We start from the raw sequence: 72,089 nt of genomic DNA on the forward strand, positions 1-72,089 counted from the left end.
TCATCCAGGAAGAGTTTCAGCTGCGCATAAACTACCTTCTCCATGATCTTGGAGATAAAAGGCAACTTGGAGATCGGCCTAAAATTGGACAGATCAGTTTGATCCAGGCCTGGTTTTTTAAGTAGTGGTTGCACTACAGCATGTTTAAAATTTATGGGGACAACCCCAGAACACAAGCTACTGTTTATAATGGCGAGAACCGACTGCCCTATACTCGGGAAAACCTCTTTAAAAAGAAGAGGAGGGACAGCATCACAGGGGGAACCCGACGGCTTAATATGCCTAACCACATCCTCTAGACCCGACAATGTCAGAGGCACAAACTTTTCAAATGCCACCAGGCATGGGGCCGGAACAGAGGGGTCAGAGGCAGGAGCTGAGATGAGAGCCCTTATAGAAACGACCTTATTAATAAAGAAGTGCAGGAAGTCATTGCACAATTCGGACGATGCTTCCAAGCAAACAGGCTGTGGGGCATTTAAAACAGAATCAATAGTTTTGAATAATACGCGTGGGTCGTGACGCTTAGCCACTATTATATTAGACAGGTAATATCTTTTGGCCTCTTTAACAGTATTTTGATAATTTCGCCAGCTGTCCTTTAGGATTTGCGATGAAACCTGCAGCCTGTCCTTCTTCCACTTTCGCTCAGCTCTGCGACAATCCCGTCGAGCTGTACGAGTTGCGTCGCTAAACCAGGGCTCGGGTCTAGCTCTGGGCTGCAAAGTTTTTACACAGAGTCCAGTATAGTTGTGCAGGAGGAGTGGAACCAAGAACTAATCTCCTCCGCACCAAGGGGAGTGGACGCAGAGGGGGCACAGAGCTGATCGAATGCAGCAGAGAATTGGCCAGCAGCAGAAGGGTTAAAGGACCGACAGCGCCGAGCAGACGATACAGGTCTAGCTGCAGCACTGGAAAAACCAACATCAAACAGTACAGGCATGTGATCAGAAAACAAACTATCACAGACCTCCAAGTTTAATACAGGCAAGCCATAGGAGAGAACAAGGTCCAATGTATGTCCATGTTCGTGTGTGGGACCAGACACACACTGCATAATGAAGCCAAGAGCAGTAGCTGTCATTAAATGCCAGGCTCATCAGAAAGGAAACAACATGATCATAGAGGGAAATGATGCTGCAAATGAAGCAGCTAAAATAGCAACTGGATGCCAATCAACTGTTATAACCATATAACAATTACAGCACGGAAACAGGCCATCTCGGTCCTTCTAGTCCGTGCCGAACACTTATTCTCCCCTAGTCCCATCTACCTGCACTCAGACCATAACCCTCCATTCCTTTCCCATCCATATACCTATCCAATTTATTTTTAAATGATACTAGACCAAGTGCGGCATCACACTCACACTAACCACCCCCCAAACACACTGGTGGGGGGAGGGGTAGAGGGAAACGGGGTGGGAGAGGGGAGGGTGAGAAGAGGGGAGGGAGGGGAGAGGGGGAGGAGGAAACGGGAGAGATTGGGGAGGGAGAGGTGAGCGGGGTAGGGGGAGAGAGAGGGGGATGGGGAGGGGGAGGAGAGTGGGGAGTGAGAGGAGAGCAGGGAGTGTAAGAATGGGGAGGGAGAGAGGTGTAGGAGGGTGGTGGAAGTGGGAGAGAGGGAGGGGGAGGGGGTAAGGAGGAGTGGTGGAAGAGGGAGAGAGGGGTAGGGGGAAGTGGTGGGGGGAGAGAGGGGTGAGAGGGGGAGAGAGAGGGGTGGGGGAGGGAGAGGGAGATGGGTGGGGTAGGGGGGAGAGCGAGATGGGAAGGGGGAGTGGTGGAAGAGGGACAGAGGGGTAGGGGGAAGGGGGCGGGCGAGAGAGGGAAGGGGGTGGGGGAGAGAGGGATGGGGTGGGAGCAGGGGGAGGAGAGGGAGAGGGGTGAGGAGAGGGGGAGGAGAGATGGGATGGGGAGAGGTGTGGGGGTAGGGGAGACAGGGGGAGAGTGTGGAGGGAGGGGGAAGAGTGGGGAGGGGGAAGGAGGTGGGGAGAGAGGGAAGGGGGTGGGAGAGTGGGAAGGGGGTGGGGGTGAGGGAAGGGGTGGGGGAAGATAGAGATGGGGGTGGGAGGAGGAGGGGGAGGAGAGGAGAGGGGTGAGGAGAGGGAGATGGAGAGGGGGAGGAGAGATAGGTGGCGGGGAGGGAAGAGGGATGGGGAGGGGGAGAGAGGTGTGGGGGAGGGGGTGGAGAGAGGGATGTGGATAGAGGTGTGGGGGATGGGGGAGGGAGGGGAGGGAGATGGGGTAGGGTAGGGAGGGAGAAGAGCAGGGCTGCCAACTCTCACGCTTTGAGCGTGAGACTCACGCCCTCAAGCAAACTCTCACGCCCTCATGCTCATCAGAAATTTCTCACGCTCAGTGGTGAGAAATTTTGTGATCAACGAAAATATCAAAACTCGGATAAACTGCATGGTCCGCGGGTGTTGGAGAGCAGTGGCTGCGGGAGGGATGGGAGCAGAACCAGCGGCCGGAACAGATGCGGGGAGCCGGGACGGACGAGTGTTTGCCGGGGCCGGCGTGTCGCTCGCTGCAGCTCTGGCCATGGAGCACTCCGGACAGTGCATGTCCCGGGCGTCGGAGGCGTCGGAAGCGTTGCGCCGCTGCCGCTGCCGCGAGAGTCTCTGCTGCCGAAGGGACCGACTCTCAAAGGGAGGTGGAGAGAGAGAGAGAGGGGAAGGAGACAGGGAGACAGTGGGGGGAGAGAGAGGGGGGTGAGAAGAGAGGGGAGAGACAGGGGGGGAGTGAATGGAGAGAGAGAAGAGGGAGAGGGCGGGGGAGAGAGGGGGGAGAGTGAGGTGGGAGGGGGGGGAGTGAGAGAGAGGTGAGAGGGAAGAGAGAGAGGGGGTGGAGAGGGTGGGATAGAGAAGGGGGAGAGAGGGGTGGTAAAAGAGAGAGGAGGAAGAGGGGGAGAGGGAGGCAAAAAAAAAGATAGAGACAGAGGAGAAAGAGAGGGGAGAGAGGGCAAGGGGAAGAGTGAGGTAGGAGGGAGAAATGGGGAAGAGAGGAGGAGAGGGGGGGAAGAGAGAGAGGTGAGAGGAGAGACAGAAAGAGAGGGGATAGAGAGAGGGGAGAGTGTGTGGAGAGGGGGAGAGAGAGGGGGGGGGATAGAGAGGGAGGGAGAAAGGTTGGGGGAAGCGAGGGCGAGAGAGGGGGGAGAGAGAAGAAGGGGAGAGAGAGAAGAAAGAGAGGGCGAGAGAGAGGGGGAGAGAGAGTTAGGGGAGAGAGAGTTAGGGGGGAGAGAGAGGAGAGAGTTAGGGGACAAGAGAGAGGGGGAAGGGTAAGGTGGGAGGGAGAGAGGGGGGAAAGAGAGGGGAGAGAGGGGGGAAAGAGAGGGGGAAGAGAGGGGGGAGAGAGAGGGGGGAGAGAGAAGAGAGGGAAGGGGAGAGAGTGAGGGGGAGACAGGGAAGAGGGGGTGAGAGGAGAGACAGAGAGGGAGGGCAGAGAGAGAGAGAGGGGGGAAAGAGAGGGGGAGGGGAGAGATAGAGTGGGAGAAAGAGAGAGGGGGGTTGAGAGGACAGAGAGCGGAAGAGAGGGGGGAGAGAGAGTCTCTGTGTCGAATTTGCCCAGGTGACCGGCATGGATCAGGCTGCGGCTCGGTGCATCCTGGAGGACAACCAGTGGCTGCTGGAAGTAAGTACCAAGCACTGGGTAGAAACGGTGGAAGGTAGTGGACAAATGGGGGTGGTTGGAGAAAGCATCCTGCTTGCCTGCTAGATTTTCACTTACTGTGACTACAGGAAAAATGTTCCCGATGTTGGGGGCGATCAGAACCATGGGTCACAGATTAAGAATAAGGGAGGGGGGGGGGGGCAGTTAGGACTGAGATGAGGACAAACTTTCTTCATGTAGAGAGTTGTGAATCTGTGGAATTCTCTGCCACAGAAGGCAGTGCAGGCCAATTCACTGGATGTTTTCAAGAGAGAGTTACATTTAGTTCTTGGGGCTAACAACATCAAGGGATATGGGGAAAAAACAGGAAAGAGGTACTGATTTTAGATGAATAGCCATGATCATATTGAATGGCAGTGCTGGCTCGAAGGGCCGAATGGCCTATTCCTGCACCAATTTTCTATGTTTCTATGCTTGAGTATATGGCAATAAAACTCGATCACTTGATTTTGAAGCATTCATGCATGGTGGAGGTATAATGTAGTCATAGAGTGATACAGTGTGAAAACAGGCCCTTCGGCGCAATTTACCCACACCCGCCAACATGTCCCAGCTACGCTACCTGCTTTTGGTCCATACCTCCAAACCTGTCCTCTCCATGTATCAGTCTAACTTTTTCTTAAATGTTGGGATGGTCCCAGCCTCAACTACCTCCTCTGGCAGCTTGTTCCATACACCCATCACCCTTTGTGTGGATAAAGTTACCCCTTAAAAAGTTACCTCTTAAAAATACTTCATACCAAAAACATTGAAATCATACTTCTACAGTGCACTAAAACATGATTTTAATACATCAAATTTCAAAAAGTTCCTACCCTTCTTCCCACCCTCTCCCCACTCGGTTGCTCCACTCCCTCACCGGGTACCACCAAGGCCAGTGATCAGTGATCGCACAGCCTCCCCCCTTTCAAAAACGCTCCAATCCAATTTAAAGCATATATATTGCATTCAAGTGTAAGTTATAAGACTCGCTACAGTATGCACCATATTGCACCATTTCAAGCTGAAAAATGCAAATATTACGTACCAATGGGAGGGGCCAGCCAGCCAGCCAGCCAGCCAGCCAGCCAGCCAGCCATGCGCACACACACACACACACACACACACACACACACACACACACACACACACACACACACACACACACACACACACACACAGAAACATAGAAATTAGGTGCAGGAGTAGGCCATTCGGCCCTTCGAGCCTGCACCGCCATTCAATATGATCATGGCTATTCATCTAAAATCAGTACCTCATCCAACTCAGTATCCCGTACCTGCCTTCTCTCCATACCCTCTGATCCCCCTTAGCCACAAGGGCCACATCTAACTCCCTCTTAAATATAGCCAATGAACTGGCCTCGACTACCCTCTGTGGCAGGGAGTTCCAGAGATTCACCACTCTCTGTGTGAAAAAAGTTCTTCTCATCTCGGTTTTAAAGGATTTCCCCCTTATCCTTAAGCTGTGACGCCTTGTCCTGGACTTCCCCAACATCGGGAGCAATCTTCCTGCATCTAGCCTGTCCAACCCCTTAAGAATTTTGTAAGTTTCTATAAGATCCCCTCTCAATCTCCTAAATTCTAGAGAGTATAAACCAAGTCTATCCAGTCTTTCTTCATAAGACAGTCCTGACATCCCAGGAATCAGTCTGGTGAACCTTCTCTGCACTCCCGCTATGGCAATAATGTCCTTCCTCAGATTTGGAGACCAAAACTGTACGCAATACTCCAGGTGTGGTCTCACCAAGACCCCGTACAACTGCAGTAGAACCTCCCTGCTCCTATACTCAAATCCTTTTGCTATGAAAGCTAACATACCATTCGCTTTCTTCACTGCCTGCTGCACCTGCATGCCCACTTTCAATGACTGGTGTACCATGACACCCAGGTCTCGCTGCATCTCCCCTTTTCCTAGTCGGCCACCATTTAGATAATAGTCTGCTTTCCTGTTTTTACCACCAAAATGGATAACCTCACATTTATCCACATTATACTGCATCTGCCAAACATTTGCCCACTCACCCAGCCTATCCAAGTCACCTTGCAGTCTCCTAGCATCCTCCTCACAGCTAACACTGCCCCCCAGCTTAGTGTCATCCGCAAACTTGGAGATATTTTCCTTCAATTCCCTCATCCAGATCATTAATATATATTGTAAATAGCTGGGGTCCCAGCACTGAGCCTTGTGGTACCCCACTAGTCACTGCCTGCCATTGTGAAAAGGACCCGTTTACTCCTACTCTTTGCTTCCTGTTTGCCAGGCAGTTCTCTATCCACATCAATACTGAACCCCCAATGACGTGTGCTTTAAGTTTGTAAACTAATCTCTTATGTGGGACCTTGTCGAAAGCCTTCTGGAAGTCCAGATACACCACATCCACTGGTTCTCCCCTATCCACGCTACTAGTTACATCCTCGAAAAATTCTATAAGATTCGTCAGACATGATTTACCTTTTGTAAATCCATGCTGATTTTGTCCAATGATTTCACCACTTTCCAAATGTGCTGCTATCCCATCTTTAATAACTGACTCTAGCAATTTCCCCACTACCGATGTTAGACTAACTGGTCTGTAATTCCCCGTTTTCTCTCTCCCTCCCTTATTAAAAAGTGGGGTTACGTTTGCTACCCGCCAATCCTCAGGAACTACTCCAGAATCTAAAGAGTTTTGAAAGATTATTACTAATGCATCCACACGCACGCACACGCACGCACGCACGCACGCGCACACGCGCACACACACACACACACGCGGCCACAGAGTTTTAATATATAGATAGAAAATCGAACATGCCTCCACCCCGTCCACTGGAAGCTCATTCCACACATCTACCACTCTCTGAGTAAAGATGTTCCCCCCCATGTTACCCCTAAACTTCTGTCCCTTAATTCTCAAATCATGTCCTCTTGTTTGCACCTTCCCTACTCTCAATGGAAAAAGCTTAACCACGTCAACTCTGTCTATTCCTCTCATCATTTTAAAGACCTCTATCAAGTCCCCCCTTAACCTTCTGCGCTCCAAAGAATAAAGACCTAACTTGTTCAACCTTTCTCTGTAACTTAGTTGCTGAAACCCAGGCAACATTCTAGTAAATCTCCTCTGTACTCTCTCTATTTTGTTGACATCTTTCCTCTAATTAGGCAACCAAAATTGTACAAAATAATCCAGAATTGGCCTCACCAATGCCTTGTACAATTTTATCATTACATCCCAACTTCTATACTCAATGCTCTGATTTATAAAGGCCAGCACACCAAAAGCTTTCCTTACCACCCTATCTACATGAGATTCCACCTTCAGGGAACTATGTACAGTTATTCCTAGATCCCTCTGTTAAACTGCATTCCTCAATTCGCTACCATTTACCATGTACATCCTATTTTGATTTCTCCTGCCAAGATGTAGCACCTCACACTTATCAGCATTAAACTCCATCTGCCATCTTTCAGGCCACCTTTGCAAATGGCCTAAATCTCTCTGTAGACTTTGAAAATCTACTTCATTATCCACAACATCACCTACCTTAGTATCATCTGCATACTTACTAATGCAATTTACCACATCATCATCCAGATCATTGATGTATATGACAAACAACAGTGGACCCAACACAGATCCCTGAGGCACCCCACTAGTCACCGGCCTCCAATCTAACAAACAGCCATCCACCATTACTCTCTGTCATCTCCCATTCAGCCACTGTTGAATGCATCTTGCTACTCCACCATTAATACCCAACAATTGAACCTTCTTAACCAACCTTCCATGTGGAACCTTGTCAAAGGCCTTACTGAAGTCCATACAGACAACATCCACTGCTTTACCCTCATCAATTTCCCTAGTAACCTCTTCAAAAAATTCAAGAAGATTAGTCAAACATGACCTTCCAGGCACAAATCCATGTTGACTGTTCCTAATCAGACTTTGTTTATCCAGATGCTTAAATATATTATCTCTAAGTATCCTTTCCATTAATTTGCCCACCACTGACGTCAAACTAACAGGTCTATAATTGCTATGTTTACTCTTGGAACCGTTTTTAAACAATAATAATAATAATAATAATAATAAATTTTATTTATGGGCGCCTTTCAAGAGGCTCAAGGACACCTTACAAAAATTTAGCAAGTAGAGGAAAAACATGTAAGTGGAATAAAATAAATAGTAGAGACATGACTAGTACACAAATTAAAGACAGAATTCAATTCAAAACACAATATGAGGCCATTCAAGCACAGATGAAAAGGGAGGGGGACGTGGGGCTAAGGATAGGCAGAGGTGAAGAGATGGGTCTTGAGGCGGGACTGGAAGATGGTGAGGGACACGGAATTGCGGATCAGTTGGGGGAGGGAGTTCCAGAGCCTTGGAGCTGCCCTGGAGAAGGCTCTGTGCCCAAAACTGCGGAGGTTGAACTTGTGGATGGAGAGGAGACCGGCTGATGTGGATCTGAGGAACCGTGAGGGTTGGTAGGGGGAGAGGAGGTCAGTGAGATATGGGGGGGGGGGGGGGGGCAGATGGTGGAGGGCTTTGTAGGTGAGGACCAGGATTTTGTAGGTGATCCGGTGGGAGATGGGAAGCCAGTGAAGTTGTTTGAGGGCTGGAGTGATGTGATGCCAGGATTTGGTGTGGGTGTTGAGTCGGGCGGCTGCGTTCTGGACCAGTTGGAGTCGGTTGATGTAGGTGGAGCTGATGCCAAGGAGAAGTGAGTTGCAGTAGTAAAGTCGGGAGGAGATGAAGGCATGGATGAGTCTTTCAGCAGTGGGAGGTGTGAGAGAGGCACAACATACGCAGTACGCCAATCCTCCGGCACCATTCCCGTTTCTAATGACATTTGAAATATTTCTGTCATAGCCCCTGCTATTTCTACACTAACTTCCCTCAATGTCCTAGGGAATATCCTGTCAGGACCTGGAGACTTATCCACTTTTATATTTTTCAAGTCTCAGTACTTCCTCTTCTTTGAATCTCCTAGTTTCCATAGCTACTCTACTTGTTTCCCTTACCTCACATAATTGAATATCCTTCTGCTTGGTGAATACCAAAGAAAATAAATTGTTCAATATCTCCCCCATCTCTTTTGGCTCTGCAGATAGCTGTCCACTCTGACTCTCTAATGGACCAATTTTATCCCTCGTTATCCTTTTGCTATTAATATAGCTGTAGAAACCCTTTGGATTTACTTTCACCTTACTTGCCAAAGCAACCTCATATCTTCTTTTAGCTTTTCTAATTTATTTCTTAAGATTCTTTTTACATTATTTATACTCCTCAAGCACATCATTTACTACATTCTGCCTATAATTATTGTAGATCTCTGTTGTTACACCTCAGGTAAGTTTGGGTCTGGACCCCACAGAGGAGGACATAATTGAAATGCAGGGTAAGGCAACTTTAGCAGAGCATTCTATGTGGAAACAAAGGGGAGCTAAGCAGAACTCGGAGGGCTTGTGGACCACTGAAGAAGGATTGTTCCTTCTTCCACCCACACCATTGCTGACCATGCTTATTTCAGAAGCGCATGGGTTAGACCATTGCGCAAGGGGGAAGTTATAAGAAAGGTAAAAAAGGATGGGTTTTGGTCACCTTATTTACAGGCGCCGGTGGACCATGTTTTGTCAGTGTGAGGTATGTGCTCAAAACAATGTCAGAAAGGGAATAACAACGCCTATAGGCCACATTCCTCTGCTTGAAGTTCCATTTAGGCACCTGGCGATCGGCTATGTGGATACGATAAAGAAGGTAAGAGGAAAAAGGTATATGCTAGTAGTCTATATTACTAAAACTCTGATCTTGACCGGTTTTGGCCCACTGTGCTGCGATTTCCGTTAGAACGCCGCCACCTACGGCCGTCATTTTTGGCCACCTCACTCAGAGCACCCCTCCGCCTTCCGGGAGCAGAGGATTTTTCCCGTCGATGAAAAATGAGAGAGATAATAATGTTTTTACAAATTCCCCATTCTCTCTGCTTCCCCCTGCTGGCGGCAGGGGAGGGACTATAAAATCCGGTAGTGTCGTGCCTCACTCAGTCTCTGCCAGACCCAGGAAGCGAGAGGGTCACGGCTCTCTGAGCTGCGAATAACACTGAACGCACGTCTACTCCACGGTGAGTCCCCTACGTGGCGGCTGTAAAGTGGCTGCTGCCCAATTATTTACCTCGCCTTTTGTTAAAAAAAGTGTGTGTTCACAAAATGAATTTTGGTTGACAGGTGGCTGCTTGCTGCCCAATTGTTTGCCTCGCCTTTTGTTAAAAAAAAGTTTTTTTCACAAAATGAATTTTGGTTGTCAGGCGGCTGCTTGCGGCCCAATTGTTTGCCTCGCCTTTTTTTAAAAAAAGGTTTGTGTTCACAAAATGGATCTTGGTTGTCAGGTGGCTGATTGCTGCCCAATTGTTTGCCTCACCTTTTATTTTTTTAAGTTTATGTTCACAAAATGGATTTTGGTAGACAGGTGGCTGATTGCTGCCCAATTGTTTGCCTCATTATTTTTTTTAAAGTTTGTGTTCACAAAATGAATTTTAGTTGTCAGGTGGCTGCTTGCTGCCCAATGGTTTGCCTCGCCTTTTTTTCTTAAAGTTTGTTTCCACAAAATGAATTTTGGTTGTCAGGTGGCTGCTTGCTGCCCAATATTTTGCCTCACCTTTAGTTAAAAAAAGTTTGTGTTCACAAAAAGGATTTTGGTAGTCAGGTGGCTGCTTGCTGCCCAATTGTTTGCCTCGCCTTTTTTTTATTAAGTTTGAGTTCACAAAATGAATTTTGGTTGTCAGGTGGCTACTTGCTGCCCAATATTTTGCCGCGCCTTTTGTTAAAAAATTTGTGTTCACAAAAAGGATTTTAGTAGTCAAGTGGCTGCTTGCTGCCCAAATGTTTGCCTCGCCTTTTTTTTTAAAGTTTGTGTTCACAAAATGGATTTTGGTTGTCAGGTGGCTGCTTGCTGCCTAATTGTTTGCCTCGCCTTTTTTTCAATCACACTCAGCGGCAGACAGACAGATGTCCTGTTACTCTTTAGATCTTATTTTATTGTAATTGCCCCCATCTCAGAATGCCTGATGGTTCTCCATAAATATTCCCTTCTACTTTCTGATCTCATTCATACATTATTTCTTAATTTAATCAACAATTTGTTGAAACTTTATGCTGTGCTAATTGTTTTACGATATTTTAAAATTATTTTTAATTTTAATTTATTTTTTAATCAATGGAAAGTTTAATTTCCTCTACTATATCCTTATGCATATGTCTAACATCAGGAACAGACTTAAAGACAAAAGTAAAAATATACATTTATATCCATGCAGTCATCTTCAGATTACATTTACAATATTGTTGCTAGGTTGAAACAAGTAACATTAAAAAAAACTATTGCCGAATAATATTGACATGTTACTTTCAATTGCTCTCACCACTATCTCCAATTCTTTTTATTATAATAATATTTTTATTAGAAGCAGTGTACAGTAGTATAAACCGCGGCATATGACAAAATACATTTATTGTACATCTTCCATTTTAATTTTGACAAAATGAAATAGAAAAAGAGAAGAAGTGCAAGAAAGAGAGAGAGTGAAAGGGCTAGTGAGTGTGTAAACCCCAAAACTACCAAAGAGTGTAGTCGCAGAGTGAATAAGAAAAAACGTATTTAAAAAAAAGGCAAAAACAAAAAATAATAAAAAGAAACGGAAAAAAAAGACCAAAACGTGTTGAAATACCTACAGGTGCACAACCTTTTATCCGATGATCCAAATAACGAAAACCTCCGAATAGCGGACATTTTTTCGGTCCTTGAAGAAAGGTCCTTGAAAACGTTCACTGAGGGCGGCCCGCAGAGGTGACAGCGGAACCTCCGGTCGGTCCTCGAAGAAAGGGGAACTAAATCCCCATTCATAAAAGAGAAGGTGAGGGTATATTGCGCGGGAGGGTTAATAATTGACAATATGCTGCTGCCTGCCCGCTGAGTTAAAAAGTTCCCACGGTAGCACCATACACAGTGTATCGGGAGTCTTGCATGGGAACTTTTTAACTCAGCGGGCAGGCAGCAGCAGCAGATTGTCACTGCCTTCAGTTTCACCCCACCTACACCCCTCTGCTTCCCGGCCATGTGTGTGACCCCTTCCCTCCCCTCTCCAGCTCCCCGCCCATTGCACCGGCGCGGGGGCTTTGCACTGTCTTCATGTCGGCGATACTAGCAGGTCAGTGCCAGTCACCGGAGACGTCAGGACCAACGGGACACCGACCCCCAGGCCCACTGCAAGCACAGAGATCCCAGAGACCCACAGCCAGCAGCAGCCCAGCCCCGCTCCAACTCCAGAGGAAAACTGCAAACTGGCCGGAGACATCAGGACCACCAGAAACCGCTCCCCGATGGGCCGCTACGGCGACAAGTGGCTGTTCGCCCACAGCCCCCTCATCGGGACACCGACCCCCAGGCCCATTGCAAGCACGGAGATCCCAGATCAGCAACTCCAGCCCAGCCCCGCTCCAACTCCAGAGGAACACGCTCCCCGTATGGGCAGAAGCTGATGGTGTGCAAGGTACGTCTTGTTCTTGGGGGGGGGGGCGCAGCTCGGGCTGTGGGCGAACTGCCACTTGTCGCCGTAGCGGCCCATCGGGGAGCGGATTCCTCTGGAGTTGGAGGGGGAGGGGGGTATTGTGCTGTTTGATCGCTGCCTGCTATCCCAGGGACAGGGAGACAGGACGTTCACCGAGGGCGGCCCGCAGAGGTGACAGCGGAACCTCCGGTCGGTCCTCGAAGAAAGGGGAACTAAATCCCCATTCATAAAAGAGAAGGTGAGGGTACATTGCGCGGGAGAGTAGGAATCCAAAGACAAAGTTGAGTGAGCGTTCACCGAGGGTGGCCCGCAGAGGTGACAGCGGAACCTCCGGTCGGTCCTGGAAGAAAGGGGAACTAAATCCCCTTCGTAAAAGAGAAGTGGATGGTATATTGCCCGGGAGGGTATATCGCCTACCTGGAAGAAACCGGACATTTTTTCCAGGATGTCGTCTGCACACCAAAGCTCACGTTTGGCGCCAAACGCACGTCGCCTCTGCTGCACACGGATATAAGAGTGTGAAAATGTCGCCTTAGGCCGCCTAAGGGCATGTAGCCCCGCTAGGGTGACATGAGTGCGAGAGGTGATTCAATGCTGCGGTCACATTTACAAATTCAGGAATTCATTCAACACACTGCATTTCATACAGACATTTATTCTGCAAGAAAAAACTACATTGAAGACTCAAACTCGCGACCGAGGAACTGCCGGGATCAAGGCGCAAACTCGCGATCTTGCGGATATGAGCCGAGCACTCTACCACTGAGCCAGCCATTAAAATCTACGCTAAAAAATTTCCATTCCGAAGACCGACAAATTCCGAATTACGAAAAGTGTCTGGTCCCAAGGCTTTCGGATAAAAGGTTGTGCACCTGTACTTCGTTTCTCATCACACCCATCACCTTGTCCGTAAATCGGTTTAATTCCGAAGTTGTGTTGCACCATACTATGCTTGTAATGAATCAATGAAAGGAGACCATATCTTTAAAAATTGCTCTGATTTTCCTGCTAAGACGAGTCTCAGATCTTCAAGATATAGCGTCTCAGATGCTTGTGATCCACATTTTAAGAGCTGGAATGGGTACATTTTTCCAAAATTTAAGTATATGTTTTTTTGCCATTATCAGGCCATAATTGAGGAAACGTCTTTGAAATATTGATAGCTCAGAGCAGGCTCCTGTTGTTCCAAAAATAATCAATTCTGTTTGGGGGTCCAGTTTTGTTTTTAATAATTTTGAGAAAATTTCAGATTCCTTTCCAAAATGTATGGAGTTTGATGCAAGAGGCAAAGGAGTGTGTTATAGTTGCTTCTTGAGATAGACATTTGTCGCAGATAGGAGATACATTTGGAAACATTTTGTTCAGTTTAGTTTTTGAGTAATATAGTCTGTGTAGTATTTTAAATTGGATTTGAATATGTCTTACATTAATCGAACAATTATGTATATATAGGAGATATTTTTCCCATCTGTCTTTGGGGGTTTTTAGGATTAATTCCTGTTCTAATTACGTCTGACGATGGAATTTCTATATTTAGAAGGATATTGTACAAGTATTATTTGACTGCGTTTCTATTCATACCTTTATCTAATATATCTGGCAACAGAGTTTGGTATTCGTGGGTATATGTTTTCAAATAATCTCGAATTTGAAGATATCTAAAATACTGATGACCTTTCAGACTGTATTTTGATTGTAATTTCTGTAATGATAAAAGGTTTCCCATTTCGTACAAATCTCCAACCCTTTTAATTCCTAGTCTTTTCCAATGAATAAACATTTTATCTATAATAGATGGTTTGAACGACGGGTTATTAGCTATTGGAGTAAGAAGAGATAGATTTCGTAGTTTAAGAGTAAATTTTACTTGTCTCCAAATTCGTAAAGTGTTATGAATAATCGGGTTTTTCTTGTATATTATATTCTTCAGCTTTATTGGGGAGAGAAGGATCGCGCCTATGTTAAAAGGTGAGCAATCCTCTCTCTTTATTACTAACCAATCTACCTGTTGACATGATTTATCCAGCCAGTGAATTACATTTTTAATATTCGCTGCCCAATAATAGTACAAGAAATTGGGGAGCGCCAATCCACCGATTTCTTTGGGTTTACATAAATGTTGTCTATGAATTTTGTGTGATTTATAATCCCAAATAAAATTTGTAATCTGGGAATCAAGTTTAAAAAAAAAAAGTTTTTAGGTAAATATATCGGTATTGATTGAAATAAATAGAGAATTTGTGGTAGGAAAATCATTTTTATGGCATTTACTCTGCCTATCAGAGACATCGGAAGTGTTTTCCAGAATTGAATAAGAGCGTTTAATTTAGTAGCTAAGGGAAGGAGGTTTGCATTGAATAAATAATTATATTTTCTGGTTACTTGGATACCCAGATATTTAAATTTTTCTGTAGCAATTCTAAATGGAAATTTTAAAAGATGTGTCGACTCTTGGGGTTTTATCGCCATGATTTCACTTTTATTCCAGTTTATTCTGTATCCTGAGAAAGAACCAAATTCCTCTATTAGATTTAATATATTTGTATACTAACTTGAGATTTTGTAATGTATAATAATACATCATCTGCATATAATGATATTTTATTATTGGAATGTTTAGTATTATAGCCGTGAATATTCGGATGCATTCTTATACTTTCCGCTAAGGGCTCTATCGCAAGGACAAATAGCAGGGGTGATAATGCCCAACCCTGTCTATTGCCCCTGGATAAGTGAAATGTGGTTGGTCAATATTCTAGCAGTCGGCCTGTCATATAATAATTTTATCCATGAAATAAAATTCTCTCCCATCTGAAATTTTTGTAATACTGTGAAGAGGTATTCCCAATCTACTTGGTCGAATGCTTTTTCTGCATCTAATGAAATAATTGATAAGTCTTCTTCAATTGTGTATGGATACATTATATTAAAAAGACATCTCAAATTATGAATGTCTCTTGGGTATGAACCCCGTTTGATCCGCATGTATTAATTTACTAACGTATTTACTTAATCTTCTTGCCAGAGTTTTCGCTAATATTTTCTGATCTGTATTTAATAATGCAATTGCTCTATATGAACCGGTATCTTCTAGATCTTTATCTTTTTTGGGTATAAGTGTGATAGTTGATTCCGCTAGTGTTTCTGGTAGTGTCTGTTCTTTAAATGCATATGTATAAAGCTTGTGTAAATGTGGTGAAATTACCTCGTGAAATCTTTTATAAAATTCATTACTGAACCCATCTGGTCCCAGTGTTTTACCATTCTTCAGTGAGTTTATTGTCTCTTCTATTTCTTTGATTGAAACCTGTGCTCCTAATTTCTCTTGTTCCAACGGATTAAGTGTTGGGAGATTACAGTTGTCCAGAAAGTTTATAATTTTATTGCTGTCTGTTGATGTTTTGGATGTATATAAATTTTGATAAAATTGAGCAAATCTTTTGTTAATGTCTTTAGGCAGCATTAGCAATTCGCCTTTATCTGATTTGATTTTTAGAATAGTGTGATCCTTTTCCTCTTTTTTCAGCTGACGTGCCAAAAGTTTGTGTGTCTTATCGCCAAATTCGAAATTTTCCTGTTTTGTAATTTGAAATAATCTAATAACTCTTGAAGATAAAATTTGGCTTAGTTTAAATTTCAATATTGCTATCTTGTTGTGTTTGTCTATAGTTGGATCTTTCGCGTTTTCTAAATCAAGTTGTCTAATTTGTTCTTCTAGTTGCAATTGTTACGTCCTATTCTTTTTATTTTGAAATGCTTGGTATGAAATAATAGAACCTCTAATAAACGCCTTAAAGGATTCCCATAATAGGGAGGGTGAAATATCTGTGGTATCATTAGTCTCAAAGAAAAGTTCCATCTGTTGTTTTAAGTATATACAACCGTCCGGGTTGTTTAGAATTTGGGGATTAAACCTCCAAAACGATTTTTTATTGAACATTCCTTCTATTGTTAGGAAGAAGGTTAACGGGGAATGATCAGAGATTACCATAATTGTGATATTTTGGATTAGTTGTAAAGGGAATTAATTTCATGTCCACTAGGAAGTAATTGATACGTGTATAGGTTTTATGTACTGATGAATAAAAGGAGTATTCCATCCCGGCCGGGTTTGCAATCCTCCATACATCTGTTATATTTGTGTTTTTTATGTATGTATTTAAAAGTTCACTGGATTTTGATTTTATATTAAGTCTCTTTGAATTATTTTAATTGAACAAGAATCTAACCCCTTTTAATTGGCTCGTTAGCGCCCCTTATGTTCCAGCTACAAAACGTAATTCCTCCAATTTTCTTTTGCGCGTCGTCTTGCATTATAAATTACATTGGTACCTTTTTTTCAAATGGTGCAACACAATACCTGAAGCTTCAGGGTGTTGGGTGGGTGCTTACAGCTGCTAAACCCTGTTGGTATATCCCTTGGAAATGTGCCCTTAAGGAAATGTTTAAAAAAAATGCTAAATAACATAAGAATTGTGAAAAAACAGTATTAAAAAATAAAATACTGTAAGAAAAAACCACCCCATGGTGGGAGAAAAATTCATGAAACCTTCCGTAGATGTAAAGTTGCATTAAGCTCCGTTCCCTTAAACAAGTATTATAAAAAAGAAAGAACAATTCAAAACCGGGTAATATATTCAAAGAGAAAACCAGCGAACATGTATTGTGATTAGTTCGTCTGGTGTCTTAAACTGAATAAGTATTTACTATTTAATTACTGTGTTTAACTTAACAGACAAACCCCAGTATATTTAAGTAAGAATCTGCTGATTGGAAGGGGTTAACCAAAAATACAATCTTGGCTGCTTGCCAGGTGTTTCACTCCCTTCCAGCCTGTGATTCCTTATTAATTTGTTCTGACGGTAACTGGGAATTTGTCTTCCCAAATCGATGACACAATTTAGGATATTTTCACCTATAATGCTGATAAGGTGTCTAGACCTAAGCACATGTAAATTCGGCGGCCATCTTATCGGCAACATTGTACTTATATTTATTTAAAAAGTCATGTTTTCTCAGTTTCCCCCTCTAAATATATATAAAAGGTAAATCTCTAGATAACCATGACATTTTATTTATCCTTTAATGTCCTTTGTTAGATCTTGCGCGTATTTAAATGCTTCTTCTGGATCAGTAAAGAAACGTTCCGAGTCATTATATGTGATCCTCATTTTTGCCGGATAGAATATCCCATATCTTAAGTTCAGAATTCCTTTAAGGTTCAGTCGTGTCTTTGTAAAAAGGGCACGTTTCTTCGCCACTTCTGCTGGGTAATCTCTGAAGAATCGTACAATTTCGTCTTCAATCATCAGATTTCTTGCAAATGGAATTTTTTTCATTATGTCTTCAAGGGCTGCTATGTCGTGAAGTTTCACTATAATCTGTCTTGGTGGGGCTCCTGGCCTCGAGTATACTCTCTGAACTCGGTGTGCAACATCTACTTTCGGTTTTTCAGACAGCTTGAATACTTGTTTAAGTAAGTTGGCAGTGAAAACCCGAGTGTCCATTCCAGTCTCCTTCCCTTCTCTAACTCCAACAATCCTTAAATTCTGCCGTCTTGACCGAGCTTTGAGGTCGAGACATTTGTCGGTCATTCTAGCCAGTTGCCCAGACACTCGGTCTTGATCTTCTTTCATTCTCTTCATCGCTTCAGACATATCTTTCATCGCAGTTTCCAGATCTTTAATAGCAATGCTTTGTTCTGCAGAAGTAGTGAGAACAGGCTCCAGCTTTTTATTGTAATCTTCTTCAACCCGTTCAATTTCTACTCTTAGCTCGGTCTCTATGTCCTCGATACGTTGCTGTAGAGTACGAATTGTCTCAATAACTTGCTTATTCCCAAGCTGCATACTTGTAGCCAGTGCGGAAATCTCCTTGTGTAACATATCAGCAAAGTCTTTTGACACAGCTTCTCTTAAAGAGTGTTCCTGTTCTTTTACCTTTGCATCCATTTCAGCAATGAATCTTTGACCTTCAGTTTCTTCTTCTTCAGATCCTTCTGGAGTTGTTTGAGGTGTTTTCACCAACTCTTTAACAAGTAGTCTGGTCAGAGGTCTTGACGTGGATCGTTTGGGTAAGTTCCCTTTTCTCATTTAAAGTGCCGGTTTTCCCCGTTATTTTGCAGCGATTTCTGATGACGTCATTTACGCGACGTCAGGCATCCCCGGTGAGTATTTTTAAATCAGTCCCGTCTTCTTTTAAAGTCTTTTTAGCGCATTTGTCGGGAGCGGAGCTGAATGCTGCGCCTTTCACTGCTGCATTTGTGATCAGATTTGAATTTTAACGAGGTTTGATATTCTACCACTTCCTTTAGAGGTAATTTAACACTTGGGTCTGCAGATGCTGGTTTACAAAAAAAGACTGAAAGTGCTGGAGAAACTCAGCGGATCAGGCAACATCTCTGGATAACGAATTAGGTGATGATTTGGTTAGGGACCCGTTTTAAGACTGATTTTGGAGGTGGGGATGAAAAGATAGCTTGAAGAGAGGAGGGGCAGGACAAAGTCTGGAGAGTGAAGGGGAAAGATAAAAAAAAATGCTGGAGTAACTCAGCAGGACAGGCAGCATCTCTGGAGAGAAGGAATGGTGACGTGTTGAGTTGAGACCATTCTTCAGAGTCCTCCTTTGTGTGTCTTACTTCGGTTTAAACCAGCATCAGCAGTTCCTTCCTACATAAATAATCGGGGGATACAGGTGAGGGGAAGGTGGTTGATAGGCTTATGGTGGACAAAGACCAGAGATGAAAAGACAAATGGTGTGAGATATGGATTAAAGTGTTATGAGTTGTGAAGCGAGAGGAAGAAATGCAGGTGAAAGGGGGAGGAGGGGAGAAATAGGTGTGAGTCCGGGTGCAGCATTGGGGAGAGAGGAGCAGATGATGTGGGAGGTGTGTGGTTAACAACCAGTCGTTCCTATAGGTCTTGGCAGACAGAGTGCAATTGTTCAGGAACTCCCGATTGTTACCATTTTAACTACCCTTCCTATTCCCACACTGACCTTTCTGTCCTGGGACTCATCCATTGCCAGAGTGAGGCCACGTGCAAACTGAAGGAACAGCAGCTTATATTCTGCTTGGGGAGCTTACAACCCAACAGTATGAACACTGAATTCTCCAATTTAAAAAAAACTGCAAATCACCCCCCTCCTTTCTTCCTCCATACCATTCCTCCAACAAAGCACCCCCACCCCCTCCATATCCCACATCTCTTTATCTCACATGGACTCGCACCCATTTATTACCTTCCCCTCCCCTTCCTTCTACATTCCTTCCTCTAGCTTCACAATTCACAACACTTCAGTTCTCCCGAAAACAGATACAAAAAGCTGGAGTAACTCAGCGGGTCAGATAGCATCTCTGGAGAAAAGGAACAGACTTTTTATCAGTCTGAAGAAGGGTCTCGACCCAAAACATCACATATTCCTTTTCTCCAGAGATGCTGTCTGACCCACTGAGTTACTACAGCTCTTTGTGTCCATCTTTTGTTTAACCCGGCATCTACAGTGCTTTCCTACACCTCAAATGCTGCCTGTCTTGGCCAGGATTCTCTTGTAAAAGAGATTTTTAATCTCAATGAGACTTCTCCTGGTTAAATAAAGGTTAAAAAAAAAACAAAAAAAAACACTAAGGTGTTTTTCCATCTCACACCTTAGTCTTAGATTTCCAGCGTAGGTTTACAAGGTTAATTCCCGGGATGGCGGGACTGTCATATGCTGAGAGAATGGAGCGGCTGGGCTTGTACACTCTGGAGTTTAGAAGGATGAGAGGGCATCTTATTGAAACATATAAGATTATTAAGGGTTTTGACACCCTAGACACTGGAAACATGTTTCCGATGTTGAGGGAGTCCAGAGTCAGGGGCCACAGTTTAAGAATAAGGGGTAAGCCATTTAGAACGGAGACGAGGAAACACTTTTTTCACGCAGAGTTGTGTCTGTGGAATTCTCTGCCTCAGAGGGCGGTGGAGGCCGGTTCTCTGGATACTTTCAAGAGAGAGCTAGATAGGGCTCTTGAAGATAGCGGAGTCAGGGTATGTGGGGAGAAGGCAGGAACGGGGTACTGATTTGGGATGATCAGCCATGATCATATTGAATGGCGGTGCTGGCTCGAAGGGCCGAATGGCCTACTCCTGCACCTATTATTGTCTTTTCACCTCCAGTCTTTGATCAACTATCTGCCTATCAAAGCCCCCCTCAACTGTATCAACCTATTACCTACCAGGCTTTGTCCTGCTCTCCTTTCTTACATCTTTCTTCCCCCCCCCCACCCCCCAACCCACCCCCCCCCCCCCCCCCCTACAATAATGGCGGTACGGTGACGCAGCTGGTAGAGCTGCTGCATCACAGCGCCAGAGACCTACCTTTGATCCTGACCTTGGGTGCTTTCTCCCTGTGACCATGTGGGATTCTTCCGATGCTCTGGTTTCCTCCCACATCCCAAAGATGTGCAGGTTTGTAGGGCCTGTATCTCTAAAATTAAATCCTAAATCAATTTGAAGAATGGTCCCAACCCAAAACATCACCGATTCATGTTCTGAGATGTTGCCTGACCTGCTGAGTTACTCCAGCAATTTGTCTTTTTTTCCTTTAGATGTAGGCAATTTTTCTGTGTCTACATCTAACGCGTATAAATGGACTTCACCAAGACTGAATGTTTGTGGTATACGTCTTATTCAGATCTCTCCTCACTACATCCCAGTCAATGTTCCAGGCTTCATCGATCTCTGCAGGTTTAAATCCATATATATCAGCAAACTTCTGATTATAATTGTAGAAAACCTTCTTCCAATAGGATGCTCCCTGTGCGGAAATTTCCCGCTGGATGGTCCAGGATTTGTAGTAATCATTGACAATTTGATAATCCTTGTAGGGTTTCCATTCCCAATTTGTGTTGTTATTTTTAAATGATGCATCACCTGCGACTAAAGCTGTGCAGACATCAGTCATAAGATGTTCACTATGAACCCATCGATAGCCATTGAGTCCTTCAGGTCTGTGCTGCTTACAAGAGTGCTGTGAATGTACCACGGTCTCTAAGTCACAGTAAACCTGACAGAAAGGACATTTCTTGGTACAATTGAATAACCCTTTGAACAGCACATCCCTGGGTCTAATGGATAATTCTTCAATCTTTGCTTGGACATCCCAGCTTGTTACCTCACTGAGGAGTTTCTGATTCACCTCTTCAATAGATGGCAGAACTGCTTCTGCCAATTTCTTGCCATCACCGTCACTGTGAAACAGAACGAGTTTCATTTCATCTTTGGGCATTGAGATCCTGTCCTTTAACTTTTCAACAAACATGTCCAGGAAGCTCTGAACATTTCCAGCAAAGTTCTGTATCACTGCATCCTCAACAATCTCTTTAGCTTTCCTAGTGATCTGTGTGAGGATTCCTTTAGCCAGATGGGTAAACGTGCTCTCTCCATCACGTTGTGTCGTGCAGTGTTCAATAACCTGGTGATGGAGCCAGTCTTTGGCCAAATTCTCAAGGTCAGTGATATACCGGTGATAGTCATCAAATGTACCCCTTTGTTTCAGGTGCACCAGGAGGGCCACAGTGAAGTTGTTGCGGAGACTGTACTTGCTCTCAGGGTCATTTTGTTTCATATCATCTACGATGTTCACACTGAGAGCCTTGAGGGTGGCGTCTATGAGAGCTGGCAAGAAACAAGATTGTGCAAACCGTTCGGCTTGTCTCTGGTTCGCATCCTGCTCTGTGTAAATATCAATGAAGAGATCAAAGTATTGACCCTTCATGTTTTCCAGTCTTTGCCGCGGGTCGTGTTTCTGGATGAACCTCATCTGCATCTCTTGGAATCTTGGTACAGCGAAACCACACAGGTGAAGTTTAAACTCAGCCCTGAATTCCTCACTCATTGTGAAGTTTGGGTGTGAAATATTGTTAATTTTCTCCTGTATAATATTCAAAAGTTCAATACAATATCTAATGTCATAATCCATGTCCACTTTTGTGATGTCACTGATCCATTGATGGCATTCATCCTCTAGGGACTGTGTTATCATTGCTGCCTGAATAACATCTGATTGGTGCGAGGATATCCCAATTGTGGTTTTAACACGTCTCTTCCATGTCGTGTTGATGTGTTTCCCTTCAATTTGAAAGCACTGAGTTCCCTGTTTACAGAGAGGTTTTCTTTCTAGCATTTTATTAATCACCCTCCCTTGAGTTGCTGTGTTCTCTCTGAGAAGGTTTTCAATCTCCAGTTCGATGTTTCTTTCTCTACAGGGCTGATAGTCCAGTTGTGACAGTGTGTCTTGCCACATCTTTCCAAAGGCAGTTTGCAGTTCCTCGTCACCCAACACCTGATTTGCCCCTTTACACTTTAATAAAAGCTCCTTGACCTGTTGTTCGATCTTCTTGTGACATTTATTCCAACTAGCATCCACTTCCTGCAGTCCCACACGTCTGTTCACAGCATCCTTACATCTCTGCATTGAATCGTCCTGAAGCCGTCTGCATAAACTGGAGATACTGAGCTTGAATTCCTCCCTGTATTTCTCCATCAGCTGCACGTTATCAGCCCCACTTTCAAACAGAGCTTTTAGTTTATCCAGAGTCTTACCCTCCCTTTTGTTAATCTCCGTCCTGATCTCACATTCCAGTGTTTGGAGCAGTAGGTTGAGGTCACCACTGGCATTGTTTATTGTGTTTTCAGCCTCGTTTCCCCAGGAGTGTGTGAATTTGCGGAGTTCCCACTCCCAGTCCTTGTACTTCACAGAGAGCTGGTTGTAGGCCTCTGCGAATAGACTGTTCTGGAAGCTGAAAATGAAATTCTCATGTTTCACCTGCTCCCAAAGGCCAGTCATCCATTTGGTAAAGTCTGGGATTGTGAAAGCTCCTTGGTCTGGTTTCCTTTTGAGTAAACATTGAATGAGACTCTTCTTCAGTTGGAAGACGTGTTCACTATAGCCAGTGTTGACGGCAGCCATTGGGGGTGTACCTTGCCACAGACCAGGGATGTACCAGTTGTCCTTGTCAGCATCATAGTCCATCACATCACGGAACGTAACTCCCTCCACCTTCTCCAGTTTTGCTGCAGCCTCTGTCATCTTATTCAGCTGTTCCAGCAGTTTCTGACGGCCTCTCAGATTGTGATCATGTGCACTCACATCTCCAACATTCTGGTGGATAAATATACACTTTGGTCTTTTCCCTGTCTGGTTCATGCGTAGTAAGGAATGAACAACAATCTGTAAAATATCTTTCATCTCTGCGATGTTTTCCATGCCTATGTTTACCAACGTTATGTTGCTTAATCCCACCACGAATGTTGCCAGCTCATTGTCGTGTTCGTAGCTGTCTGTTAGTGTTGCAAGTTCTGGAGCTCTCAGCCCCTCCGTGTCAATGACCAGGATGAAGTCACAGCCCAGTTCCTCCGCCAGGCTCCCTGTGACCTTCATCAGCTGCATGTAGGCCCCTCGAGTACATCGGCCGCTGCTCACAGCAAACCGCAAACAGAACATTGTATTGAGGAGCGTGGACTTGCCCGTGCTCTGAACTCCAATCACTGTCAGCACAAACACTCGGGAAGCACGTCCCACCTTCTCAGCCACTGCTTCCAGTACAGCAGTGATCCATGAAACAGGAACGTTGGAGACGTCTCCATCAATGAGCTCCAGTGGGAACCCATCCAGCAACAGTTCAGCAGCAACACCCGGTAACTGAAGCACATGTGGGTGGATCTGTGTTTGTTGCTTTATGTTGTGTTGTGTCACTGAAAGTTCATAAACCTGGCCCAGTTCCCTCATGAAGTGCTCAAGTCCCAGGGAACTATCAGTCATCTTCTGATCCATGTCCTTCAGCTCCTTGACCTTCTGCATTGAGTCTTTGCTCAGTTCTTTATAATCCCTGCGCAATCCTGCCATGATTTCCCTTGATTTACTGTCCAGCATCAGCTTCAGCCACTGCAAGGAAATGGCCCTGTCATCCCCACCAGGACAGGTGAGGTAGTCAATGAATATCTGCATCTCCTCCGACAGGCTCTGTCTGAGCTGAGCTTCCCGGATTCTTTTCTTGTCTTGGTCCAACTCGTGGTTATACTTCTCTGTGGTTCTGTCCCCGCGGAGTTTCATCCGAGACTTCTCTTTCTCAACTTTAGACAGTCCTTGCCAGGGCTCTCCATGAAAGGGCAGCACTCTCTTTTTATACCCAGTGATGTCTGCAGGGTCAAGACTGCCCAGTATTTTGGTCAGGTCCTTGGCCCGTTGTATTTCAGGCTGATGTTCATCGACCTGAATCCCACTTTCTCTCGCAATGTCACCCATTTGTTCCAGACTCAGGAAGCTCTGGCCCTTGTCACTCATTAGAATCACTTGTTTTATCTGGAAACGAAGTTTTTCCACAAGTTTTGCCTCGTTTACATTTGTCCGAACAATGCATTGTTTACGCTGTAACTTCTGATCTACAAACAGTTTCTTTACCTGCTCAGGGGTGATGTTAGTGTTCACTATCAGAAAGAGTTTTGCCGGTGACTGTGCGAGAGAGATGAGGAATTCTCTTTCCTTCTCACCGATAACGTCAATGAAAATAAAGAGAGCAGCAGAGACTTTTGCCAGAAACCGAGTGTGTCCCTGGTAAGTTTCAGCGTCACCTCGGAGGTTGATGAATGCAGCAGCCTCCGGGAAAATGTTTGTGTTGCTCTTCCCAGAAGGTAGATACCAGCTGATCTCAGCCATCCCATCCGATATCCCACAGGGCACATTCCCACATTCCATCCCGGAGTGCAGGAAGATGTTCTGCTGCAGCTGGGTCTGGCTCAAGGTGAGATTGAGGAGTTTGGATTTGGACACCGTGCACCTTCCGAGTCTGAGGAAGGAGACAGTTGGCACGGTTGCTGTCACGATGGGCATCTCCACAACGGGGCTGCTCCCTGTGGGGGATTGTGGGCACCACATTTTAACAATAGGCCTCATGGCCCAGAGGAGAAGGGTGGAACCAGGCCCTTCCATGGGTCCCCTCACCTTGTACCTGGGGTAACTGTGCCCTTCCGGTAGCAGAAAGGGTAATGCAAGTTGGCACAGAGACATCTTCAGCATCAATTCCTGCTGGAGAGAGTGGTCGGCACAGAGGAAAATGGCAGCAATGATATCCAGAGGGTTAATCCCAGAATCTCCTGGCCCTTGTGGTTCATCGTCACCATCTTCGTCTTCCGAGGATTGAGCAGGGGGCCATTCAGGATTCCTCGCCAGTGAATTAGCTGAGAGGATCCTTTGGAGAAATCGCCAAGGAAGATCTTTTGCTCCAGTTGGTTTGTTGTCGTTCAGTTTACCCCAGGATACCTCCCGCATGGACGTCAGTGACAGTTTGTGAGGATAATGATCCTGTAAACCCAAATCCCTCACAAGTTCAGAACAGTTATTTGCAGTTTGTGGTGGGCTCACATTTAGAGATTGATTATTTCCAGCTGGTGGATCACCAGTCATTCCCTGTGGGAGACCTGGTGAATGCCGGTGAGATGGATCCTCTGATCCCCAACCATCTCCATGGACGGCCTCTCTCTGTGGTTTGGATGTCAGGTCCTTGGCCCGTTGTATTTCAGGCTGATGTTCATCGACCTGAATCCCACTTTCTCTCGCAATGTCACCCATTTGTTCCAGACTCAGGAAGCTCTGGTCCCCGTCCATCACTAGAATCACTTGTTGTATCTGAGAACGAAGTTCTTCCACAAGTTTGGCCTTGTTTACATTTGTCCGAACAATGCATTGTTGAGGTTGTAACTTCAGATCTTTGAACAGTTTCTTTACCTGCTCAGGGGTGATGTGTTGCTGACTGATGTTAGTGTTCACTATCAGAAAGAGTTTTGCCGGTGACTGTGCGAGAGAGGTGAGGAATTCTCTTTCCTTCTCACCGATAACGTCAATGAAAATAAAGAGAGCAGCAGAGACTTTTGCCAGAAACCGAGTGTGTCCCTGGTAAGTTTCAGCATCACCTCGGAGGTTGATGAATGCAGCAGCCTCCGGGAAAATGTCCGTGTTGTTCTTCCCAGAAGGTAGATACCAGCTGATCTCAGCCATCCCATCCGATATCCCACGGGGCACATTCCCACATTCCATCCCGGAGTGCAGGAAGATGTTCTGCTGCAGCTGGGTCTGGCTCAAGGTGAGATTGAGGACTCTGGATTTGGACACCGTGCACCTTCCGAGTCTGAGGAAGGAGACAGTTGGCACGGTTGCTGTCACGATGGGCATCTCCACAACGGGGCTGTTCCCTGTGGGGGATTGTGGGCCCCACATTTTAACAATGGGCCTCATGGCCCAGAGGAGAAGGGTGGCACCAGGCCCTTCCCTGGGTCCCCTCACCTTGTCCCTGGGGTAACTGTGCCCTTCCGGCAGGAGAAAGGGTAATGCAAGTTGGCACAGAGACATCTTCAGCATCAGTTCCTGCTGGAGAGAGTGGTCAGCACAGAGGAAAATGGCACCAATGATATCCAGAGGGTTAATCCCAGAATCTCCTGGCTCTTGTGGTTCATCGTCACCATCTTCGTCTTCCGAGGATTGAGCAGGGGGCCATTCAGGATTCCTCGCCAGTGAATTAGCTGAGAGGATCATTTGAAGAAATCGCCAAGGAAGATCTTCTGGTCGAGTTGGTTTGCTGTCATCCAGTTTATCCCAGCATATCTCCCGCATGGACGTCAGTGACAGTTTGTGAGGATAATGATCCTGTAAACCTAAATCCCTCACAAGTTGTAGGGGGCTCAGATTTTCAGATTGGTTATTTCCAGCTTGTGGAACACTATTCATTCCCTGTGGGAGACCTGGTGAATCCCGGTGAGATGGATCCTCTGACTGCCTGCTGTCTCCAGGGTCGGCCTCTCTCTGTGGTTTGGACGTCAGGTCCTTGGCTTCTTGTATTTCAGGATGATGTTCATGGACATGAATCCCACTTTCCCTCACGATGTCACCCGTTTGCTCCAGACTCGGGAAGCTCTGATCCCTGTCCCTCATCCATGTTACTTGTTGTATCGAAGAATTACATTTTTCTACAAGTGTTGCCTCACTTACATTTGTCTGAAAAACACATTGTTGTGGTTGTAACTTTGTAAAGTTATTTCCAGCTGGTGGATCACCAGTCATTCCCTGTGGGAGACCTGGTGAATGCCGGTGAGATGGATCCTCTGATCCCCAACTGTCTCCATGGTCGGCCTCTCTCTGTGGTTTGGATGTCAGGTCCTTGGCCCGTTGTATTTCAGGATGATGTTCATCGACCTGAATCCCACTTTCTCTCGCAATGTCACCCATTTGTTCCAGACTCAGGAAGCTCTGGTCCCCGTCCATCACTAGAATCACTTGTTCTATCTGGGATCGAAGTTCTTCCACAAGTTCGGCCTCGTTTACATTTGTCCGAACAATGCATTTTTGAGGTTTCAACTTCAGATCTTTAAACAGTTTCTCTACCTGCTCAGGGGTGATGTGTTGCTCACTGATGTTAGTGTTCACTATCAGAAAGAGTTTTGCCGGTGACTGTGCGAGTGAGGTGAGGAATTCTCTTTCCTTCTCACCGATAACGTCAATGAAAATAAAGAGAGCAGCAGAGACTTTTGCCAGAAACCGAGTGTGTCCCTGGTAAGTTTCAGCGTCACCTCGGAAGTTGATGAATGCAGCAGCCTCCGGGAAAATGTTTGTGTTGCTCTTCCCAGAAGGTAGATACCAGCTGATCTCAGCCATCCCATCCGATATCCCACGGGGCACATTCCCACATTCCATCCCGGAGTGCAGGAAGATGTTCTGCTGCAGCTGGGTCTGGCTCAAGGTGAGATTGAGGAGTTTGGATTTGGACACCGTGCACCTTCCGAGTCTGAGGAAGGAGACAGTTGGCACGGTTGCTGTCACGATGGGCATCTCCACAACGGGGCTGCTCGCCGTGGTAGATTGTGGGCACCACATTTTAACAATAGGCCTCATGGCCCAGAGGAGAAGGGTGGCACCAGGTCCTTCCATGGGTCCCCTCACCTTGTACCTGGGGTAACTGTGCCCTTCCGGTAGCAGAAAGGGTAATGCAAGTTGGCACAGAGACATCTTCAGCATCAATTCCTGCTGGAGAGAGTGGTCGGCACAGAGGAAAATGGCAGCAATGATATCCAGAGGGTTAATCTCAGAAATCTCTGGCCCTTTCACTTCAAAGAAATCGTTGAAATCTTCATCATCATCTTTCTTGTCTTCCAAGGACTGGGCAGGGGGCCATTCAGGATTCCTCGCCAGTGAATTAGCTGAGAGGATCATTTGGAGAAATCGCCAAGGAAGATCTTCTGGTCGAGTTGGTTTGTTGTCGTCCAATTTACCCCAGGATACCTCCCGCATTGACACCAGTGACAGTTTGTGAGGATAATGATCCTGTAAACCCAAATCCCTCACAAGTTGTGGAGTATTCAGGTTTTCAGACCAGCTATTTACAGTTGATGAAACACTAGCCATTCCCACTGACTGGGTGAATGTACTTCCTGGGATCTGTATGCTCTTTCCCAGAGAGGTGGTTCTTATCCTGGAATTCCCAGGATGTCAGGGCTCCTGTCTTGTATATTGCAGTTTGGTGAACCTTCACCAGTTGTACGTTTCTGTCCCAGTATCTACCTTGAGGCCTGGGCTCCGATTCCACAATATAGTACGGAGCCTGGATACTGGGCCAGGATTTATCGAGTTGTCCAGTCTCCTGTCCCGGGATATTTTACAGAGCCCAGACGACCAAGCTGTGATGTGTTGGGGTGCTGGAATTCCTATCCTGGGATCACAAGGCAGGTCACTTCTTTGGCTCTGACTGACGATCCTCTTGTTGTCCTGGCACCGTGTGTTTCAAGTACAGTCAGTGTGTAATCATCGTGGGTACCTGGAATTGGTCACCAGAATTATACATGGCCTTGGAATTGGATTATTATTGTCACATGGATCAAGATACAGTGAAAAACTCTGCATACTATCCAGTCAAATCATACCTTACACGATACAATGAAGCCTTACAAAAGTACAACAAGTAGCACAAAAATAAATATACCAGTGTAGAATGTAGTCTACCGTTTTACAGTTACAGTGAAAGTGCAGATTAAAAAGATACAGTGAAAAACTCTGCATACTATACAGTCAAATCATACCATACATGATACAATGAAGCCTTACAAAGTAGCACAAAATTAAATATACCAGTGTAGATTGTTGTCTACCATGTTACAATTACAGTGAAAGTGCAGATTAAAAAGTGCAAGAACCTCAATGAGCTATTGCTGTTGGTTTATTATTGATATTACTGTTGTTAGATTGTGAGATTGGGATTATCCCTTTATTTTATGGGAGGACCATTCAACAAACTGACAGCCGCAGGGAAGTAGTTGTTCCTGAATGTGCTAGTATGTGCCTTCATGCTTTTGTAGTCCCTGCCTGACGGAAGAGTGGGAAATGAGGGAATGACCCTGGTATAACCATATGACCATATAACAATTACAGCACGGAAACAGGCCATCTCGACCCTTCTAGTCCGTGCCGAACACATAATCTCCCCTAGTCCCATATACCTGCGCTCAGACCATAACCCTCCATTCCTTTCCCATCCATATAACTATCCAATTTATTTTTAAATGATAAAAACGAACCTGCCTCCACCACCTTCACTGGAAGCTCATTCCACACAGCTACCACTCTCTGAGTAAAGAAGTTCCCCCTCATGTTACCCCTAAACTTCAGTCCCTTAATTCTCAAGTCATGTCCCCTTGTTTGAATCTTCCCTACTCTCAGTGGGAAAAGCTTTTCCACATCAACTCTGTCTATCCCTCTCATCATTTTAAAAACCTCTATCAAGTCCCCCCTTAACCTTCTGCGCTCCAAAGAATAAAGCCCTAACTTGTTCAACCTTTCTCTGTAACTTAGTTGCTGAAACCCAGGCAACATTCTAGTAAATCTCCTCTGTACTCTCTCTATTTTGTTGACATCCTTCCTATAATTAGGCGACCAAAATTGTACACCATACTCCAGAATTGGCCTCACCAATGCCTTGTACAATTTTAACATTACATCCCAACTTCTATACTCAATGCTCTGATTTATAAAGGCCAGCACACCAAAAGCTTTCTTTACCACCCTATCTACATGAGATTCCACTTTCAGGGAACTGTGCACAGTTATTCCCAGATCCCTCTGTTCACCTACATTCTTCAATTCCCTACCATTTACCATGTACGTTCTATTTTGATTTGTCCTGCCAAGATGTAGCACCTCACACTTATCATCATTAAACTCCATCTGCCATCTTTCAGCCCACTCTTCCAACTGGCATAAATCTCTCTGTAGACTTTGAAACTCTACTTCATTACCCGCAACCCCACCTATCTTAGTATCATCTGCATACTTACTAATCCAATTTACCACACCATCGTCCAGATCATTGATGTACATGACAAACAACAGTGGACCCAACACAGATCCCTGTGGCACCCCACTCGTCACTGGCCTCCAACCTGACAAACAACCATCCACCATTACTCTCTGGCATCTCCCATTCAGCCACTGTTGAATCCATCTTGCTACTCCACCATTAATACCCAACCATTGAACCTTCTTAACCAACCTTCCATGAGGAACCTTGTCAAAGGCCTTACTGAAGTCCATATACACAACATCCACTGCTTTACCCTCATCAATTTCCCGAGTAACATCTTCAAAAAATTCAAGAAGATTAGTTAAACATGACCTTCCAGGCACAAATCCATGTTGACTGTTCCTAATCAGACCCTGTTTATCCAGATGCTTATATATATTATCTCTAAGTATTCTTTCCATTAATTTGCCCACCACTGACGTCAAACTAACAGGTCTATAATTGCTAGGTTTACTCTTAGACCCCTTTTTAAACAATGGAACAACATGCGCAGTACGCCAATCCTCCGGCACTATTCCCGTTTCTAATGACATTTGAAATATTTCTGCCATAGCCCCTGCTATTTCTACACTAACTTCCCTCAATGTCCTAGGGAATATCCTATCCGGACCTGGAGACTTATCCACTTTTATATTTCTCAAAAGTGTCAGTACTTCCTCTTCTTTGATCCTCATAGTTTCCATAGCTACTCTACTTGTTTCCCTTACCTCACATAATTCAATATCCTTCTCCTTGGTGAATACCGAAGAAAAGAAACTGTTCAATATCTCCCCCATCTCTTTTGGCTCTGCAGATAGTTGGCCACTCTGACTCTCTAATGGACCAATTTTATCCCTCGTTATCCTTTTGCTATTAATATAGCGGTAGAAACCCTTCGGATTTACTTTTACCTTACTTGCCAAAGCAACCTCATATCTTCTTTTAGCTTTTCTAATTTCTTTCTTAAGATTCTTTTTACATTCTTTATACTCCTCAAGCACCTCATTTACTCCATGCTGCCTATAACTATTGTAGATCTCCCTCTTTTTCCGAACCAAGTGTCCAATTTCCCTTGAAAACCATGGCTCTTTACAATTTTTACGATTTCCTTTCAACCGAACAGGGACATAAAGATTCTGTACTCTTAAAATTTCACCTTTAAATGTACTCCATTTCTCTTCCACATCTTTCCCATAAAACAAACTGTCCCAATTTACTCCTTTTAAATCCTTTCGCATCTCCTCAAAGTTAGCCTTTCCCCAATCAAAAATCTCAACCCTAGGTCCAGTTTTGTCCCTCTCCATAATTATATTGAAACTAATGGTATTGTGATCACTGGACCCGAACTGTTCCCCAACGCATACCTCTGTCACCTGACCCATCTCATTTCCTAACAGGAGGTCCAGTACCGCCCCTTCTCTAGTAGGGACGTCTATGTATTGTTGCATAAAACTATCCTGCACACATTTTACAAACTCCAACCCATCCAGCCCATTTACAGAATGTGTTTCCCAGTCTATGTGTGGAAAATTGAAATCTCCCACAATCACTACCTTGTGCTTACTACTAATATCTGCAATCTCCTTACATATTTGCTCTTCCAATTCTCGCTCCCCATTTGGCGGTCTATAATACACCCCTATAAGTGTTGCTACCCCTTTCCCATTTCTCAGTTCCACCCAAATAGCCTCCCTAGACGAGCCCTGCCAAATCTATCCTGCCAAAGCACTGCTGTAATATCTTCCCTGATAAGCAATGCAACACCTCCACCTCTTGCCCCTCCAATTCTATCACACCTGAAGCAACGAAATCCTGGAATATTTAGTTTCCAATCACAGCCTTCCTGCAACCATGTTTCACTGATCGCCACAACATCATACTTCCAGGTGTCAATCCAGGCTCTAAGTTCATCCACTTTTCTTACAATGCTCCTAGCATTAAAATATACACATTTAAGAAACCCACCCTCTCTTATTCTCTGATTATTTTCTTTTTCTTCTCTCTCCCCTACATTTTGGGTCAGAGTGCTACCATTCTCTGCCCCCTGCTTCACACACTGACTGCTAGCTTTCCCAATTTGAGTCCCTCCCCCCAACCATACTAGTTTAAAGTCTCCCCAGTAGCCTTTGCAAATCTCCCCGCCAGGATATTGGTCCCCCTTGAGTTCAAGTGCAACCCGTCCTTTCTGTACAGGTCGCACCTTCCCCAAAAGAGGTCCCAGTGATCCAGAAACTTGAATCCATACCCACTGCACCAGTCCCTCATCCACGCATTTATCCTCCACCTCGCTCCATTCCTACTCTCACTGTCGCGTGGCACAGGCAGTATTCCTGAGATTGCTACCTTTCCAGTCCTTCTCCTTAACTCTCTACCTAACTCCCTAAATTCTTCTTTCAGGACCTCTTCTCTTTTTTTACCTATGTCATTGGTACCTATATGCACCACAACCTCAGGCTCCTCTCCCTCCCATTTCAGGATTTCTTGGACACGTTCAGACACATCCCTGACCCTGGCACCAGGGAGGCAAACTACCATCCGGGACTCCTGTCTGTGTCCACAGAATCGCCTATCCAACCCCCTGACTATAGAGTCCCCTATTACAATTGCCCTCCCCTTCTTTTCCTTACCCTTCTGAGCAACCGGACCGGTCTTTGTGCCAGAGGTCCGGCCGCTGTCGCTGCCCCCAGGTAGGCTGTCTCCCCCACCCTTACTCAAGCATGAGTACTTATTTTCAAGGTGTACAGCCACCGGGGTACTCACCAGTCCCTGCCTCTGCCCGTTGCCCTTCCTAACTGTGACCCAGTTTTCTGTCTCCCGTGGTCTTGGAGTGACCACCTCCCTGTAACTCCTTTCTATGACCTCCTCGCTCTCCCTGAGCAGACAGAGGTCATCGAGTTGCTGTTCCAGGTTCCTGACACGGTCCCTTAGGAGCCCCATCTCGACGCACCTTGCGCAGATGTGGACGTCTGGAGGGCACTCCAACTCCATGACCTCCCACATCTGACATCCAGAACAGTAAACTGCCCTGGCCTTCATTCTCCCCCTTATCCAAATACAATAAAGCCTTACAATTACAATACAAATACAATACAAGCCAATCAGCTGCTTCCGCTGGTCCTCTTCCACCAATCAGAGGCTTCCACCAGAATCAGAATCCTTCTCTGGAAGTGAGATGGAACGTTGCAGATTTGGGTTCCTCACAGCTGCAGGTAACTCCTCCTCTCACGAACGGCTCCCCGGGCCTCTGTAGAAGCAAGCCCCGCGCTGTATTTATACTCACAGCTCCAGGTAACTCCTCCTCTCACGAACGGCTCCCCGGGCCTCTGTAGAAGCAAACCCCGCGCTGTATTTATACTCACAGCTCCAGGTAACCCCTCCTCTCACCAACGGCTCCCCGGGCCTCTGTAGAAGCAAACCCCGCGCTGTATTTATACTCACAGCTCCAGGTAAGTCCTCCTCTCACCAACGGCTCCCCGGGCCTCTGTAGAAGCAAACCCCGCGCTGTATTTATACTCACAGCTCCAGGTAACCCCTCCTCTCACCAACGGCTCCCCGGGCCTCTGTAGAAGCAAACCCCGCGCTGTATTTATACTCACAGCTCCAGGTAAGTCCTCCTCTCACCAACGGCTCCCCGGGCCTCTGTAGAAGCAAACCCCGCGCTGTATTTATACTCACAGCTCCAGGTAAGTCCTCCTCTCACCAACGGCTCCCCGGGCCTCTGTAGAAGCAAACCCCGCGCTGTATTTATACTCACAGCTCCAGGTAAGTCCTCCTCTCACCAACGGCTCCCCGGGCCTCTCGGGTATGAGCGGTCTTTGATTATGTTGGCTATTTTCCTGGGGCAGCGTGAAATGTTAATGTAGTCCATGGTTGGGGGTGGGGGGGGGGGGGGGGGGAGTCTGGTCTGTGTGATGGACTGGAATATGTCCACAACTCTGCAATATCTTGTGGTCTTGGGCAGAGAAGTTTCCAAACCAAGTCGTAATTCATTTGGATAGAATGCTTTCAGCTATGTATCGTTTTTTTAGACCATATCTAAAGGATTATGTACAAACCTGGTGCCCTTACCTAATGAAAGGTGCACTTTCTATAGAGGGAGTGCATTGAAGATTCTCCAGCCAGTTTCCTGGGGTAAAATCAGGGAATCCGGGAAGTGCTCAGGGGTTCAGGCAGTGTCTGTGGAGAGAGAAACAGAGTCCAAGTTTCAGGCTTACACGGGTTTGTCACACGAGGGGAAATAGAGTAAAGCTGCCCTCTATTCTTGGTGTTCAAAAGACTGAGCAATCTTGCAGAAACTTGTGAAATTCTACCAGGCTTGATAGACTGGACACAGGGAGGAGGTTTCTCTTGGCTGTGGTATCCAGGGCCAGGGGCACAATCTCAGGGTAAGGGTGGGCTATAAATGATCAAGATGAGGCTGGGGGATCTTCAGAGTTCTCGACCCCAGAGTTCTCTGGAGACTCAGTCACTGAGTTCATTCAAAACAGTGATTGATTGAATCCTACAGGCCAAGGGAAATAAGTCAGCAGCAGTGGTGAGTGAGGTGGACCTGGAAGAGAGGATCTGGAGAGACGGATGCATAAATAGATCTCACCCAGCTCCCGGAGACCAGCAGCAGAGCTGGAGGGGATGTCACGAATCAGACAGTGATGCCTGGCAGTGGTGGCAGCTACATGGTGAGTAGCAAATGTGGATTTTACTTCGGAGTCACGTGAGTGACTACGTGAAGAACCCCGCCAGGACGCATGCGTGTCATATCGCTACACGCATTGCAACGAGTCACAGCAGGGGGAACGACGTTCCCTTAGCGGCAAAATTTGAAAGCCGGGAACAGCAGGTAAGGAGACTCTGCGTTCCAGAATTTGAAAGTCGGGAACAGCAGGTAAGAAGACTCTGCGTTCCTTCCACTTACCTTTTAGGTGGAGACATGGACCGGATCCATGAAGGCTGCGGAAAAACTGGCGGGGGAGAACCGCGGAGTTGCGGGCAGCCAGCAGCAGCAGCCAAAGGCACGCTAATCTCCCGTAATGGGAACAGCTGTGCCCGACTTCGCTCCCGACTTCGCTCCCGCGCCGGCCCCGGCCGGTCGGGAGAGGTAAGCATAAACTAACAGAGTCGTTGACTCCGAGGAGTCCGACTCTGAATAGCCGCGAGCGGCCAGTGCCCGTGCGCACGGGAGCCGGTTGGAGCGGCTGGGAGCGGGGAACAAAGCAGCCGCGAGCGGCCAGTGCCCGTGAGCATTGGAGCCGGTTGGAGCGGCTGCAGGATGGGACCATCTTCAAGCAGCCGCGACGGCCAGTGCCCGAGAGCATTAGAGCCGGTTGGAGCGGCTGCAGGAGGGACCATCTTCAAGCAGCCACGACGGTCAGTGCCCGAGAGCATTAGAGCCGGTTGGAATTACTACCAACACTTATATTTCAGAAGTATAGGGGTATACCATAGAATTATCAAAACATAATCCTCCAGTTCAGCATGTACCGAACTGAATGTTCATGCTTACAGGGAAAGAAAAAATCAAAAGCGCATACTGAACTACAGTGCCCAAATAAAATAGGAGTGATGGAGGACATCCAACACGAATCACAGGAATTCGTGTCCACATCATCATAGATTTGACTAATTTGAATACTTTCGTACTTTATATTCATTACTAGATGGGAACCTTTGTTACTGCAAAGGTATTGATCCAGGGGTACCACATGGCAAGCATCGTATTAATATATGCTTGCTATACAGTACTCATTGGAGGTGCCCACAGATGTATTTAACACAATAGATCATTTGCGATTCACCCTTAACACAGTTCACATGTCAGTGACTTTGCCATAAGAAAGGGTACAGCCTTAATGGAGGCTTGCAGGAAACTAAACCATCCATCAGACTGGTAGTAGAATAATTGGCATTAGTGGCTGTGTTCCAGCCACATAAATCGGACCTTTACATTATCAAATTACTGAGCGCAATCATGCGTCACTCAAAAATTTATGGGGGGTCATTCTGACAGACCAATGAAGCTACCAACAGAGGCCACTATGGTACTAAAATGGTGGAAACATAACATTAGGCATTGTTCCAATCCAAACATTAACAGCTACCCGTCTATGGAACCACATACTGATGGGCACTTGGATTGGGATGCTACTAATTCCATCTCCAGCTGTGGGGGAGATGGAATGCACAGGAGGCATCATTACAAACGCTGGGCATAAATACCTGGGGAAGTGAGTGCTTGCCATGGCTTTAAGTCATATTGTTCTGGGTTATATCACCAGTATGTTAGACTACAAATTGACTACACCACCGTGGTAGCATATGTCAACCAAATGGGTGGAAACATATCGACATCATGTGACTATCTGGCCAACACTATTTGGCAATAGTGTATCCAGATAGATATTTGGATATCAGCTAACAACTTACCAGGTAAACTGAATTTAGTGGCAGACAACAGGTCACGCTAAGTCTAGAAACACAGTATGGATGCTGGATAAAAAATGTATTGCTGGAACAGCACGGTATGGAACACCAGATAATGACCTATTCACATCCATGCTCTTACCAGTAATCGAATTATGTTCTTGGGAACCAGAACCTGGGGCAGTGGTTCAGATGCATCTTCACTGCTTTGGGGGATCATTTATGCATTCCCTCCTTCTGCCTCATCAGTCGGGTATTTAGGAAGAAACAATAGACTCCGCGTCTCGTATTTTGATAGTACCTGATTGGCCTACTCAACCATGGGTCCTGGTGATATCGACATGGTTTTAGAACCATGCATCACCATCCATCATAGACCTAACTTACTGGTTCTTCCCGCTACAAGGGGAGTTACCCATGTCACAATTATATATAAACCTATTAATTTATAGTTGAAAGCACCTCTTCTACACCTGGGACTGACGGACCGAATGTGGAATTATTTCAGCGGGCCACAGACAGTCGACCAAAATATCAGTACTTGGTGTCATCAAGAAATGGGAAGTACTGTCACAACAATAAACATCACCCACAGATCTATGAACATGCCGTCTGTTCTGGAATTCCTGGCAAGTCTCCATTACGATGAGAGGCTCAGTCATAGTGCCATCAACTGCGCCAGAAGTGCTCGGTCAACATACCTGTCGCAAGGAACAGAGCGGCATTCTGTTGGGACACACCCTGGAAACCAAACTCATGAGGGGCATTTTAATATCAATCCCCCAAGAACCAGGTACTCCCAAATATGGAATGTGAGCATTGTACTGACCATGTTAAGAAACTGGTCTCCAGCTACAGCTCTGTCCCTACAGAAACTGACTATGAAAACAGTCATGCTAATGGCCTTGGTCACGGCACAAAGGGTCCAGTCACTACAGAAACAAAGGTTGAACAACGTGATTATTTCATCTGGAAATTTAACTTTTCACATCAATGTAATAGTCAAACAGAACAGACAGGGGTCAGCAGGCCTAAAAATAGAATTCAGGGCCTACCCTACAGATGGTCGTCTCTGTATTGTAACACACTTACTATTATATATGGAGTATACTAAGATCATCAGAGGGAAAGAAATGTCACTTTAATCAGCTACAAACAGCCACTCAAAACAGTGACAGTTCATCTCTAGATGGCTAAAACAGGTCCTAATAAAGGCTGGAGTAGACACTAGCATTTTAAATCTCACTCCACCAGGGCTGCAGCTACATCGGCAGCTATGAAGTTGGACGTTCCTATGGACCAAATCCTCAAGACAGCAGGATGGTCAACGGAGGAAACTTTCCAACGACTTTATAACAAACTAGTCATTGAACCTGGAACATTTGCAGAAACAACTTTAAGTTCTGTAATATAATTTACCCCATAAATAGGGGCAATAATTGGTGTTAATATTTTTATCGTTGGGTTTCAATATCGTATTGATGTCTAATGATGTTAACTCTATTCTCCCCATAATCAATGCAGATGTGATGCATGGACTCGTTTCCACGGCATGAAATCACAGAGCTTTAAAATCTTCACGTAGTCACTCACGTGACTCCGAAGTAAAATAGTAAGATTAAACGAGAACTTACCAGTTTGAAGTTTGATCTTTATTTTATGAGGAGTAATGTTGAGGGAATACGTGCCCTCCGCTCCCACCCTTGATCATATCCTGAACTGGTATCTCTTCTCTAATCTTACTATGTTTAGTCATTACAGTTATCTGTGATTTCACACCGCTGCTTTGAAGAATGACACGCATGTGTCCTGGCGGGGTTCTTCACGTATTCCCTCAACGTTACTCCTCATAAAATAAAGATCAAACTTCAAACTGGTAAGTTCTCGTTTAATCTTACTATTGTTCTATCTCTGCTTCCTACCATCATTCACTGATGTAAGAGAAAAGGTAGGGGTGGTAAATTGTAACAAGTGGAATTGAGAGGAAGAAGGTGGTTAGTGTAATCAGCACTCTAAATTAAAGTGAGTGACAAAGGGTCCAAGGTGTCCAATGGTCCTCAATATGTGGGGAATTGGAAATTTCCAGTTTCCTGTTGGCCATGTGTGCAGGAGGGATAACCCGCTTCAGCTCCTGACTGGATGCATTGGCCATTTGAAGTCATAGGTTCATAGAGCTGTATGACACAGAAACAGGCCATTTGGGTGAATTCCCCCATTTGGCCAACCAAGCGAGTCCCTCTTGCCTGCTCCTTGCTAATATCCCTCCAAATCTTTCCTATCCATGGACCTGTCTCAGTATCTTTGAAATGATGTAATTGCACCAGCCTCCACTTTTCCCCCTAGCAGCCAAGAAATAGACAATAGGTGCAGGAGTAGGCCATTCGGCCCTTCGAGCCAGCACCGCCATTCAATGTGATCATGGCTGATCATCCGCAATCAGTACCCCGTTCCTGCCTTCTCCCCATATCCCCTGACTCTGCTATTTTTAAGAGCCCTATCTAGCTCTCTCTTGAAAGCATCCAGTGAACCTGCCTCCACCGACCTCTGAGGCAGAGAATTCCACAGACTCACCGCTGTCTGTGAGAAAAAGTGTTTCCTCGTCTCCGTTCTAAATGGCTTACTCCTTATTCTCAAACTGTGGCCCCTGGTTCTGGACTCCCCCAACATTGGGAACATGTTTCCTGCCTCTAGCGTGTCCAAGCCCTTAACAATCTTATATGTTTCAATGAGATTTCCTCTCATCCTTCTAAACTTGAGTGTACAAGCCCAGCTGCTCCATTCTCTCAGCGCACCACCCTGTGTGGAAATAATGCCCCTCGGATCCCTTTTCAAATCTTTACCCACTCACCTTGGACCTGTGCCCTCTAGTTTTAGAATCCCCTATCCTGGTCAAAAAGGCTGGATTTTTACCTTATCTATGCCACCCCTCAGCCTCCTGCACTCCAGGATAGACAGGCCCAGCTTATCCAGCCTCTACCTAGCACAGTATTTGTGGATATCAGGTATATTTGAGGATATTGTAGGCTAGTGAAGAGATTGCATGAGCTCTGGCTGAGACATTCGAATGAATCATCATTAGACAGGGGTGAGGTGAGGAGACTGGAGGGTGGCTAATGTTGTGCCTCTATTTAAAATGAAGTGTGAGGAGAAACATGGGAACTATAGACATCTGTGGTGGACAATTAACTGGAAAGTCAGTGTCATACAGCACAGAAACAGGCTCTTCGGCCCAACTTGGCCATGCCAACCAAGTTGTCCCATCTACACTGGTCCCCCCAGCGTGCATTTGGCCCATATCCTTATAAACATTACCTATCCATGTACCTGTCGAAATGTCTTAAATGTTGTAACAGTACCTGCCTCAACTACCTCTTCAGGCAGCTCATTCCATACACTCACCACCTTGTGTGTGAAATCGTTGCCCCAGATGTTTCTATTAAATCTTTCCCTCATGATCTTACACACCTCTCTATGATTATCCCTCATCCCCCTGTGCTCCAAGGAATAAAGTCCTAGACTGCTCAGCCTCTCCCTCTAGCTCAGGCTCTCGAGTCCTGGCAACATCCTCGTATATCTTTTCTGCACTTTCCAGCTTTCCATCTCTCTACAACAGGGTGACCAAAACTGAACACAATACTCCTAATGTGGGCTCACCAATGTCTTGTACAACTGTAATAGAACAACCCAACTTCTATACTCAGTGTTGCCTGATGAAGGCCAATGTGCCGAAAGCCATCTTGAGTACCCTGTTATGGCACGTTATGGAACTGTGTACCTGCACTCCAGGATCCCTCTGCTCTACAACACTCCCCAGAGCTCTGCCATTCACTGTGAAATCCACTGAAAGAATCCTGAAGGATATTATATATATGCATTTGGATAGACAGGAACTGATTAGAGTCATAGAGTCACAGAGTGATACAGTGTGGAAACAGACCTTTGGCCCAACTCGACCACACTGGCCAACATTGTCCCAGCTGCACTAGTCCCACTTACCTGCACTTAGTCCATATCCCTCCAAACTTGTCCTATCCATGTACCTGTTTCCTAAACGTTGGGATAGTCCCTACCTCAACTACCTCCTCTGGCAGCTTGTTCCATACACCCACTACCCTTTGTGTGAAAAAGTTGTCCCTCAGATTCCTATTAAATCTTTTCCCCTTCACCTTGAAAGTATGTCCTCTGCATGTGGGCTGGTCTGGAAGGTTAGATCACATGGGAGCCAGGAAGAGCTAGCCGACATGTGGATAAATGTGAGTTTATCCACTTTGGTGGCAAGAACAGGAAGGCAGATTATTATCTGAATGGTCAGATGAGGAGAAGGGGAGGTGCAACGAGACCTTCGTGTGCTTGTACATCAGTCACTGAAAGTAAGCAGGCAGTGAAGAAAGCTAATGGCATGTTGGCCTTCATTGCGAGAAGTTTTGAGTTTAGGAGCAAGGAGCTCCTACTGCAGTTGTACAGGGCCCTGGTGAGACCGCACCTGGAGTATTGTGTGCAATGTTGGTCTCCTAATTTGAGGAAGGACATTATTGCTATTGAGGGATGTAGCATAGGTTCACCAGGTTAATTCCCGGGATGGCGGGACTGACGTATGATGAAAGAATGGGTCGACTGGGCTTATATTCCATGGAATTTAGAAGGAAGAGCGGTTCTTATAGAAATATATAAAATTGGAGGATTGGACAAGGTAGATGCATGAAAAATGTTCCCGATGTTGGGGAGTCCAGAACCAGGGGTCACAGTTTAAGGATAATGGGTAGGCCTTTTGGGACTGGGATGAGGAAAAACCTTTTCCCCCAGAGTTGTGAATCTGTGGAATTCTCTGCCACAGAAGGCAGTGGAGGCCAATGCATTGGATGTTTTCAAGAGAGAGTTAGATTAAGCTCTTAGGGCTAAAGGAATCAAGGGATATGGGGAAAAAACAGGAACGGGGTACTGATTTTGGATGATCAGCCATGATCATATTGAATGGCGGTGCTGGCTCAAAGGGCCGAATGGCCTACTCCTGCACCTATCATGTATGCTTCTCGTGGACTGACTCGGGGATAGAGCCAGACAGCTATTTGTGAGACACAATCACACACGTACATGCCAATTATCCAGAACCAGCCCTTGACCATCTAAATACATGTATATCTTAACCCTCAGAATGATCTGAGTAACTTTCCAACCACAGATGTCACTCACTGGTGTATAGTTCCCACGCTTTTCCTGCAGGCCTTTTTAAATAGACGCACAACATTTGACCCCCTCCGGTCTTCCAGCACCTCGGCCGTATTTAATCATATCTATCTATATATTAAAGCTCTGTGTGTGTGTGTGTGTGTGTGTGTGTGTGTGTGTGTGTGTGTGTGTGTGTGTGTGTGTGTGTGTGTGTGTGTGTGGGTGTATGTCAGATTCGATTTTCAAATATTTTTTCAGATTAGATGTTTGGCATTTGATTCCTTGTTCCGACAAAACCACACGCAGAAACTCCGACAATGTTTTCCATTTCGCTAGCGATTTCACTGTTACATTCGCTAATCCACTCCTCATTACATTTAGACATTTTTATGTACACAGCCAGAAGTGCTCTGTCTTCATATTTACCCATGGTGTCAGAATTACATGCAGTGGGGACACATCTGTTAGTCTCTAGATTCATGAAGGGAGTTTTTAATTCCAATCCTCCCAAGCCCAGGTATTCGGTTATCTGGAATGTGAGCAAAGTTCTAATGCTGCTTCGCCAGTGGGCTCCTGTCACAGTCCTATCTCTAGCCAAACTCACCATGAAGGTTGTCATGCTTATGGCGTTGGTATCAGCCCAACGTGTGCAGACATTACAGATGCTGCGGCTAGACAGGATGGAGGTATCAGCAGATGCCATCACTTTTTATGTTTATGATCTGCTCAAGAGTAGGAGTAAACGGGTCCTTTTCACAATGGCAGGCAGTGACTAGTGGGGTACCGCAAGGCTCAGTGCTGGGACCCCAGCTATTCCGGTCAGTGGCGGCACCTAACGGCAGCGGCTCGACTACAGTCGTCTGTCTTTTTTTATTTTTGTCTTTTTAAATGTATGACTTGAGTTAGTTTTTATTATTTTTTTTAGCTGTGTATATGTGGGGGGTGGTGGGGGGGGCTGTGGGGGAAACCGTTTAAATCTCTTCCCTGTGCGGGGACCCAACTATTCCCTGTCGGGTCTCGGATGTCGTTGGGCCTAACATCGTGGAGCCGGCGGCGACCTCCGACTTTTGGAGTTCTGAGGCACCGGCCACAGACCCGGTGGACGAGAACATCGGGAGCTCCAAGTCCCTGGTGGGAGACCGCTTTTCTGAGCTCCGCAACGGCGACCTCTCCCGCTGGAATCGTGGGTTTAAGGACATGGAGCCGGGGCCAAACAGCGCCCGACGTGGCTTTAAACGGCCTCAAGACTTACCATCGCCCACCGGGGGCTTTAACATCGGAGCCCCAGTTCGCCTCGACACTGCAGTTGGACTGCTGGACCACGGGAGAAGGAACAAAGGGAAGAGATAAAGACTTTGCCTTCCATCACAGTGAGGAGATGTTGGAGACTCACTGTGATGGATGTTTATGTAAACTGTGTTAAGTGTGGGTCTTGGATTGCTTTGTAATGTAAAAAACTGTAGAAATGATATTTCGTTCAAACCTAGGTTTGAATGACAATAAATTGCATTCTATTCTATTTACTATATTAATGATTTGGACGAGGGAATTGAATGCAACATCTCCAAGTTTGCGGATGACACTAAGCTGGGGGGCAGTGTTAGCTGTGAGGAGGATGCTAGGAAGCTGCAAGATGATTTGGATAGGCTGGGTGAGTGGGAAATTGTATGGCAGAGGTTATCCACTTTGGTGGTAAAAACAGGAAAGCAGACTATTACCTAAATGGTGGCCGATTAGGAAAAGGGGAGATGCAACGAGACCTGGGTGTCATGGTACACCTGTCATTGAAAGTAGGCATGCAGGTGCAGCAGGCAGTGAAGAAAGCGAATGGTATGTTAGCATTCATAGCAAAAGGATTTGAGTATAGGAGCAGGGAGGTTCTACTGCAGTTGTACAGGGTGTTGGTGAGACCACACTTGGAATATTACGTACAGTTTTGGTCTCCAAATCTGAGGAAAGACATTTTTGCCATAGAGAGAGTACAGAGAAGGTTCGTCAGACTGATTCCTGGGATGTCAGGACTTTCATATGAAGAAAGACTGGATAGACTTGGCTTGTACTCGCTAGAATTTAGAAGATTGAGGGGGGATCTTATAGAAACTTACAAAATTCTTAAGGGGTTGGACAGGCTAGATGCAGGAAGATTGTTCCCGATGTTGGGGAAGTCCAGGACAAGGGGTCACAGTTTAAGGATAAAGGGGAAATCCTTTAAGACCGAGATGAGAAAAACATTTTTCACACAGCGAGTGGTGAATCTCTGGAACTCTCTGCCACAGAAGGTAGTTGAGGCCAGTTCATTGGCTATATTTAAGAAGGAGTTAGTTGTGGCTAATGGGATCAGGGGGTATGGAGAGAAGGCAGGGATGGGATACTGAGTTGGATGATCAGCCATGATCATATTGAATGGCGGTGCAGGCTCGAAGGGCCGAATGGCCTACTCCTGCACCTATTTTATATGTTTCTATGACTGCCTTGTTGTAGCAGGTTGCTGAAAAACCAGCGACTGGAATCCCCAGGAGATAATATTTGAAATTGTCTAAAAAAGAATCACCAATTTACAACAAAGTAAAACAGGAGATGCTATTGTTGTCAGGATATCAGGGGTTAAAACTGGCATGCAACAAAGGTAATGCTACGGTGGTTTGGGGAGATTTGAAGAGGCAGGTAGACTGGTAAAATCAGATTCATAACTGGACCGCAAGAAAAGGAGTTTGTACAGTCCCTCCAAAATGGATTCTTAGAACAGCTTGTACTGGAGCCTGCCAGGGAGAACACTATTCTGGATTTACTGTTGTCCAATGAATCGGATTTGAGAAGGGAACTCGAAGTAAAGGAGCCATTAGGAGTTAGTGACCATAATATTCTAAGTTTGAATCTACAATTTGAAGGAGATGATAAAATCAGAAGTGTCAGTATTGCAGTTGAACAAAGGGAATTATGGAGGTATGAGGGAGGAGCTGGCCAAAGATGACTAGAAAGTGACCCTAGCAGGGATGACGGTGGAACAGCAATGGCAGGTATTTCTGGGAATAATCCAGAAGATGCAGGATCATTTCATTCCAAAGAGGAAGAATGATTCAAAATGGAGTAAGAGGCGACCATGGCTGACAAGGGAAGTCAAGGACAGTATAAAAAGATGTATAACATAACAGAAGATGTATAACATAACAAAGATGAGAGGGAAGTCAGAGGATTGGGTAACAGTTCAATCGGATGGTGCCACTGGGGTGGCTGCCTCGCCAGCAGCTGTTAGCCTTTCACCCTTTTTGTTATTTTTAGTGTGTCTAAATGCATGTTTTAAATGTTTCTTAGTATGTCTTATGTGGGAGGGTGGTTGGGGGGAATAGGCGGTAACCGTTTCTCAGTCACTTAGCGGGACGGAGATGCGTCTTTTCTCCGAGTCGCATCTTCGCCCCCCCCTCCCCCCTTCGCAGCCTACCAACTGGATTGGTGCGGCCTTTCCTACCGGAGACCGGCCAGAGCTTCAGCAACAGGCGCAGCACTGAATTATCATTGATGAGCGGGTGTTGGAGCTCCGGAGTGTTGGGCCTGCTGACTTTAACACCATGGAGCTGTGGTCTGCGGGCGGTGCTGACTTTCACATTGCGGAGGCCTGGGATCTTTTGCCGGGGATCGCCAGGGTTGGAGCTCCGTCCAGCTCGGCCTGTGGACTTCGGAAGCCGCGGTATCCGGTAGGAAGCGGCTGATTCGGAATCTCAAAGCCACAGAGTGTGTTCCGATCCGTTCCGACGCCGGAGTTTCGATCATCCCGGCCAGAGGGCCTGTACATCGAGTCGTCAGTAGCGGCGACTGCGAAGGGTTCAAAGGCCCTGACCACGGGTGAACAAAGGAGGAAGATAACTGAACTTTATTGCCTTCTGTCACAGTGGGAAATGTTGATTCCGATGTGGTGGGTGTTTATGTTAAACACTATCATATATTGTGTTCTTTTTATTTGTATGGCTGTATTGTAACTCAAATTTCACTGTACCAATTGGTGCATGTGACAATAAATGTGAACTTAAACTTTTAAAGATCAACAGAAGGTAACTAAAAAGGCAATAAGGGGAGAAAAGATGAAGTACGAAGGTAAGCTAGCCAAGGAGGATAGTAAAAGGAGGATAGTAAAAGCTTCTTTAGGAATGTGAAAAGGAAAAGATTAATTAAGACAAATGTGGGTCTCTTGAAGACAGAATCAGGTGAATTTATTATGGGGAACAAGGGAATGGCAGACGAGTTGAACAGGTACTTTGGTTCTGTCTTCACTAAGGAAGACACAAACAATCTCCCGGATGTACTAGGGGACAGAGGATCTGGGGTGACAGAGGAACTGATGGAAATTCACGTTAGTCAGGAAATGGTGTTGGGTAGACTGACGGGACTGAAGGCTGAAACATCCCCAGGGCCTGATGATCTGCATCCCAGGGTACTCAAGGAGATTGCTCTAGAGATCGTGAACGCATTGGTGTTCATTTTTAAATGTTCTATAGATTCCGAATCAGTTCCTGTGGATCGGAGGGTAACTAATGTTATCCCACTTTTTAAGAAAAGAGGGGGAGAGAAAGCAGGGAATTATAGACCAGTTAGCCTGATATCGGTAGTGGGGAGAGGAGGAGGGGAGCCGGGCGAGCGAGCGGGCAGCGAAACGCGGAGAGAGCCCGGGGAGAGAGAGAGAGAGAGAGAGAGAGCTCTAATACAGGGCCCAACTTTAGAACAAAGCTCACGGCAGCTCTCGGGAGTTGTTGGGATAGCCGAGCCGAGGCGCTAGCATGTGTCGTCCGTCGACCTCGGAAGCGCTCGGATGCTCTCGGGAAACCCGAGACGAGGCACTAGTATGTGTCGTGCGTCAACCCAAGCTCTCGGCAGCTCTCGGGAGTTCCCGGGAAAGCTGAGCCGAGCCGCTAGCATGCGTCAACCTTTGGAAGCCCTTGGGATTTGCAGAACAGAGCCCACTTGCTCGTTCTTTCTGCATCTTTTGTACAACCGGGGGTGGGGGGTGGGGGGGTTAACGTAACTCGCAGCGCGTGCAAAAACAGTGCCCAGCAGGCTGCACTCTGAGCAGAGGCATTGTGACATCATCCTGCTCATTAGATTTTAAAAAGATCTCAGATTTGTGAACAATTTGAAGAAATAAGTCGGGAAATAATGAATCAAATTTTCAGATTACGCGATTTTTGAGATCATGAGGTAAATCTCTACCGGAATATGTATTTTCACCGTTAGTGCGTTGGATTTTCGAGGAGATGTGAATCACTGAAATAGACACAATCAAACACACAAGCAAACAAACAAATACGTAAACGTCCAAGATCAGAGTTTTATAATAATATAGATTATAAAGGATGGGGCTAGAAGTTAGAAGTTCACGATAAAATAGGCCGAAGTCAGCATGGTTTTGTGAAGGGAAGGTCTTGCCTGACAAATCTGCTGGAGTTCTTTGAGGAAGCTAATAGCAGGACAGACAGAGGGGAGGCTGTAGATGTTGTTTACCTAGATTTTCAGAAGGCCAATAAGGTGACACACGTCAGGCTGCTTGGGAAGGCAAGAGCCCACGATATTAAATGGAAGATACTAGCATGGCTAACAGGTTGGCTGGATGGCAGAGCGCAAAGAGTTGCAATAAAAGGTGCTTTTTCAGGTTGGCTGCCAGTGACTAGTCGAGTTCCGCAAGGGTCAGTGCTGGGGCCGCTTCTCTTCACGTTGTATATTAATGATTAGGATAAGGGAATTGAAGGCTTTGTGGCCAAGTTTGCAGATGATGCTAAGATAGGTGAAGGGGCAGGCAGTGTAGAGGAAGCAATAACTCTGCAGAACGTCTTAGACAGGTTAGGAAAGGTGTTGTATTTTGGGACGTCTAACAAGGGTAGGACCTGCACAGGTAGGCCTTTGGGAGTGTTGTAGAGCAGAGGGATCTAGGAGGTGTGAGCTACAGGGAGAGGTTGAGTAGGCTGGATCTCTATTCCTTGGAGTGCAGGAGGATGAGGGGTGAACTTATAAAGGTGCATAAAATCATGAGAGGAATAGATCGGATAGATGCGCACAGTCTCTTGCCCAGAGTAGGGCAATCGAGAACCAGAGGACATAGATTCAAGGTGAAGGGGATAAGATTTAATAGGAATCTGAAGGGTAACATTTTCATACAAAGGGTGGTGGGTGTATGGAACAAGCTGCCAGAGGAGGTAGTTAAGGCTGGGACTATCCCATCGTTTAGGACGGGTACATGGATTAGACGGGTACATGGATCGGACAAGTTTTGAGGAATATGGACCAAGCGCAGGCAGGTGGGACTAGTGTAACTGGGGCATTGTTGGCCAGTGTGAGCAAGTTGGGCCAACGTTCCACAGGGCTCGGTGTTGGGGACGTTACTCTTCGCGTTTTATATTAATGATTTCGATGAGTAGAATTGTGGCCAAGTTTGCAGATGATATGAAGATAGGTGGAGGGGCAGGTAGTGTAGAGAAAGCAGGGACCCTGCCGAAGGACTTGGACAGGTTGGGAGAGTGGGTAGAGAAGTGGCAGATGGAATATAGTGTAGCAAAGTGTGGAGTCGTGCATTTTAGTAGTAGGATTAAAGGCGTAGTCTATTTTCTAAAAGGGGTGAGAATCCAGAAATCGGAGGTATAAAGGGACTTGGGAGCGCTGGTGCAGGATTCCCAAAATGTTAATTTGCAAGTGGAATTAGTAGTAAAGAAGACAAACGCATTAGAATACAAAAACAGGGATGTACTGCCGAGGTTCTATAAAGCACTGGTCAGGCCACATTTGGAGCATTTTCAGCAAATTTGGGCACCATATCTGAGGAAGGATGTGCTAGCTCTGGAGAGGGTCCAGAGCAGGTTTACAAGAATGATCCCAGGAATGGGTAGGTTAACCTATGATGAGCGTTTGCCAGCAATGGGCCTGTACTCGCTGGAGGTTAGAAGAATGAGGACATACAGAATAGTGAAAGGCTTGGACAGAGTGGATATGGAGAGGATGTTTCCACAGGTGGGAGAATCTAGGACCAGAGGCCATAGCCCCAGAATAAAAGGATGTACATTTAGATTCTAGGACTAGAGGTCATAGCCTCAGAATTAAAGGATGTTCCTTTAGGAAGGAGATGAGGAGGAATTTCTTTAGTCAGAGGACGGTGAATCTGTGGAATTCTTTGCCACAGAAGGCTGTAGAGGCCAAGTCAATGGATATTTTTCTGACAGAGTTAGATAGTTTGTTGATTAGTATGGGTGTCAAAGGCAGCAGAATTGGGTTGGGAAGGAGAGTTAGATTAGCCATGATTGAATGCCTGAGTAGACTTGATGGGCCGAATGGTCTGATTCTGGTCCTATCATTTATGCCCTTATGACCTGTTCACACGAGGGTCATCGAGTGATACTGCGTGTAAACAGGCCCTTCGACCCAACTTGCCCACACCGGCCAACATGTCCCAGCTACACTAGTCCCAACTGCCAGCATTTGGCCCATATCCCTCCAAACCTGTCCTATCCATGTACCTGTCTAACTCTTTCTTAAATGTAGGGATAGTCCCTGCCTCTGAAATGTTGGGATAGTTATCTCCTCTGGAAGCTTCTTCCCTGCATTTAACACCATTTGTGTAAAAACGCTATCCCTCAAATTCCTATTCAATCTTTTCCATCTCAGCAACGTCTAATACGACTGCAACATGACCTCCTAACTTCTATACTCAATACTTTGATGAAGGCCAATGTGCCAAAAGTCTATTTGACCACCTTATCTACCTGTGACTCAACCTTCAAGGAACCTCCACCTGCACTTCTAGATCCCTCTGCTCTACAACACCTCCCAGAGACCTACCATTTACTGTGTAGGTCCTGCCCTTGTTCGACATCCCAAAATGCAACATCTCTCATTTCTCTATATTAAATTCCATCAACCATTCCTCTGCCCACCTGGTCAATTGATCAAGATCTTGTCGAATGCCTTACTGAAATCCATGTACACAACGTCTACAGCTCTGCCCTCATCGATCTTTTTGGTCACATCTTCAAAAAAATCAATAAGATATGTGATTTGTGTCTCCTGCTTCAGCTCCTGACTAATGTACTGTACATCTGACAATATACAATAGACAATAGGTGCAGGAGTAGGGCATTCGGCACTTCGAACCAGCACTGCCATTCAATGTGATCATGGCTGATCATCCTCAATCTGGAGCTGAAGATGGTCTCACTGAGGATCATCCATGGTGCTGAGGACATTGTGGATGGCATGTACAGTGAGCTGGTCACCCTGTAAACAATGGGTAGAAATGCAGTGGGTGCCCACCAGGGATCAGTGGGCACAGGCGGATGGTGCAGGAGACCCCTGTGGTCGTCCCTCTGTTAAACAGGTAGACCATATTGGATACGTTTCGGAGCAGCCTCTTTAGGATGGGAAGAAACGGGCATGTTTGTGGCACTGAGACTAGCTCAGCTGCACAATGAGCGAGGACAAAGATCAGCAGAGCTGCAGTAAATAAGGGCTCAATTGTAAAGGGAGCAGTTGGGTGAACAAGACCCTTGAATTCTGTGTTGTCCTCCTGGTGACAGGTACATGAATATCTCAAAGCGGTTGCAGTACATTCTCATCAGCGAGGATAACCAGTCAGTGGTTGTAATACACGTCACTACTAATGACATGTAAATAAGTGATCAATGGCTACAGGATGAAATTGTCAGTTACACAGAGTGGTGGTGCACAGAAAAGGCGCTATTCCTTGCAGTGCAGGAGGCTGAGGTGTGATCTTATAGAGGTAAATATAATCATGAGGGGATAGTGTGAATGCACTGAGTCTTTACCCAGGGTAAAGGAATCAAGAACCAGAGTTATTTGGTTTAAGGTGATAGGGGAAAGATTTAATAGGAGCCTGATGGACAACTTTTCATTCAGGGGCTAGTGAGAACATGGAATGTGTTGCCAGAGGGGGTAGTTAGGGCAAGTACTATAACAATATTTAAAAGACATTTGGACAGGTACATGGATAGAAAAGGTTAATAGGGATATGGGCCAAACGTGAGAAAATGGGACTCGCTACTATAATCAGTATCTTGGTCGATATAGACATATATGACATTGAAAATAGTTGCAGGAAGCCATTCGGCCCTTCGAGCCAGCACCGACATTCATTGTGATCATGGCTGATCGTCCCCAATCAATAACCCGTACCTGCCTTCTCCCCATATCCCTGGATTCCACTAGCCCCTAGAGCTCTATCGAACTCTCTCTTAAATCCATCCAATGACTTGGCCTCCATTGCCCTCTGTGGCAGGGAATTCCACAAATTCACAACTCTCTGGGTGGAAAAGTTTTCTCTCACCTCAGTCATAAATGGCTTCCCCATTATTCAAAGACTGTAGCCCCCTGGTTCTGGACTCGCCCAACATTGGGAACAGTTTTCCTGCATCTAGCTTGACCAGTCCTTTTATAATTTTATAAGATCCCCCTCATCCTTATAAACTCTAGAGAAATCAAGCCTAGTCTTTTCAATCTTTCCTCATATGATAGTCCCGCCATCCCAGGGATCAATCTCGTGAACCTACGCTGCACTGCCTCAATCACAAGGATGTCCTTCCTCAAATTCGAAGACCAAAACTGGACACAATAATCCAGATGTGGTCTCACCAGAGCCCTATACAACTGCAGAAGAACCTCTTTACTCCTATACTGAAATCCTCTTGTTATGAAGGCCAACATTCCATTAGCTTTCTTCACTGCCTGCTGTACCTGCACGCCAACTTTCAGTGACCGGTGTACAAGGACGCCCAGGTCTCACTGCACCTCCCCCTTACCAAACCTAACGCCATTGAGATAATAATCTGCCCCCTTATTTTTGCCGCCAAAGTGGATAACCTCACATTTATCTATATTATACTGCATCTGCCATGCATCTGCCCACTCACTCAACCTATCCAGGTCACCTTGCAACCTCCTAACATTCTCTTCACAGTTTACACTGCCACCCAGCTTTATGTCATCCGCAAACTTGCTAGTGTTGCTCATAATTCCCTCTTCCAAATCATTAATATATATGGTAAACAGTTGCGGCCCCAACACCGAGCCTTGCGGCACTCCACTCGCCACTGCCTGCCATTCTGAAATGGGCCCGTCCACTCCTAATCTTTCCTTCCTGTCTGCCAACCAATTTCTATCCATGTCAACACCCTACCCCCAATACCATGTGCTCTAATTTTAGTCACCAGTCTCCCGTGTGGGACCTTATCAAAGGCTTTCTGAAAGTCTAGATACACTACATCCACTGGCATCCCTTCATTCATATTACTTGTTACTTTATTGGGCTGAAGGTAGACACAAAAACCTGGAGTAACTCAGCCGGACTGGCGGAATCTCTGGAGAGAAGTTAATGGGTGATGTTTTGGGTCGAGACCCTTCTTCAGACTAGCCTAAAGGGTCTGTTACCGTGCTGTATGACACTAATCAGGCCCTTTGGCCCACCATGTCCATACATCTTTGCCCATATACATTAATCCATTTGCCTGCATTAGATTTGTATCCTTCCATGCATTACATAGCAGAATCATGAGCAGGACCTTCAAGATTGTAATCTCTGCATTGTTTCTGGTGTCACATGCTCCTGAATATAGGAATACAAAGATAGGCCAGATGAATATGTGGCCAAAGGGATGGTGTAGGAGGGATGGCTGGATGTTGGGACATAGACATTTCTGGAGTGGGTGCAGCCTATACAAGCAGGTCAGTTTGCACCTGAATGGGGCAAGGACAAATATCCTTTGCTGGCAGTTTTACTCCTACTTTGGGAAGGTTTGAAAGTAATTTGGTCGGGGGAACTGGGACTTAGACTAGATGTGTGATTGAGGGTAAGTTTCAGTCAATTGTAGAAACACCAGGTCAGTCATTAGCTAGAACAGAGATGTTCATGATGTTGTACATGGTAGGATGAGAAGGTCAAATTACATCTATTTTGTTGTAAAGATTCTGACCAGTAAAGCAGATTAACTTAACGCTGATCAGCATGCGGGTATATGGTATTTTTGCAATCACTGAGACATAGTTGAAAGACCAGCAACTCAATGTTAAAAGGTATAGAAGTTCCAGGCATGACAAGGGCAGTGTAAGAGGAGAGAGCATTGCATGATTTGTGAAGGACATCATCATTGCACTAATGAGGGAGGATGATTTAGCAGGCACTTCAAATGCAACAATATGGGTAAAGGTTAAAAAAGGAGGTGAGTAGATTCCCAACAGTTAGCAGAAGAGAGAGGAGCAAATGTCAAGGAAAATTGCAGAGATAAATTGTATTGGAATAATAGAGGATTTGAATTTCCCCAGTATTAAGTGGGATCATCTTCGTGAGATAGAATTACAGAGGGTAATGTTTTTAAAGCATATCCAAGAATGTTTTTTGTGCCAGAAGATAGATAGTCCACCTATGGATGGGGCCATGCTGGGCATAGTCCTATGGAATGGTCAGATAAATGGGTTAAGTGTCAGTTGTTGAGCACTTTGCTATTAGTGGCCGTATCTCAGTAAGTTTCAGTTTGGGTTTAAACGTCAACAGCATCAGTTTGAATTCACAATCCATCCCAACACGGCCACTCCCACTCTACCTGGCCCTCCTTCTATACCTCCGTCGTGGCAATCCCACAGCTGCTGCCGGTCTCTGTCCCTTCGCTTGGCCTTACCTCTCACGAGAGTTGTGTCTGTGGCTCCGATCACACGATCTCACCGCTCATGCTCTGCCAGAAATAACATTGGAAGGTGAGTGAACTGAACACCAGAGATAGCGCTGAATAAGTGTAACACAGACCAATAGACAGCAAAACGCACAGTTACTGATTACCAGCTCCTTCCTTCAGTGTCCCGCACAGGGGACTGGCTGCTTCAGATTGTCAGTGTGACTTCTGCTCAGAGTGTGCCTGGTATTACTGACAGCTTCAGTGCTTTCAGTTTCAGTTTCACCACAACCACACCATTGGCTTTTCACAGAAATCATGTGACTGTCTCTGACGGGTTTGATTTGCGTAAGTAGCGGATGGGGATTATTGATGGGGATGTACAATGAGATCTAGGTGTCCTTGCTCATCAGTCACTGAAAGTAAGCATGTACAGCAGGCAGTGAAGAAAACCAATCCCTTCATAACAAGTACAGGAGCAAAGAGGTCCTTCATAATAAGTTGGCCTTCATAACAAGTACAGGAGCAAAGAGGTCCTTCTGTAGTTGTACAGGGTCCTGGGGAGACCACACCTGGAGTATTGTGTGCAGTTTTGGTGTCCAAATTTGAGGGAGGACATTCTTACTGTTACGGGAGTGCAGCGTAGGTTCACGAGGTTAATTTCCGGGATGGCGGGACTGTCATATGTTAGACAATGGACAATAGGTGCAAGAGTAGGCAATTCGCCCCTTTGAGCCAGCACTGCTATTCACTGTGATCATGGCTGATCATCCACATTCGGTACCCGTTCCTGCCTTGTCACCATATCCCTGGACTCCGCTATCTCGGAGAGCTCTATCTCTATCTAACTCCCACTTGAAAGCATCCAGAGAAATGGCCTCCACTGCCCTGAGGCAAAGAATTCCACAGATTCACAACTGTGTGTCCAATCCCTTAATAATCTTATGTTTCAATAATATCCCCTCTCTTCCTTCTAAATTCCAGAGTATACAAGCCCATCCGCTCCATTCTATCAACATATGACAGTCCCACCATCCCGGTTATTAACCTTGTGAACCTATGCTGCACTTCCTAAATAGCAAGAATATCCTTCCTCAAATTTGGAGATCAAAACTGCACACAATACTCCAGGTGTGGTCTCACTAGGGCCCTATACAAATGCAGAAGGAACTCTTTGCTCCTATACTCAACTCCTCTTGTTATGAAGGCCAACATGCCATTTGCTTTCTTCACTGCCTGCTGCAACTGCATGCTTACTTTCAGTGAGTGATGAACAAGGACCCCCAGATTTCTTTGTACTTCCCCTTTGCCACGAAAGTGGATAACCTCACATTTATCCACATTAAACTGCATCTGCATGCATCCGCCCACTCACCCAACCTGTCCAAGTCACCCTGCATCCTCAAAGCATCCTTCTAACAGTTCACACTGCCACCCAGCTTTGTGTCATCTGCAAATTTGCTAATGGTACTTTAAATCCCTTCATCTAAATCATTGATGTATATTGTAAATAGCTGCGGTCCCTTACGGTACCCCACTAGTCACTGCCTGCCATTCTGAAAGGGACACGTTAATCCCTACTCTTTGTTTCCTGAGTGCCAACCAATTTTCCATCCATGTCAGTACCCTACCCCCACTAATCTCCTATGTACGACCTTATTGAATGCTTTCTGAAAGTCCAGGTACACTACATCCACTGGCTCTTTCTTGTCCATTTTCCTAGTTACATCCTCAAAGAATTCCAGAAGATTAGTCAAGCATGATTTCCCCTTCGTAAATCCATGCTGACTCGGACCGATCTTGTTACTGCTATCCAAATGTTCCGCTATTTCATCTTTATAATTGACTCCAGCATCTTCCCCACCACCGATGTCAGGCTAACTGGTCCATAATTCCCTGTTTTCTCTCTCCCGCCTTTCTTAAAAAATCGGATAACATTGGCTACCCTCGAATCCACAGGAACTGATCCTGATTCAATAGAACATTGGAAAATAATCACCAATGCGTCCACGATTTCTAGATCCACTTCCTTAAGTACCATGGGATGCAGACCATCAGCCTTGGGGATTTATCAGCCTTCAGTCCCATCAGTCTACCTAATACCATTTCCTTCAGTTCCTTCGTCACCCTAGATCCTCTGGCCACTAGTACATCAGGAAAATTGTCTGTGTGTTCCTTAGTGAAGACGGATCCAAAGTACCTGTTCAACTCGTCTGCCATTTTCTTGTTCCCCATAATAAATTAACCCGTTTCAATCTTCAAGAGTCCAACTTTGGTCTTAACTAATATATTCCTCTTCACATAACTAAAGAAGCTTTTACTATCCTCTTTTATATTCTTGTTATACTTCTCTTTTATTTTTATATTGTCCTTGACTTCCTTTGTCAGCTACGGTCGCCCCTTACTTTCTTCCTCTTTGGAATGAACTGCTCCTGCACCTTCTGTATTATTCCCAGAAATATCTGACATTGTTGTTCCACTGTCATCCCTGCTCGGGAATCTTTCCATTCAACTTTGGCCAGCTCCTCCCGCATGGCACCATAGTCCCCTTTGTTCAATTGTAATACTGACACTTCCGATTTTCCCTTCTCCCTCTCAAATTGTAGATTAAAACATCATATTATGGTCACCACCTCCTAATAGCTCCTTTACCTCGAGTTCCCTTATCAAATCCGGTTCATTGCCTTCCAGAATTCAGAAAACCAGAATTGCCTTCTGCCTGGTATGCTCCAGTAGAAGCTGGAGCAACTGGGCTTGTATACACTGGAATTTAGAGGGGATCTTATTGAAATAAATTATAAGATTATTAAGGGATTGGAGATATTGCGTACAGTTTTGGTCTCCAAATCTGAGGAAGGACATTATTGCCATAGAGGAAGTGCAGAGAAGGTTCACCAGACTGATTCCTGGGATGTCAGGACTGTCTTATGAAGAAAGACTGGATAGACTTGGTTTATACTCTCTAGAATTTAGGAGATTGAGAGGGGATCTTATAGAAACTTACAAAATTCTTAAGGGGTTGGACAGGCTAGATGCAGGAAGATTGCTCCCGATGTTGGGGAAGTCCAGGACAAGGGGTCACAGCTTAAGGATAAGGGGGAAATCCTTTAAAACCGAGATGAGAAGAACTTTTTTCACACAGAGAGTGGTGAATCTCTGGAACTCCCTGCCACAGAGGGTAGTCGAGGCCAGTTCATTGGCTATATTTAAGAGGGAGTTAGATGTGGCCCTTGTGGCTAAGGGGATCAGAGGGTATGGAGAGAAGGCAGGTACGGGATACTGAGTTGGATGATCAGCCATGATCATATTGAATGGCGGTGCAGGCTCGAAGGGCCGAATGGCCTACTCCTGCACCTAATTTCTATGTTCTATGTTTCTATGTTTCTATAAGGAAAAACCTATTTACCCAGATTGTGAATCTGTGGAATTCTCTGCCTCAGAAGGCAGTGGAGGCCAATTCTTTGGATGTTTTCAAGAGAGAGTTAGGTAGAGCTCTTAAAGATAGCAGAGTCAGGGGATATGAGGAGACGGCAGGAACGGGATACTGATTGTGGATGATCAGCCATGATCATAGTCAATGGCGGTGCTGGCTCGAATGGCCTACTCCTGCACCAATTGTCTATTGTCGATTTTCTATTTTCATGATAATTGGAGGTTGAAGGGTGACTTTACAGATCTTAATAAAAGTTCAAGTTCAAGTTTGTGTTTATTGTCACATGCACCAATTATGTACAGTGATATTTGAGTTACCATAAGAGGCAAAGATAAGGTGGATGGTCATCGCCTTTTCCCCGGTATTGGGGAGTTTAAAAATAGAGGGCACAGGGTTTAAGTTAAGAGGGGGAAGATTTGAAGGGGTAACATTTTCATGCAGCTTTTCAATGTTTAAATATCTATACAGCATTGCAACAGGCCCTTCAGCCCAAATCATCCGTGCGGACCAAGTTGCAAACTGAGTTTGTTCCAGAAGCCCGTGCCTGGTCCATGTCTCTCCAAACTTTCCTATCAATGTACCTGCCTAAATATCTTTAAACATTGTTATGTTACCTGTCTTTACTAGCTTCTCTGACAGGTAAAATGACAATGTTTAAAAATATTTGGACAGGTAAATAGATAGGAAAGGTTTGGAGGGACAGGGACCAAGTTACTAACTCAGTAACTTGGTCAGCATGGAATAGTTGGCCAAAGGGCTTGTTTTGATGCTGTTTAGCTCTATGGCTCTCTTGGCTCACCTCAAAGCCAGCCTCCCCCCCACACTGGACCCCCATCAGTTTGCCTACCGGGCCAACAGGTCTACAGAGGACGCCATATCGGCGGCCCTACACTCTGCCCTGACCCACCTGGACAACAACAACTCCTACATCAGGTTGCTGTTCATTGATTTCAGCTCCGCTTTCAACACTGTCATCCCCGCCAGCTTGATCACCAAACTCAGCGGGCTTGGCATCTCCACCTCCCTCTGCAACTGGACACTGGATTTCCTCACCAACAGACCACAGTCTGTTAGGGTCAACAACCTCACCTCCACCACTATAACACTGAACACCGGCGTGCCACAGGGCTGTGTGCTCAGCCCTCTCCTCTACTCCCTCTTCACCCACGACTGCATCCCTAAGTACGGATCCAATGCCATCATTAAGTTTGCTGACGACACCACGGTGGTAGGACTGATCAGTGACAACGATGAGTCAGCCTACAGAGAGGAGGTCCAGCACCTGACAACCTGGTGTGCCAATAATAACCTCGTCCTCAACTCCAAGAAGACGAAGGAACTTATTGTCGACTTCAGGAAGGTCAGAGGGGGCAGACATACCCCCAACCACATAAACGGGACTGAGGTGGAGCGCGTCTCCAGCTACAAATTCCTCGGGGTACACATCTCGGAGGATTTGTCCTGGTCCCTCAACACCTCCAAGCTGATCAAAAAGGCACAGCAGCGCCTTTACTTCCTGAGGAGGCTCAAGAAAGCCCACCTGTCCCCCCAGATCCTGACCAACTTCTACCGGTGTACCATCGAGAGCATCCTGACCGCCTGCTTCACGGTATGGTACAGCAGCTGCACTGTTGCGGACAGGAAGGCACTACAACGGGTGGTGAAAACCGCGCAGCACATCATCGGTGCCCCGCTCCCTGCCATGGATGCCCTCCACCGAAAACGGTGTCTGAAACGAGCTGGGAAGATCATTAAAGACCCCTCCCACCCCAACCATGGACTGTTTGCCCTCCTCCCATCAGGGAGGCGGTACAGGAGCCTCAGGTCTCGTACCAGTAGGATGAGGAACAGCTTCTACTATCATACCGTCGCATTGCTGAACTCGTAGTCCCGCCGATAGATTCCTCCGATCCCTCCGTCCCCATTGTTTAATTATTCTGTATTTTTTATTATTCTGTATCCTCTTTTTTTTTAATTTCTATATTGCACTACTACGGACTGACGCAAAACTGCATTTCGTTGTACCCATACTCAGTATTTGTGCAATGACATTAAAGTTGAATTGAATTGAATTGAATTGAATGATTCTAACAGTCACGTGGTTTCTGTGTAAAGCAAAGGGTGTGGTTAGGGCCAGGTGAAACTGAAAACATTGAAGCTCTCAGTAAAATTGAGCACATGAATAGGAAAGGTTTAGAGGAATATGGGCCAAACGTGAGAAAATGGGACTAGCTTAGATGGTCGGTATCTTGGTCGGTATGGACATATTAGGTTGAAGGGCCTGTTACCGTGCTGTATGACTCTAAGCAGGCCCTTTGGCCCACCATGTCCATACATCTTTACCCATATGCACTAATCCATTTGCCTGCATTAGATCTGTATCCTTCCATGCCTTACATGGTGAATCATGAGCAGGACCTTTAACGACAGGTAAGATGAGACAGTGTGATGCTTGCAGGATGTGGGAGGACGGATACAGATGGAGCCTCTGGTTGTTACAACTGTGGCAAGTGCATCCAGGTTTAGCTCCTGAAGGACCATGTTGGGGCACTGGAAAAGCAGCTGGATGACCTCAGAGCCATCCGGGAAAACGGGTTTCCTGGACAAGACCTATAGTGAAGTCGTCACGCCAAGGATACAGGAAGTATGAAGCTGGGTGACAGAGAAAGGGGAGTAAACGTGGAGTGCAGGAGACCCAGGTGGCTGTGCCTAATGAAAACAGGTACGCCCTCTTGGGAGCCGTCGGGGGAGACGACGCTTCCAGTCCGAGCGGCGGACACGTCAGTGGCTACAATCCTAGAGATGGGACTCGACCGGTGAGACCGACGTTGGGCAGAGCCATAGTAAACATAGAAAATAGGTGCAGGAGTAGGCCATTCTGCCCTTCGAGCCTGCACCGCCATTCAATATAATCATGGCTGATCATCCAACTCGGTATCCTGTACCTGCCTTTTCTCCATACCCCCTGATCCCTTTAGCCACAAGGGCCACATCTAACTCCCTCTTAAATATAGCCAATGAACTGGCCTCAACTACCTTCTGTGGCAGAGAATTCCACCGATTCACCACTCTCTGTGTGAAAAATGTTTTTCTCATCTCGGTCCTAAAAGACTTCCCCCTTATCCTTAAATAGTGGTGGGTGACTCCATTGTTCGCGTCAGGAGATTCTGTGGTGGCAGGCGAGAGGCGAGGATGGTCTGTTGATTCCTGGTGCCAGGGTGCAAGATGTCATGCACCGAATTCAGAACATCCTCGAGAGGGAAGGTGAACAGCTGGCGGTAGCTGGACGTAGGCACAAACGACACCGGGAAGAAGAGGAAGGAGGTTCTGCAACGTGGGATCAGAGAGTTAGGAAGAAGACTGAAAATCAGGACTTCTAGGGTGGTTATCTCTGGATTACTTCCAATGCCTCGTGCTAGTGAGGACAGGAACAGGGAGATAGGGGATCTGAATGTGTGGCTGAGGGGCTGGTGCAGGGAGCAATGATTTAGATTTATAGACCACTGGGATCTCTTCTGGGGTAGGGTTGACCTGTACAAAAGGGACGGCTTAACTGGAGGGGAACCGACGTTCCGGCAGGCAGGTTTGCTAGGGCTACACGTGTGGGTTTAAACTAAATAGTGGGGGGGGAGAGATTGGCAAATTGGGAGTATAAAGATGGAGTTGAAGGGGAAGTGAGTACAGGAAAAGTTACAAAAGACTCTCAAATTAATGGGAAGGAAAGTAAGTAAGGACAGAGTAAGGTCAGGGCCAATTGCGAGCGTTGCGAGAGGGGAGGTGAATACCGAGGTCAAAGTGTTGTATATGAATGCGCGAAGTACAAGAAATAAAGTGGACGAGCTTGAGGCTCAGTTAGAAATTGGCAAGTATGATGTTGTGGGAATTACAGAGACATGGCTGCAAGAGGGACAGGGCTGGGAACTGAATATTCAAGGGTATATGTCCTATCGAAAAGACAGGTGGGCAGAGGGGGTGGGGTAGCTCTGTAGGTGAGGAATGAAATTCAGTTCCTTGCAAGGGGTGATATTGAAACAGATGTGGAGTCAGTATGAATAGAACTAAGGAATTGTTAGGGTAAAAATACCCTAATGGGACTTATCTACAGGTCTCCATACAGTAGTCTAGATATAGGGTGCAAGTTGAATCAGGTGTTAAAATTGGCATGTAGAAAAGGTAATACTATAGTTGTTATTGGAGATTTCAACATGCAGGTAAACTGGGAAAATAGGTTGCTCCTGGACCCCAACAAAGGGACTTTGTAGAGTGCCTTTGTGATGGATTCTTAGACCAACTTGTATTGGAGCCTACCAGGGAGAAGGCAATTCTGGATTTAGTGTTATCTCATGAACCAGATTTGATAAAGGAACTTGCAGTTAAGGAGCCATAAGGAGGTAGCGACCATAATACGGTCTAGCCTAATCTACAATTGGAGAGGGAGAAGGGTAAATCGGAGGTGTCGGTGTTACAGTTGAATAAAGGGGACTATGGAGCCATGAGGGAGGAGCTGGCCAAGTTGACAAGATACCCTAGCAGGGATGACAGTGGAACAACAATGGCAGGTATTTCTGGGAATAATGCGAAAGGTACAGGATCAGTTCATTCCAAAGAGGAGGAAATATTTCAAGGGGAGTAAGAGGCGACCGTGGCTGACAAGGGACGTCAGGGACAGTATAAAAATAAAAGAGAAGTACAACGTAGCAAAGATGAGCGGGAAGCAAGAGGATTGGGTAATGTATGAAGAGCAACAGAAGATAACTAAAAAGACTATACGGGGAGAAAAGATGAGGTACGAAGGTAAGCTAACCAAGAATATAAAGGAGGATAGTAAAAGCTTCTTTAGGTATGTGAAGAGGAAAAAATTATTTAAGATCAAACTTATTATGGGGATCAAGGAAATGGCAGACGAGTTGAACAGGTACTTTGGATCCGTCTTCACTAAGGAGGACACAAACAATCTTCCTGATGTACTAGTGGCCAGAGGATCTGGGGTGACGGAGGAACTGAAGGAAATCCACGTTAGGCAGGAAATGGTGCTGGGTAGACTGATGGGACTGAAGGGTGATAAATCCCCAGGGCCTGACAGTCTGCATCCCAGGGTACTTAAGGAAGTGGCTCTAGAAATCGTGGATGCATTGGTGATAATTTTCAAATGTTCTATAGATTCAGGATCAGTTCCTGTGGATTGGAGGGTAGCTAATGTGATCCCACTTTTTTAGAAAGGCGGGAGAGAGAAAATAGGGAATTATAGACCAGTTAGCCTGACATCGGTGTGGGGAAGATGCTGGAGTCAATAATAAAAGATGAAATAGCGGCACATTTGGATAGCAGAAACAGGATCGGTCCGAGTCAGCATGGATTTACGAAGGGGAAATCATGCTTGACTAATATTCTGGATTTTTTTGAGGATGTAACTCGGAAAATGGACAAGGGAGAGCCAGTGGATGTAGTATACCTGGACTTTCAGAAAGCATTTGATAAGGTCCCACATAGGAGATTAGTGGACAAAATTAAGGCACATGGTATTGGGGGTAGTGCTAACATGGATAGAATATTGGTTGGCAGTCAGGAAACAAAGAGTATGGATTAACGGGTCCCATTCAGAATGGCAGGCAGTGACTAGTGGGGTACCGCAAGGCTCGGTGCTGGGACCGCAGCTATTTACAATATACATCAATGATGTAGATGGATTCAAAGTAACATTAGCAAATTTGCAGAGGACACAAAGCTGGGTGGCAGTGCAAATGGTGAGGCTGATGCTATGAGAACGCAGGGTGACTTGGACAGGTTGGGTGAGTGGGCAGATTCATGTCAGATGCAGTTTAATGCAGATAAATGTGAGGTTATCCACTTTGGTAGCAAAAACAGGAAGGCAGATTACTATCTAAATGGTGTCACATTGGGAAAAGGGGATGTACAATGGGATCTGGGGGGGGGGGGGGGGGTCCTTGTTCATCAGTCAATGAAAGTAAGCATGCAGGTACAGCAGGCAGTGAAGAAAGCAAATGGCATGTTGGCCTTTATAACAAGAGGAGTTGAGTACAGGAGCAAAGAGGTTCTTCTGCAGTTGTATAGGGCCCTAGTGAGACCACACCTGGAGGAGGAGCCATCTTGGGGAATGGTTGCTAACCAGCAGCCGTCCGTTTAATTCACTTTTTTTTTGTAATTCTAGTGAGTCCTGTGTTTTGTTTGTGGGAGAAATAGACTTTTTAATGTGGGGGGAAGGGGGTAACTATATTTCTAGGTCCCTACCTGGTCGGTGAGGCAGCTTTTTCTCCGGGCTGCCCCGTCGACCCATCCTCGTGGCCTACCAGCGGGCGTGGAGCGCCGTTTCCTGGCGGGGACCGCACAGCACCTCGGCTTCGGTGGCGGCACAGAGCTGGAGCGCTATCGCGGAGCGGAGCGGGCGATGCCTTGCCTGAGTCGCCGCGCTGGATCGACGCGCTGGAGCTGTGACCGCCGAGTTCAACACCTCCGGGCTGCGGGTCTGCGGAGCGGAGCGGGCGGCGCTGACTCCAACATCGGGAGCCTGGGAGCTCCAAACCGGCGCGACCTTGTCGGCTTCGGAAGCCGCGGTCTCCGGTAAGGAAGCGGCCGTTCCAGGAGGCCCAGCCGCTTAGAGGACTCTCCCGACGCCGGGGCAACAGCACCCGGCAAGAACGGCCAGGAACATCGGGCCTATGTAGAGGCAATAGCGTAGGCCTCAATAGGCCTGACTTTGGGAGAACTGGGGATGGGGACTGGACATTGTGCCTTCCCCCACAGTGGTAACCATTGTGGGGGGATGATTTTTGTGTGTAAGTGACTATTTTAGTTTGTGTCCAAGATGGCTGTCGGAAGGGAGAGTGTACGCTGGCGCGGTTTAGCTGCCGCTGCTCTCTCTTCACATTGTGTTTTTGATTTTTTTGTCTTTGGATCGAATTCTGTCTTTAATTTGTGTATTGGTGATGTCTTTATTATTTATTTTACTCCGATTATATGTTTTTTACTCTTGTTAAATTCTGTAAGTTGTCCTTGAGACTTTTGAAAGGCGCCCACAAATAAAATTTATTATTATTATTATTACTGTGTGCAGTTTTGGTCCTCTAATTTGAGGAAGGACTTTCTTGCCTTTGAGGGAGAGCAGTGGATGAACGGTGAGTCTAGTTGATGGACTTTTGGTGGAAGGGGTGGGGAAGTGGAAGTAACCGGTGCAGGATCAGCAAGGGGAAGGGGAAGGGAGTGGGAGGGGAGATCTAAGGGGAGTGGGAGTTGGATGTGGGGGGGAGGGGGGGGGGCAGGAGAAAGAGAAGGGAGAAGGGAGATGTTTGTAGAAGTTACCTATTCCTCTCATTATTTTATACACCTCTATATGATCACAGATGTAAGCTACCCAAGTGGAATACGAGATGCTGTTTGTCCAGTTTGAGTGTGGCCTCACTCTCGCAATGGAGGAGGCCCAGGACAGAAAAGTCAGTATGGGAATGGGAGTTAAAGCGGTTGGCAACCTGGGAGATCCAGTAGACCTTAGTGGGCCGAGCACAAGTATTCGGCGAAATGGTTGCGAAGTCTATGATTGGTTTCACTGATATACAAGAGACAACATTGGGAACATAGGAGTAGACGAGGTTAGAGGAGGTGGACGTGAACCTTTGTCTCACCTGGAAGGACTGTCGGGGTCCATGGATGGAGTCAAGGGAGGAGGGAGAAGGACAGGTGTTACATTTTGGATGTCCTCGTCCGGAAAGTCCCATCTTTTGAGCATGTGTGGTGGAAACTGGGAAATGGAGAGTTGGGGATAACATCTTTGCAAGAGGCAGGGTGGGAGGAAGTACAGTCCAGTTAACCGGGAGTCAGTAGGTTTGCAGTAGATGATAGTCTGTCCCCTGTAATGGAGGCAGAGAGATCAAGTAAGAGGAAAGGGGTCAACGATAGTCCAGATGAATTTGAAGGCAGGGAAGAAGTTAGTGGTGAAGTTAATGAAGTCCATGAGTTCTGCACGGTAGCAGGGGGTAGCCCCGATGCAGTCGTCGATATCATAGAGTCATAGAGAGGTACAGTGTGGAAACAGGCCCTTCAGCCCAACTTGCCCACACCGGCCAACATGTCCCAACTACACTAGTCCCACCTGCCTGTGTTTGGTCCATACCTCTCCAAACCTGTCCTATCCATGTACCTGTCTTGGATGTAGCGGAAAAAGAGTTACAGAAAAGGAGACCAAAATTGCACACAATATTCTAGGTGTGGTCTCACCAGGGCCCTGTACAACTGCAGTAAGAACTCCTTGCTCCTAAACTCAAATCCTCTCATTATGAAGGCCAACATGCCATTAGCTTTCACAGCCTGATGTACCTGCATGCTTGCTTTCAGTGACTGATGTACAAGCACACCCAGGTCTCGTTGCACCTTCCCTTTTCCTAATCTGACACCATCCAGATAATAATCTGCCTTCCTGTTCTTGCCACCAAAGTGGATAACCTCACATTTAAGTAAGTAAGTAAATTAGTTTATTGGCCAAGTATTCACATACAAGGAATTTGCCTTGGTGCTCTGCCCCCAAGTAACAACATGACAAACAGTGACAGTTACCAATGACTCAGAAAACACTAAACATTTATAATAATAAAACATTAATGATAAAACACCATTGATCAAGCATGTGAACCAACAAAATACCAGATTATCCACATTATACTGCATCTGCCATGCATCTGACCACTCACCCAACCTATCCAAGTCACCCTGCAGCTTCATAGCATCTTTCTCACAGCTCACACTGCCACCCAGCTTGGTGTCACCCGCAAACTTGCAGATGTTACATTTAATTACCTCGTCTAAATCATTAATATATATTGTAAATAACTGGGGTCCCAGCAGCGAGTCTTGTGGCACCCCACTGGTCACTGCCTACCATTCTGAAAAGGACCCGTTCATTTCTGCTCCTTGCTTCCTGTCTGCCAACCAGTTCTCTATCTATGTCAATACCCTATTCCCAATACCATGTGCTCTAGTTTTGCACACTAATCTCTAATGTGGGATCTTATCAAAGTCTTTTTGAAAATCCAGATACACATCCACTGGCTCTCCATTATCCATTCTACATTACATCCTCAAAAAATTCCAGATTAGTCAAGCATGATTTCACCTTCATAAATCCATGCTGAATGACCGATCCTGTCACTGCTTTCCAAATGCTCTGCTATAACATCTTTAATAATCGATCCAAGCATCTTCCCCACTACCGATGTAAGGCTAACTGGTCAATAATTCCCAGTTTTCTCTCTCCCTCCTTTTACATTGGTTACATTCCAGTCCACAGGAACCGATCCAGAGTCGAGAGAACATTGGAAAATGATCACCAATGCATCCACGATTTCCAGGGCCACCACCTTGAGTACTCTGGGATGCAGACCATCAGGCCCTGGGGATTTATCTGCCTTCAGTCCCAACAGTTTACCTGACACCATTTCCTGACTAATGGGGATTCGCTTCACTTCCTCCCTCCCAATAGAACCTCGGTCCTCTAGTATTTCTGGGAGATTGTTTGTGTCCTCCTTAGTGAAGACAGAACCAAAGTACTTGTTTCACTGTTCTGCCATTTCCCTGTTTACCATTATAAATTCCTGTCTCTGAATGTAAGGGACCTACATTTGTCTTCACTCAGCTTTTCCTTTTTACATATCTAAAGAAGCTTTTACAGTCAGTTTTTATATTTCCCACAAGCTTTCATGCCCTTTATTCCCCCTCTTAATAACCGCGTTGTCTTCTGTTGAATTCTAAATTTCTCCGTTCCCGGTTTGCTGTTTCCTCTGGCCAATTTGTATGCCTCTTCCCTGGATTTACCACTATCCTTGATTTCTCTCATTAGCCACAGTTGAGCCTTCTTCCCCGTTAATTTTTTCCCCAAATTAGGGATAAACAATTTTTGTGTTCATCCATCTAATCTTTAAATCATTGCCATTGCATCTCCACCGTCAATTTGCCAGTCTATCCTAACCAATTCCCGTCTCATACCATCAAAGTCTCCTTTCTTGAAATTCAGGACCCTTGTCTCTGAATTAACCGTGTCACTTTAGATTAGATTCCTTTATTGTCATTCAGACCTTTTGGTCTCAACAAAATTACGTGCCTGCAGTCATACATATAATAATAAATAACAAAACACACAATAAACACAAATTAACATCCACCACAGTGAGTTCACCAGGCACCTCCTCACTGTGATGGAGGGAAAAGTCTTAAACTCTCTGTCTCTTCCCTCCTTGTTCTCCCTCTGCGCTGAGGCGATCCAGGCTTCCGATGTTGTGACCCCGCCGGATGATGGTAAGTAAGTTCCGCGGCTCAACCGTGCTCCAGGAACGGGCCGGTTCAAGCTCCGTGGCCTGGGGTGGCCGAAGCTGCCACCCTCCAGTCCAGCGGACGCAGCTGTAGTTGCGGGAGCTCCGGAAAAACAGGTCACCAACCTGTGACCTACGAGTTCCCGACGATGTCGTCCACTGGGCCCACGGCCGAACCTCCAAAGTCGGGTCGCCGCCGCCTCAGCTCCGAGTCGGGCCGCTGCAGCCTCAGCTCCGAGTCGGGCCGCCGCCGAAAGCCGGAACACCGCCTCAGCTCCGAGTCGGGTCGTTGCAGCCTCAGCTCCAGGTCGGGCCGCCGCTGAAAGCAGGAACGCCGCCTCAGCTCCGAGTCGGGCCGCTGCCGCCTCAGCTCCGAGTCGGGCCGCCGCCGCCTCTCCACTCTTCATCCTAATGCAGATTTCCACCATGTTATCGTCACTGTTGCCCAAGGAGCTTTGCACAAAGAGATCGTTAACTAATCCTTCCTCATGAGAGTGGTGAAACTCTGGAATTCTCTGCCGCAGAAGGTAGTTGAGGCCAGTTCATTGGCTATATTTAAGAGGGAGTTAGATGTGGGCCTTGTGGCTAAAGGGATCAGGGGGTATGGAGAGAAGGCAGGTACGGGATACTGAGTTGGATGATCAGCCATGATCATATTGAATGGCGGTGCAGGCTCGAAGGGCCGAATCCTGCACCTATTTACTATGTTTCTATGACACAATACCCAGTCTAGGATGGCCTGCCCTCTTGTCGGTTCCTCTACATATTGGCTTAAAAAACCATCCCGTATACATTCCAGGAAATCCTCCTCCTCAGCACTGTTACCAATTTGGTTGGCCCAATCTCAGGAGAGAAGGAATGGGTGACGTTTCGGGTCGAGATCCTTCTTCACTAATTTCCTGCTTGATCCTATCCCAATCTCCTGATCTCTTTGCTATCAGCAGTTCTCTTGCACCAGTGGCGTGAATCATTTCCAGATTCACACCCAGTTCAAGTTCAACAACATTGTTGATGGTCTTGGCAATTGTGCATTCACAGTTAGAAATATCTTACAATTAGATGTCTCTCATGGCAAGTACTCAATACTTGGACGAGGAAACACTTTTTCTCACAGAGTGGTGAGTGTGGAATTCTCTGCCTCAGAGGGCGGTGGAGGCAGGTTCTCTGAATGCTTTCAAGAGAGAGCTGGATAGGGGTCTTAAAAATAGCGGAGTCAGGTGATATGGGGAGAAGGCAGGAACGGGGTACTGATTGGGGATAATCAGCCATGATCACATTGAATGGCAGTGCTGGCTCGAAGGGCCAAATGGCCTGCTCCTGCACCTATTGTCTATTGTTGTGAAACTGAGTACAGAGGGAAAATAACCCATGACGTACATCCTCATAAATATTCCGTTTTACAGTTTCAGATCAGGGCACTGCCAGCAAGCTGAGGATTTACTGCTCAACAGAAAATGCCCTTGAGAAATTGATGAAGAGCAGCCTTAGTCAGACAGCATGGAAAGAGGCCCTTCAGCTCAACCAGTCCATGCTGACCAAAATGCCCCATCTGGTCTGGTCCCACCTGGACTAGAGCCCATATTCCTCCGAACATTTCCCCTGAATAACCACAGACCTGTTTAACCAGTTTTACCTGGGTTCCTTCATGCCAGACACATTAATTCTGCCTTCCTGTTAAGGGCAGTCAATCATACATCCCCTCTGGAATTCAGCTCTTTGGTCCAGGTTTGACTCAAGGCTGCGATGAGGTATGGAGTCTTGTGGAACTGGCAAATACCAAACTGCCCATTAATGAGCAGGTTATTGGGGAGTAATTGCTACTTGATAGCACTGTTGACAACAGCTTTCATTACTTTGTTCATGACTGAGAGTCGACTGTTAGGGCAATAATTAACTGGATTGTACAGACTTGCCTTTTGTGAATAGGACACACCTTGGATATTTTCACATTGTCACATAGATTTCTGTGTTGTAAAGGCACCATAGTTGGTTGGCAATATGCAAAACGTGTTCTGGAGTACACGTCCTCGGAGCTAAACTGGGATGTTGCCTGCTCCCAAAGCCAGAGGTCTCAGCCATTGCTTGATATCCCGTGGAATGAATCTAACTGGGAGCCTTCTGCGATGGTGGTATCAGAGTTCTACCATCTACTCGGCACTCACATGCTTTTAGCACTCACATGCTCAGCCCCACTTTCATTGAGAATGCATTGGAGCCTCTCAGAGAAATTGGAGAGAAATTTGCAGTGGGAGGGGGAGGATCCAGTGGTCGTGGTCCATGTGGGGACCAATGACATAGGAAGGACGAGGAAGGAGGATCTGCTGAAGGAGTTTGAGCAGTTAGGGAATAAATTAAAAAGCAGAACCTCGAGGGTACTGATCTCCGGATTGCTACCTGAGCCACGGGCCAAATCGGCGAGGGTACGTAAAATTAAAAAGCTAAATGCGTGGCTCAAAGACTGGTGTGGGAATAATGGGTTTGGTTTCTTGGGCCACTGGCACCAGTACTGGGACAGGGGGGATCTGTTCTGTAAGGACGGACTTCACCTGAACGGTGCTGGGACTGGGGTCCTGGCAAATCATATAACTAGGGCAGTAGAGAGGTCTTTAAACTAAGTAGCGGGGGGGAGGTATCAAGGGGGGTAATAACGGCAGGGGTAGAGGAAATAGAGCAGGGTATCAGTGGGGAAGCGGTAAGTCAAAATGAGACAGGAGACAGAATGTGTGAAGATAAAGCTCTAGATGTAAAAGGGGCAAAAACAGAAAGGAAGGGTAGTAAAAATCATCTGAAAGTGCTTTATCTAAATGCACGGAGTATTCGTAATAAGATAAATGAATTAACGGTGCAATTAAGTATATATAGTTATGATATCGTGGCCATTACGGAGACATGGCTGCAAGGGGATCAGGACTGGGAGTTAAATATAGAGGGGTACTCGACAATTAGGAAAGATAGACAGGAAAGAAAGGGAGGAGGGGTGGCCCTTTTAATAAGGGAGGGAATAACGGCAATAGAGAGGAAGGATATTGCGTTGAAGGATCAGGATAGTGAAACAGCTTGGGTACAGATAGAGAATAATAAGGGGGAAAAAACACTAGTGGGTGTAATTTATAGACCTCCAAATAGCTGTGACGCTGTTAGTCAGAACATAAATCTGCAAATAGTTGACGCATGTAAAAAGGGAACTGCTGTAATCATGGGGGACTTCAATTTTCATATTAATTGGGCAAACCAAACTGGGCAGGGTAGACTAGAGGAAGAGTTTATAGAATGTATTAGAGACGGGTTCCTAGAACAGTATGTCACAGAACCGACAAGGGGGGAGGCAATCTTGGATCTGGTCCTGTGTAATGAAGCAGGATTAATTAAAAATGTCATAGTTAGGGACTCGTTGGGAACAAGTGACCACAATATGGTCGAATTCCATATTCAAATAGAAGGGGAGCAGGTTGAAACTCAGGCTAGGGTGCTTAGTCTAAATAAGGGGGATTATGAAGGTATGAGGACTGAGCTGATCAAAGTTGACTGGGATAGCAGACTCAAGAATAAGACGGTACATGAGCAGTGGTGTACGTTTAAGGGTATACTGTATAACCTTCAAGAAAAATTTATTCCTATGAAGAAAAAAAGGGGTAAGGGTAAGAACAGTCAGCCATGGCTCAGTAAAACTATAAAGGATAGTATTCGGCTGAAGGCAAGGGCATATAAGGTAGCCAGAGATAGTGGGAGGGTAGAGGATTGGGAAGCATTTAAAGGTCAGCAAAAAATAACTAAGAGATTAATTAAGACGGGGAAAATAGACTATGAAAGGAATTTAGCGAACAACATAAAAACTAATAGTAAGAGTTTTTATAGCTATATAAAAAGAAAAAGGGTGGCTAAGGTGAACGTTGGTCCATTGGAGGGTGAGACTGGAGAGTTGTTGGTGGGGAACATGGAAATGGCAAAGGCATTAAACGAGTATTTTGTATCAGTCTTCACCATAGAAGACACAAAAAATATTCCAACGCTGGATAAACAGGGGGCGGTAGGAATGGAGGAGCTAAATACTATTAAGATCACCAAGGAGGTGGTATTAGGGAAATTAATGAGACTGAAGGAGGATAAATCCCCTGGGCCTGATGGATTACATCCAAGGGTCTTGAGGGAGATAGCGGTGGGGATTGTGGATGCATTGGTGATAATTTTCCAAAACTCCCTGGAGGCAGGAACGGTCCCAGTGGATTGGAAAATGGCCAATGTAACACCTATATTTAAAAAAGGAAGTAAACAGAAGGCGGGTAACTATAGACCGGTTAGTCTAACATCGGTGGTGGGTAAAATGTTAGAGACAATTATTAAAGAAACACTAACGGGGCACTTGGATAAACATGACTTCATCGGACAGAACCAGCATGGTTTTGTGAAGGGGAAGTCCTGTTTAACGAATCTGCTCGAATTCTTTGAGGAAGTAACAACCCGGGTGGATAAAGGGGAACCGGTGGATGTGGTATACTTGGACTTCCAAAAGGCTTTTGACAAGGTGCCACATAAGAGA

The 72,089-nt window shown here is 45.9% G+C and overlaps 1 protein-coding gene and 1 long non-coding RNA gene across 2 annotated transcripts in view; both read right to left on the reverse strand.

Annotated features, from left to right (window-relative positions):
- Positions 1 to 20,851: 20,851 nt before the first annotated feature.
- Positions 20,852 to 53,944, reverse strand: LOC116988819 (interferon-induced very large GTPase 1-like). The gene is made up of 3 exons (XM_033045803.1): positions 53,816 to 53,944; positions 34,644 to 34,751; positions 20,852 to 29,057 (listed from the first exon to the last, which is right to left on the reverse strand). The coding sequence occupies exon 3, from the start codon at positions 28,532 to 28,534 to the stop codon at positions 20,852 to 20,854; it is 7,683 nt and encodes a 2,560-aa protein (XP_032901694.1). The 5' UTR covers positions 28,535 to 29,057; positions 34,644 to 34,751; positions 53,816 to 53,944.
- A 16,208-nt stretch (positions 53,945 to 70,152) lies between these two features.
- Positions 70,153 to 72,089, reverse strand: part of LOC116982752 — a 7,420-nt gene continuing 5,483 nt past the window's right edge. The window contains exon 3 of the long non-coding RNA XR_004414531.1: positions 70,153 to 70,163. This is a non-coding gene — a long non-coding RNA (uncharacterized LOC116982752). The remainder of the gene's footprint in view (positions 70,164 to 72,089) is intronic.

This window comes from Amblyraja radiata, chromosome 1, assembly GCF_010909765.2.
Source record: "Amblyraja radiata isolate CabotCenter1 chromosome 1, sAmbRad1.1.pri, whole genome shotgun sequence".
In the NCBI taxonomy this organism is placed as follows: domain Eukaryota; kingdom Metazoa; phylum Chordata; class Chondrichthyes; order Rajiformes; family Rajidae; genus Amblyraja; species Amblyraja radiata.

Coding starts and splice junctions, on each gene's coding strand:
- LOC116988819 (XM_033045803.1), bottom strand. CDS start 28,534: ATGCGGGAGGTATCCTGGGGTAAATTGGACGACAACAAACCAACTCGA.